Raw genomic sequence first — 72,089 nt, 5'->3', positions numbered from 1 at the left:
CGAACCCCTGAGACTGACTCACCGAACCCCTAGGGTTCGATCGAACCCAGGTTAAGAACCACTGTTTTAGATTCTTCAAAATAGCCACATTTTGCTTTTATTACTGCTTTGTGCATTCTTGGCATTCTGTCGATGAGCGTCATGAGGTAATCACCTGAAATGTTTTCCAAAAGTCTGGAAGGAGTTCCAAATGATGCTGAGCACTTGTTGGCCATCTGTGGTCCATCTCATGTCATTTAAATTAGAAGGTGAGTCCAAACTTTTGCCTAGTAGTGTATGTTTCTTGTTATACTGTATATTTTGAAAATTGAAACTAAAAAAAGACCTTGATCAAAAAAAATTAATGGGTAGTGTATTTGGAAGACCCACATGCAACACAGTCAGGTAAAAGTCAAAAATGTTCTTTATTATGAGTTCAACTCATGGATTCTGACAAAGGACTCTGACATAGACAGGAACAGGGACTGGAAACAGATTCTGACACACAGGTACACAGGAGGGGAACAGAACTCAGCGAAAAAGAAAGCAGATCTCTTCATCCTTAGACCAGGGGTGTCAAAACCCAGTCCTTGAGGGCCGGTATCCTACATGTTTTAGATCAGGGGTGGCCAACCCTGGTCCTCGAGAGCTACTATCCTGCATGTTTTAGATCAGGGGTCTCAAACTCAGATCCTCGAGGGCCGGTATCCTGCATGTTTTAGATGTATCCCTCTTCCAGCACACCTGATTCAAATGATAAGCCTACCATCAAGCTCTGCAGAAGCCTGATAACGACCGTCAGGTGTGCTGGAAGAGGGAAACATCTAAAACATGCAGGATACCGGCCCTCGAGGATCGGAGTTTGAGACCCCTGTTTTAGATATTTCCCTCCTCCAACACACCTGACGGTCGTTATCAGGCTTCTGCAGAGCTCGATGATAGGCTTATCATTTGAATCAGGAGTGCTGGAAGAGGGATACGTCTAAAATAGGGATGTAACGATATGAAAATTTCATATTATTATTGTGACCAAAATTATCACGGTTATCATTATTATCGTGGTATTGTTGAAACTGTGTTCAAAATGTTTAAAAAGTACTAATACACACACTGAAATAATTTAAGCAAGTTGTATTTTGAAAAAAACAAAACAAACAAAAAAACAAACCAAAAAAAAAATAAAAAATAAAAAATTGGCACAATGTTGGCAGAAACATTCAAATATTAGCCCTTAGTGGTCTGAGTCTATTTTGTCTGATTTTCAGTACTTTTGATTTTGCCTTTATATACCATATAAACAAATGTTTACTATACCCATGTTTGGTATCTTTTTCTTCAGCACAACTTCATCTATATCATCTGTCTATTATTTTTTTCACTTTAACCTACTATACAAACATAAAAGGACAGAAAACACACACAAAACTCCTCTGCAGGACACAATGAAATAAGAGCAGGCTTGATTAAAGAGGTAGTTTCCTCTATTATTGAGCCTTTGACATATATTATATCTGTATCTTTTAAATCAGGTGTTGTACCAAGTGACCTCAAAGTAGCCAAAGTAATACCACTGTTTAAATCGGGGGATTCCAGTACATTCACAAATTATCTCCCTATATCTGTTTTACCCTTTTTCTCTAAAGTAATGGAGAAGCTAGTATACACAAGAATAATAAAACATTTGGATGGAAGTAATATATTATATAACCATCAATATGGCTTCAGAAAAAAACATGTCAACGGAAATGGTTCTTTTGCAGTTTGTTCATAAAATCTCTACAGACCTAGATAACAAAAAAATATCTCTTGGCATATTTTTAGACTTATCCAAAGCATTTGATACAGTTGATCATCACATTCTCATTGCAAAATTACAGAAATATGGATTTGATGATGTTGCCTTGACATGGCTACAGGATTATCTAAATGACAGAGAACAGTATGTATTATTCAATAAATACAATTCAAATAGAGCTAAGATAATGTGTGGGGTTCCTCAGGGTTCGATTCTTGGGCCTCTCCTTTTTTTGATTTACATCAATGATCTCCCTATGGTGTGTAAAAATGTCTTGCCTCTTTTATTTGCTGGTGACACGTTTGGTTATATCATGAAAATTTCAATACACTGATTAGAGAAGCAAATGAAGAACTATCGTCTATTTCTAGATGGTTTCAGATGAATAAACTCTCTCTCAATACCCAAAAATCAAATTTTATCATGTTTTGTAACAAAAATAAGAAGTATAACAAGGAAAACAACAAAATATTCACAGATAACTTTGAAATAACCCAGGTATCTTACATTAAATTTAGGTGTTATTGTAGATGAAAAATTGAGTTGAAAATCTCATATTAATCTTGTCTGTAAAAAAATCATGAAGTCAGTTGGCATTTTGAACAGAGTTCTTTCATTGATAAATCATTCCTGTTTCTTGACTTTTTATTATTGCTTAATTTATCCTTACATTATTTATTGCAATACTGTTTGGGCGGCAACCTGTCCCACATATCTCAATAAGATTATCCTAATTCAAAAGAAATTTTTAAGAATGATCAGCTTTTCTAAGAGACTCGATTCATCGGCTCCTCTTTTAAAAAAAATTCAAACTTCTCTCAGTTTTTGATGTGAACGTTTACCAGACCTGTGTCTTCATGTACAAATATGTTCACTTAACTCATATTCTTCCCACAGTTTTTTCAGAATTTCTTTATGTTGTCTTCTGTTATTCACAACAATTCTACACGATATTCAAGCAAATTTTATCTTCCGTACTGCCGAACCTCTGTCATTCAGTATTCTTTGAAATATCGTGGACCAAATCTGTGGAATAATCTACGACCAGAACTTCAATCAACATCTACTTTATCATTGTTTAAAAAGCATCTGAAAAGGACTTTAATTCATGAAAAAATGTAAGGCTATATATCATTTGATTTGTATTTGATGATTTGTAATGTGACTTACATTTTTATTGTTTTTACTTTAGTTTATTAACCCTTTCATGCATAGTGGTCACTCCAGTGGACAGTTATTCTACAGCTGTTCTCTTGTACATTCATGGATTTTAATGTTTTAGTTCTGTATCAGCCAACACAGTGGATGCTTATGCATCATCCAATATTCACATTCATACCATTACTGTAACTTTCTTGTTCTTTTATCTAAATCAATTGTTAATTGTTATTAGACTGTAACTTTTTTTTTTTTAGTTTTTTTTTAACAATTTTTTTTCTCTTTTTGCATATTATCTGAGAGAGTAACAACTAGTATTATAGTATGTTCAAATGTGAGAAAACATCAGATTCGCAGCATTGACCTCCTCGAGACCAAGGAAAGTGACATTTTTAGCTTTTTTTCCATTAAAAAATTGTCTTGATTGGAAACCGTATGATGCAACAGTTTGTTTGTTTTTTAAGATACATTTTTTAAAATTATTTTTCTTTATCTATTTTTTTTTTTTTTAACAGAATGTCCATTGCAATGGACAGCATTTTTTTTTTTTTTAATAAAACTGTCAAACTTTTGTCCCCTACAAAGGACAAAAATGCATTGCTGGGTCTCAGAAGGTTAAAAATGCTTTTATTTCATACTTTTCACGCAGTATGTCAGTAAATACATGTTTCTAAGCTTCAAAAATTAAATGCATGGTGTTCAGCTGAGTGGACGTTTTTGTAGTGCCATGAAAAATACATAAAAAAAAAAAAAAAAAAATCACATTATTTTTTCATGCCTACAGATGAATAAAAACACTCAGGAAAAAATATCTTGATTAAGGTTCTCATAATTCATGCATGAAAGGGTTAATTCAGTTATATTGTAATTTTTTTTTTTTTTTTTTTTTTCTTGCGTATTGTTCATTTTTGGGGAGGTATTCATATAAGCCTTTTTTGGTTTCTAAACCTCTCCTGCACAATAATGTTACTTGTTTAAATGTTGTTCTTTTTTTTCTGTTTTATGATGTGCAAAAAATAAATAAATAAATAAATAAACAACTGGTTAAGTGATATGTGAAATATGTATGCATGTATATTAAATGTAGCTGTCATTCTAAACATACCATAGTGCAATGCAGTCATGGCAACAACAGACAGTGCAGAAGGTGAACAGAGCTCAATAGGCAGTAGTCAGTAGTATTACACAGATGTCAGTAGAGCTAAGGCCAGTAACTGAGGTTATGTGACTCAACCGGTGACAATGTATTCACACCCTAATATATTCTACATTTTCTTAACGTAAGGTACAAGGATCCTTGTATGTTGAATATATCGTGGGATTTGACCTTCCAGTTCAAGTGGAATGGAACATTATGAAACAGAACGAAGAGAGGCTTGTTGGCCTTGAGGGGGTGAGTGCTTTCTAGTTTTTGATGAAATGTTTGTTTAAAGTGACATTTTATGCGTAGAATACCAAACGTGGGAATAAAAACACCTCACATAACACCCAAACATGGACTCCTTTGTGTTTCCAGTTTTGTATTCAGCGCTGGATCAGTTTTTTGAGGGTCAAATGTTCATGTTGGATGTAATTTGTCTTTTTCCATTTTCCACCTGGGTCAACATTTCCCAGTACTTTTCATGCCTGAGGGTATGGCTGGACATCAAGTGAAAGCTGGGCAAAAAAATATTTCAGGGCATTTCTGAAGCTGCCTGCTCTTTCCCAGCGGGCACTGTGCTGCCGATTTTAATTATCACACATTCTCATTTCAGCAACACCTGATTCATTCTACAACCCAAAGATCAATACGACGTCACCTCAGATCAGTCAAGGGTGGAAACGTATTTCGAGTCCGATCAAACTTGTAGCATATGATGGATACTATTAACAAAAAAAAAAAAAAAAAAAAGTCTCTGCTATTCCAAAGAAATATATATGTATCTATATTTATTACCCCGCCCTCTGAAGGTGAGGCAAGGGGTATTGTTTTTGGTTTGGTATGTTTCTTTGTTTGTTAACACTTTAGCAGCAAAACTATTGGTTGAATTCATACCTAACTGGGTTTATAGAATAGATCTGATTACATTTTAGGGAAAGTAGGTCAAAGTTAAAATTTCTTATGAATTTTTAAAATATTTTTTCCCCCATTTGCTTGTAATGGGTGAAATTTCACGTTTATAAAATGTTTGTAAAATTATTGGTTGAATTCATATAAAACTGAGTTTAGAGATCACCAGTGACCCAGAATAGCTCCCATAACATTTTGGGAAAAGTAGATCAAAGCTCAAATTTTTATTAATTTTTAAATTTTTTTTTCCCCCATTTATTTATAATGAGTGAAATTTCAAATGTCTGTAACAGCAAAACTGTTGGTTGAATTCATACCTAATTGGGTTTATAGATTGCCAGTAACCCAGAATAGATCTGATTACATTTTGGGATCAGTTGGTCAAAGTTAAAAATTTTTTTGTCAATTTTTATAATCTTTCTTCCTCTCCCATTTACTTATAATGGGCAGAATTTCACATCTATAAAAACATCAATTTTGTTTCCATTTACTTCAAACTTGGCACATATATAGAAGCAATTAATATGCTGACATCAGCACGTGCATAGACATGATGACATCAGCTGGATTGATGCCAAAATAAGCTACAATACATGCAAGGGGCGGGGCTTGTTGTGCCTGGAACCACTTGTTAGTTTTTTGTTTGTTAACACTTTAGCAGCAAAACTACTGGTTTAATTCATACCAAATTGGGTTGATAGATTTTGCCAGTGACCCAGAGTAGATCTGATTACATTTTGGGAAAAGTAGGTCAAAGTAAAAATTTCTTTTGAATTTCTAAAATCTTTTTTTTTCCCCATTTACTTATAATGGGAGAAATTTCAAACATCTGTAGCAGCAAAACCATTGGTTGAATTCATATCAAACTGGGTTTATAGATTGCCAGTGACCAAGAATAAATGCCATTACATTTTGGGAAAAGTAGTTCAAAGTTAAACTTCTTTTATGAATTTTTAAAATCTTTTTTCTTCTCCCATTTACTTATTATGGGAAAAAATTCACATGTCCATAAAAACATCAATTTTGATCCAATTTACTTCAAACTTGGCACATATATAGAGACAATTCATATGCTGACATCAGGACACGCATAGACATGATGACATCAGCTGGATCAATGCCAAAATAAGCTACAATACATGCGAGGGGCGGGGTTTGTTGTGCCTGGAACCACTTGTGTATTATTAAGTGTTTTTGAAAATCTCAAGGAAGAACCAGAGTGTGTTTCTCAGGTACTTGTCGGAACAGTGAGTGGAGAGCTTGTGAGTGAATTAAAACATAATTGTCCTTGAGTGTTCACTCATAAACCACTTTAGGGCAGAGGTCGGTTATGGTCACAGAAACAAAACCTGTATCTTTAAACTGTAGCATGGTACACATATACACTAGTGGAAATGGTTTTGGACATCCCATGCATTTGTGATTTATTGTATTAACCCTTTAACCCCTGATGTGTCTGTGGAGATTGAGCTAAATGTATGATTTATTTTAAATATTCATAAAAATTCAGCTGCTTCCTCAATAAGAAAAATTTGAAAATGTGCTGATAGAATAGACCTTGTTCTTTCCATAGACATCTGAGCATGCTCAGTGCACCCCATGGCACCTGTGGAATGGGGGGTAAACCAGAGCAGTGAGTGAGACCGACTCACTATAAAAATAGACACTTTGGGCTTTTTTAAAAACAGTTTTCCTTGTGTTATTTTGTTTCCTTGTTTGTTTTTTAAAGTGACACACACACAAATGGACAGTGACAGATTTTTGCTCTGTACACCACCACGGTGGATCGGAGATGAAGTTATCAAGATGTGACTTAAGTGTCGACTCAGAGCTTTAATTTAAGGGTTTAACAAAAACATTGCATTAACCCAGTGTTTTCCAACCTTGGGTCGGGACTCCACGTGGGGTCGCCTGAAATTCAAATGGGGTCGCCTGAAATTTCTAGTAATTGATAAAAATAAAAACGTACTAATAAAAAATATATGGTGAGTTGACAGAGACAATCCCAATCCATAAAAGATATGACAAACTGTGAAGCTGAAACTGAAGCACTGTGGTTCTGTTTATCTTTCAAATGTTCATTGTGGTCAGTTTCAGATGCTGCAGCTCTTTCATAATTCATAGTTTGAGTTCTTGTTTGTTCAGTATTCATTGTCAGCCTTGTAAATCCAAGCTGGACTGACTGTACATATCCTGACCAAGGAAAATAAAAGTCTCCCTTTGTGCAGTAATCTACACCTGGCTTTCCTGCCTCTGTCCATAATAATATACATTATATAGACTAAATGTCATCTAAAATTAACGTTTATTTGCAACATAGTATAGCAAACTATTACATGATCAAAAACAAATAAAGTCTAGCAAAAAAAAAAAAAAAGTCTCTGTTTTGAATGTCTGGGGTCACCAGAAATTTGTGATGTTAAAATGGGGTCACGAGCCAAAAAAGGTTGGGAACGACTGCATTAACCATTTAGAAATTATCCTGCCTCCACGTGCTATGGAAATTATAGTAATTAAACTAAATACTAGTTATGAACTCAAAAACTGCACATGAACTCCACACATATTTTCCACTGAAGAACTGGGGAAAAATTTTGATGCACAAGTTCAGGGACTGTTCCAGCCACTTGTCACTTTACTGCCTACTGCACATATTACATATGTCAGTTTAACTCAATGACTTATCTATTACCAATACCTCATCTGTTTAACTTCACTGTTGTGCCTTTATCATCTATTTATTGTCTCCTCAACCCCAGATATATTCTATGTTTCTAGTTATATTCCATTTTATTTTTTCCATTTTCTTTTACTGTTCATTTGGCACCTTAGAGTTCTGTATTTTCCATTTTCTGTATGCAATGTACATTTGGCAAAACTGACAATAAAGCTGACTTTGACTTGACTCCTGAGATGAAATAACCCTTGAACTTTTCAACATGGTGGACAGCAACAAAGGATTCATTGTTAATAATAAATAATGTTTTTAATAACGTTCTGCTGCTATTAGCTGATGATTTTGTACAGTTGTAGCATATACTGGGTGGGGAAGCAAAATTTACAATGAACATTTAGTTGTTTTTTCTCAGCAGGCACTACGTCAATTGTTTTGAAACCAAACATATATTGATGTCATAATCATACCTAACACTATTATCCAAACCTTCTCAGAAACTTTTGCCCATATGAGTAATCAGGAAAGCAAACGTCAAAGAGTGTGTGATTTGCTGAATGCACTCGTCACACCAAAGGAGATTTCAAAAATAGTTGGAGTGTCCATAAAGACTGTTTAGAATGGAAAGAAGAGAATGACTATGAGCAAAACTATTACGAGAAAGTCTGGAAGATACTATTAAAGAAGAATGGGAGAAGTTGTCACCCGAATATTTGAGGAACACTTGCGCAAGTTTCAGGAAATGTGTGAAGGCAGTTATTGAGAAAGAGGAAGGACACATAGAATAAAAACATTTGATATTTTGTAAATTTTCTTGTGGCAAAGTCTCATGACTTTCAATAAATTAACTGGTCATACACTGTCTTTCAATCCCTGCCTAAAAATATTGTAAATTTTGCTTCCCCACCCTGTACAATTTGCAAAAACAAAAAAAAGAGAAATTCTATAATGTGATGAACTTGCTGAAAAATGAATTAACATGTCCAAAACCATTTTACCCAAGCTGCAGCTCACAATAAATTATGTGTAAGGCATTTTTCAATTGAACTACAACAACAAAAGCACTTGTACAAAACACACTTGTAATTTCGAATTCACAAGTGGAAAGGATCATCTTCCCGATAGCACCTGAAGGCAGCATTACAACCCAAGCCCCTCCATTTCCAGAGGCTCAAATGTAATTACACAAACTAAGCTTGTCATAAATATGAGGATTGTTTTTAATCCTACGCGGTCCATGTCCGCCTGAAGTCTGGACCCCACAGACGTCATCAAATGTGGAGTTTCCTCCTGGAGATGCTTTTCCAGGCCTTTACCCCCGCCCCTTCAGCTGGTGCTTGTTTGTGGGTCTTTGTTCATTCAGTCACTGAAAAACTGCTCTTTTGGGTTGAGATGCCTTATGGTGTTGCTGTGCTCACCAGTGGATTTGTGCTTTTTTAAGAATGTGTCAAATTATCCAGATTGGGTTGGTATGGGGGTTGCCACTGGTTGTGTGTGTGTGTGTGTGTGTGTGTGGGGGGGGGTTATACTTTGTGTGTCACAGAATCTTGTACAGTCTACTCTCGTTATACCGTCAACTTCCGTTCACGGCTAAATTGGCGGTATAGCGAAAATGGCGTTACAACGGGTTGCGTCCATAATGTGCATGTCTTTACTATATGATGTCTATGCTGCCTCCGTTAACCCGTTCTAATTGCGTTTCTAAATAAATCTTGATTCTGTTATGTTGTAAGGGATCATTTAAAGTGGGGAAACATTTTAAGCATTATTATACCGTGTCGGGAAATGACACCCCATCATCTTGAGGCTTTGGCTTAATCCCACGTCCTCTTCCCGACATCCTGACCTACTGAGTGTTCTGCGATAAATGAACGGTGGCCGTTCCGTAGACCTACTCGTAGCTTGTCGCGATCAGCGTCTGGCGCGTTTGTTTCAGTGCATTGTTAAAATTTATGTGTACTCGATGGCAATCACGCTGGCGGTATAACGGTCGGGAAATCAATGGTATAAGTGTTGTTTGTGCATGGAACTGGGCTGGCGGATGGCGATAGGCGGAAATGGCGGTAGCTAATGGAATTATGCATTGGGGATTTTTGTGCAATGGTTTTGGTCGGCGGTGAGCGAAAATGACGGTATAACGGCGGGCGGTTTAACGAGAGTAGACTGTATTATAAAATGTGAATTGCTTTTTTGTATTGTACTTCTGAAATGCACAATGAAAACAAATAAAAAAATTGATTAAAAAAAATATATATATATGTCAAGTTGTTAAGTTGGCCACTAGGGGTGTAAGAAAATATCGATTCTGCAATATATCACGATATTTCATTTCACAATACTGTATCAATATTAAAAAGTACTGTATCAATATTTTTAGGTGTTTATTCAAATGCAGATATTGTGGAGGTTCATTTTTTTCTGTTTTGTTTATATTTTATTTATTATTTAACACTCTTTTATTAAATAATGTTAGTTCCTTTGTTGGGATTGCACAAAAATAATGTTCTGATGTTAGTTCTGAACTAATACAATATGAACATTTGAACAGGATCTTAAACTGTAATATCTGTAACAAGGTTATAATAGTTTTAGATTTTTCGTTATATAGTTTTATTTAGTTTGGACTTTTTTTCTCTAATTCGGTTAGTTTTAATTCGTTTTTACAGCAGGTTTGCTAGTTTTTATTTTATTTTATTTTTTTAAATGCTTAGTTTTAGTTTAGTTTTAGTATTAATTTTAGTTTTGTCGTATCTTTTATCTTCTTCGCCGTCGTATTCAAATAAATCCCAGACAGGACTCTGCTGTTTTCTCCCAGTTTTAGTCTCCATGTTTCCAGGTAGAGTGGGGACAAGAAGACGACTGGAAACCACAAGTGACAAGAAGCGACGGACCATTGAGTGTCGTATGGTGCCAACAGCTAAAATTGCTAGAGTGAAATAAATTGCTTTCATATCAATCTGACGTTGACAAAGCCGAAAACGAAGGGAATTTTATCCATAATTTTTATATGTTTTAGTTAGTTTTGTAAACACACAATACGTTTTTTTCTTTTAATTATAGTTTGTATTTATTTCAGTTAACGAAAATGTTTTTTCAATTCTAGTTTCATCATTTTGTTAGTTTTCGTTAACGATAATAAACTTGGTCTGTAAAACATAATTTAAGTTTTAACACAGGAAAGTTTTGTGATATAGCATTAGATCCTGTTCTGATCAAATAAAAATGTCTAGCATTGGTGCAAATTTCTGGTGTAATTCAATTCTTCCAGGAAATAATCATTTAAAAAAAGAAACAAACAAAAAAATTCACTTTTTAACAATATCATGATATATCGTATCGTGATCCTAGTATTGTGATTTGTATTGTATCACCATATTCTTGCCAATACACACCCTTATTGGCCGCTGTCTCTAGTAGATTTATTTCGTTTTTCTGCTGAATGATGGACTCCTTCACTTGCACTGACATTTCCTTGGACCTTATATTGAGAATTCCAGTGAACACTTACCAAATATGAAATTTAACATCTGGTTTCAACTCCAGACCTTTTATCTACTTCATTCATCAGAGAATAACCAAGAAATAGGACCCATCTGGACATGACACTGCTTGTTAATGTGTCGTCCAAGTACTATTTTTACTCTTAATAACCTCCTGAGACCCAGCAATGTATTTTTGTCCTCTGTAAGGGACAAAAATTTCAGTTTTACTAAAAAAAAATGCTGTTCATTGCAAAGGACATTCCATAAAAAATAAAAATAATTTTAAAAATCTATCTGAAAAAACAGTTGCATTATGCAGTTTCCAATTAAGACAATTGTTTAATGTAAAAAAAAAAAAAAAGTTAAAATTTTCACTTTAATGGGTCTTAGGAGCATAAATAACCTTATTAATACATGTAAATAATTGAGTTAAAATGCAGTTTCTTAGATATGAGCCATTTGGACGTTCAGAGGATCTGTAGTGAACGTGGAAACACTGTCGTTTTCTGCAACATTGATTCACCAATAAAACCAATAAAGTCCAACAAATGACCATGAATGTAGATGTTTTTTGTTTGTTTTTTTATATTCAGTTAACAGTATATTTTGTCACTTTCTTCATTCCTTTTCTTGATATAACCTTTGAATTTACTCTATGATTGAAGAGTCTATGATTATTGACATGATCAGTAAATGAAATAAAGGGAAATAGCTGATTTTTACTTAAAAATAGATACCAAATTATTATATTAAATGGTAGTAAATCAGCCAGAAATTGTTAGATTTACAGAAAAATTCATTTGGAAGATACCACAAAGCCATTTCATAACTTTAAGGGTGAAACCCCTTAAAATACAGTTTCTTAGATATGACCCATTTGGATGTTTGGATCTTTGGTGAACGTGCAAACACTGTTGTTTTCTGCAACATTGATTCACCAATAAAACCAATCTCGTCCAACAAATGACCATGAATGTTGTCTTTTAATCTATTCTGTATTTATTATTTTATTTTGGTTTTAATTATCCTTCTGTACAGCAGTGTGGTTCACTGCGGTTGTTTTAAAGCGCTTTACAAATAAAGTTGTATTGGATTGGATGTAGATGATTTTTTTTAATGTTCAATTAATGACATATTTTGTCACTTTCTTCATTCCCTTTCCTGAAATAACCTTTGAATGTTTGACACTACAGCAGGGGTGTCAAACTCAATTTGGTTCAGGGGCCATATTTAGTCCAATTTGACCTCAAGCGGGCCAAACCAGTAAAATAATGACTTAACCTATAAATAATGACAAATCCAAGTTTTCTTTTTGTTTTATTACAAAAAAAAAAAAAACAATTAAATTGTGAAAATATTTACATTTTACAAAAAAGATGTGAATAATCTGAAAAAAACCAAAAATTAGTGCAATTTTAACAATATTATGCCTCAACTTATTATCTATACATGTGCATTACACACAGTGTTACATAAACATTTGGTAACAGGCAGAAAATTGTTAAAATTTTGGAGTTTGGAACTAAAATTTGAACAATTTCTACAATATTCCATCTCTTATTAATATTAACACAACTATAGATCACAGTGGATCCATAAATGCACCAAACATTTAGTAACAGGCAGAATATTGTTCAAATTGCACATTTGGGGTTGTTCATCTTTGTTTTTATTTATGTATTTATTTGCATTTTATTGTGAAAGAAGAGTTTTGTAAATATTTTCACAGTGTAATGTTATTTTTTTCACTTCAATTTTTTCCACATAATTTTTCACAAAGAAAATTTGTTGTTGTACTTATTTATGGGTTATTGTGTTGTTATTTTTACTGTAGATCACATTGGTCTGTATGTGGAACCTGAACCTAAATGATTTTTGACCACCTTGACTGTTCAGGTTCATTTTTGCACTCTCATCCCGCGGGCCGGAATGGAACCTTTGGCGGGCCAGATTTGGCCCCCGGGCCGCATGTTTGACACCTGTGCACTACAGACAAAAACCACTTCTTCTGCCTTCTTTTTTTTATTTTCCTATACTTTTCTGAGTAGAGCTGTAAGTATGTTTCCTATAATAAATTGTAATAAATCAGTCAGGAAGGTTAGATTTAGAGAAAAATTCAGTTGGAAGACACCTCAAAGACATTTCTATAACTTTAAGGGTTAAACCTCTTAAATTAAAGCTATTAAATTAGTTTCAATGTCCAAATATATGGATCTGATGGTACACTTTGTGATAGAATTTCCCCTTTTCATGGCTTTTTAAAGGTTTACAGTGGTGGTAAACAGAAAAATGTATCAGTTATTTTAAAAGAACAAATACTTTTGCAGTGTGAATGTACTGTTTTCCATAAATCCTTTGATTTTCGTTTGCGGTGCTGGATCTTTTCCCATATTAAAACTTAAACTTTGATTTTCACTTGTGTTTTTCTGACTGACTCCAGACAAAAGGCAGTCTTCAGTGATATCAGCGCCTTTTTGTGTCTGTACTTGCAGCAGCTGTCAGGTGATTCAGCTCTACTCCGCTGTGGAGTTATCTATAATTCATCAAAAGTAAAGTTGCTCATTTCACATATGCAAAATAGTGAGAAATGAAGACCGTCTTTCTTACGACTAATATGGTTCAACTGTGGCCCAGCTGACGGATCTAAATGCATGTGGTTCAATCCAATCCTCGTGTTCTTTTCTCGGTGTATTTTTGTTCCTTAATTAGGCCAAGATGTTAATTTGTCCACAATGCTGGGACGGTTGTTTGTCTGCTGTTTTTAATGATGTTTTGTTGAAGTGGTGCATGTAAGGGTAATGAATGCATCCTTGATCCTGATGATCAATTATGCCAGTCAACCGGTGGGGTTTGGTGAAGGATCCTCTGTGGATCTCAGTGCTGCTCATTCAGTGATGGCGTGCCTTTATCGACTGAAAAACAAACCACTGACTGAATTGACAGCAGGATTAAACATGCTGCTTCTGTCTGTCTCTAATTAAGACACACTGTGTAATCTTGGCTTTATTGTCTTTACATCAAATTAACCACGGATCACATAAATCTGGACGTAAACACTGGGCTGCAAGCGTGAACAATTGACATTAATTGTGATTAGTATAAGGCAAGGCAAGTTTATTTGTATAGCACATTTCAGCAACAAGGCAATTCAAGGTGCTTCACACAGGACACTGAAATACAACGACAGGGAAAAAGAAACACATTTAAAACATTATAAAAGAAACATGTAGAAGGTGATTAAAAACAGCAAGTACGAAAACAACACATATAAAAACACATACATATTAAAGTAAGAGTTGCAGTGCAGAGTTTCAAAAGAGAATCTAAAATGTAAAAAGTCAAAAGCCTTTTAGTCAAAGGCAGCAGTGAAACTCTCATCAGACCTGATATTTTCTGGTAGTTTGTTCCAGATATACGGAGCATAGAAACTGAACGCTGATTCTCCATGTTTAGTTCTGACTTTTGGAACACGGAGCAGACCTGCACTAGACCACCTAAGTGGTCTGGATGGTTCATACTAGAGCCCGACCGATATGGGATTTTTGGGGCCGATACCGATATTGGGGGCTAAAAAAAACAATATCCAATATATCGGCCGATATCCGATATTGGCCGATAACCGATATATTGGCCGATATATGAAATAAGAACACTGATCTACACAGGATATAATAATCTAATATTAGGTAATTGTGGACAGGTGGATAAACAGTTGCATAAGTCTTTGTTTATCTGACAAAGATAATTTACACAACTTTCAAATGCAAACTATGCAATCACAAAAATAATTACAGCAAAAAATATTACTGACCACACAATTATGTTTTCACTCACAAATGTTGATGTGTCTGCCTCACGGCACTACAACTTCTTATGTGGACTAAGGACTAAACTGAGCATGTGCAGAGTGAATTAGGTGAGTCCTAAGTTGTTCCTGATTGGAGCAACTACAAGAGTTGCAACTCACCCGTGTTACAACTGTCCCCAGTCTCCCCTACACTATTAACACCCAGGCCTGTCTGCAGAATGAAACTGTGAGGGAGACAGGAAGCGCACATACATGGGTGTGTGTGTGGGGGGTGAATACTTCATAAGACGAGGGGGTGGGTGTTTGCGGTCCATCCTTGTAAGAGGCGCATAGTAGCAGTCTGTGATTTTCACTGGGGTGGGGGGTCGGAGCAGGGTTGGGATAAACTGTCCATCCTTGTCAGAGCGCGCGAGCGGGGGGGGGGGGGGGGGTAGCAACAGAATCTCCGTGCAGCAAAAAAAAGTTGATATATCGGCTACATATTGGCTGATGTTGATTAATTGCTGAAATACTATAATCAGCCCGACTAGGAGGTCTCTGATGGATTTTGGTCCTAAACCATTCAGTACTTTATATGCTAACAAGAGAATTTTAAAGTCTATTCTCTGAAAAACAGGGAGCCAGTGTAGAGACCTCAGAACTGGACTGATGTGGTCCACTCTCTTGGTCTTAGTGAGGACTCGAGCAGCAGCATTCCGGATCAGCTGCAGTCATCTGATAGACTTTTTAGGCAGACCAGAGAAGATACTGTTACAGTAGTCAACTCGACTACAGATAAATGCATGGACAAGTTTTTCAAGGTCCTACTGCGACATCAGTCCTTTAACCCTAGAAATATTCTTGAGGCGATAGTAAGCTGACTTTGTAATTGTTTGTATGTGGCTTAAAGAAGCACGCAGACCAGAGGATTCACATTTTTTAAATGGATACTTTGTAGATGTAAACATTTTTATAATGTAATTTCGCTCTTTTCAGTCCTATTATTTTACTAGTCTGGCCCACTTGAGGTCACATTGGGCTGTTGTAACCAATGAACCAAAACGAGCTCATGAACAACCACAAGCAAAACAAAATTTCGTCAGAACAATAAGTGCAATTTAAATAATAACCAGAAAAGCACTCAAAGAGCATAGACCTCTGCCAAGGCAGATCAGCCCCCCACCCCCCACCCAGCATTTGTTACTTGTGCCAGTATCAACATTTCCTGAAAATTTCATCAAAATCCATCTCTCCCCCTGATCACCACCAAAATTTTATCATTCGTTTCTTGTGCCAGTATCAACATTTCCTGAAAATGTCATCAAAATCCTTCCATAACTTTTTGAGTTATCTTGCTAACAGACAGACAAACAAACAAGCTTTTTAATATTGATACAGTATTGTGAAATGAAATATCACAATATATTGCAGAACTGATATTTCCTAACACTCCTACCCACAATGCAATGCGGCAAGCACACCACAATATTATTAAAATTCCCCTCATGTATGTGGTCCCCGAGCTAAAATGAGCTTGACACCCTTGACTGAATATGTTCAATGTCATTTTTGCATTTCACAAAATCATCCCACGGGGCCGGATTGGACTCTTTAGTGGGCCAGTTTTGGTCCAGGAACCATATGTTTGACACTCTCGATACAGACAGTGCTGGGAATAAGTGTCTCCGCAGCCTGGACTGGAATGAATTCCAAAGCACTAGATAATTGTATACATTAGATCTCTTAAAATTGCCAAACATCATTAGGTAGTATCATCATGCAACCGGCGGCTGCCAACATGTGATCCTGACATTAATATATATTTTTAATCAACTTCTGCCACATACAGAAACTGCAGAAAAACAGCACTTTGGATGAGGATGCTGTCAGCCTCACATGCTTCATTTGTCCAAAAAGGCACAGTCACACTGACAAACAGCCTCAGTGGGTGCACACAAATTTGTGGCACTGAGCACTAAGTGTAACACAAGATCATCTGCATTGGTTTCTATGACAACCAAGCAATTACATACAGTATGCAGCCGAGGCCCCGACTTTACCAATTTTCATTGTAGTACTACCAGACCTACAGAGATCCATCTTCTGATGAAGTTCATCTGTATTCTCATCAGAGCCTTCCTGGAGCTCACACAAAGGTGGAAAAATAGCATCCAGCTGTTCATCATAACAAAGCACCTGCTGTTCAAACTCTGAGTTCATTACCAAATGGACAGTAAACAATCAGTCTGTGTAGTTTTTAACATCTCAACAAACTCTAAGGCAGGGGTTCCTAAAGTGGGGGTCGTGAGATGATTTTCAGAATCCTCTTGATTGTGATCCTTGAAGTGGTTAAGACTGCTTTAGGGCATTATTGATTAGTGATGTGCGGATCGATACTGAAATATCGATATCTGCGATACAAGGTCTTTACACTCTAGAATGGATTCACAAATCAAAATATCAATTCTTTTGATATCTCAGTCACTTGAGGTAATGTATATCAGGAACACAGTGGAAAGTAGCTAAACTATTGGGATCTTGTCCAAATGATACACAATTGGTGGGAACTACTTTTTCTTCTGCCTGGGTAAGTGTGTAATGAAGGGGTCTAAAACATGTGGCCCGGGGGCCAAATGCGGCCCACTGAAGGTTCCAATGCGGCCCGTGGGATGTTTTTGCCAAGTGCAAAAATTCCACAGTCTTGAATTGAATTAAGCAAAAAAAAAATTTAGTTTGAATTAAGGAAAAAAATCTTGAATTAAGCAAAAAAAAAAAAAATCTCAGATTTAGCAAAAAATCTTGAATTAAGCAAAAAAATCTTGAATTAACAACTTCAATTTTATTTTCTTTGTTTTAAGTGCAAAAAATAACACTAAATTATGAAAATATTTACATTTACAAACTATCCTGTAACCATAAAATGTGAATAACCTGAACAAATATGAACAACCTGAAATGTCTAAAGAAAATTAAGCACGATTTTAACAATTTTCTGTTACTAAGTGTTTAGTGTCTTTGTAGATCCAATCCATAATGCACATGTAGAAATGATAAGTTGAGGCATAATATTTTTAAAATTGCATTTATTTTTCTTAATAAATTTCATTTTTTTCAGGTTATTCACATAGTTTATAAAAGTAAGTATTTTCATAATTTAATGGTGGGGTTTTTTTTGCACTAAAACAAAGACAAAAATTTGGAGATGTCATTATTTATAGATTATTATGTTATTATTTCACTGGTCCGGTCCACTGGAGAACAAATCAGGCTGAATGTGGCCCCTGAAAGAAAATGAGTTTGAGACCCCTGGTGTAATGTGTCATGCATAACCACTTGAACTGGCTCTCTGTTAAAAAAAAAAGATTACTTTATTCACTACTGGTTGTCTTTACAAATAATATTAGAACAAAAAAAAAAAAAAACATCCACCTTGTACAAAAATGTTTGTTTTAGTTCAGATAGACATAGCTATGCAACCAGTCAGGCGACCCGAGGTAATTTTACACTACCCAAATCAAGAACAAATGCAATGAAATGAACAGTAATATACACAGCCATGCAAGAATGGAACAAACTACTGGAACACACCACACAAGAAAACTGTAAAATGAAATTCAAGAAATCAGTCAAGAAGCATCTGTTGACCATAAATGATTGATACTTAGGCTAACTGAATGTATGCACTATATATACTATACCGGTGCTGACCTAAAGGAGCTGACATGTCTGTGTTTTGTCTGTTATTTATTGTGTTTCATGTCATGTAGTATGTGAAAAATTGTTTTGTATAATTACATTGTATGCTATTTGCATTGACTAGTTGTAAAGCTTATTGTAAGGACCCAAGGAGGAATAGCTGTAGCTATGGTACAGCTAATGGGGATAAGGAAGAAAGAAAGAAAGGAAGGAAGGAAGGAAGGAAGGAAGGAAGGAAGGAAGAAAGAAAGAAAGAAAGAAAGAAAGAAAGAAAGAAAGAAAGAAAGAAAGAAAGAAAGAAAGAAAGAAAGAAAGAAAGAAAGAAAGAAAGAAAGAAAGTCAACTCTGACTCAGTCTGTACTGAGCAAAAAACACAACAGACTAAAGGGGAAAACAGTAAATATGCTATTGTTCCTAAACAAAAACTTATGAATGAGGGAAAGTGTCAGTGTTGGATGCTTTTGTTGAAGTGTCACATGTTCAGTATTTTCATGTTTCATGTTAACACATTCGTGTAATGTGAATTAATATGCAAGTTTTAATTTTTATAATAGTTCTTAATAATTTAACAATAACTAGAAGCACTCGGAGAGCGCAGACCTCCGCCAAGGCTGATCAGTGGCCCCCCCCGTGGGCCCCCCCACCCCTGATCACCACCAAAATTTAATCATTTCTTCCTTATCTCATTTCCAACAAACCCTGAAAATTTCATCAAAATCTGTCCATAACTTTTTGAGTTATGTTGCACACTAACGGACAGACAAACAAACCCTGGCAAAAACATAACCGCCTTGGCGGAGGTAATTACTCTCATGTCTTGTATCCTTTATGAAGTTATGATTTGAAATACACTTCTTCTTTTTTTTTTTTTTTTTTTTTTTTTTTTAGATTTTTCAGACATTAAGTGTATTTGTACAAAGTATTGGTATTGGATCTGTGTCGCCGATACCAGCCTGAATTTTACTTGGTATCAGATTGAAAAGGAAATCCATGGTATCGAACATCACTAGTATTGATGCTCCTGTACTTTCAAGGGAGGATATGGAGAGTTTCAAGGTGTGTAGGAAGTACTTTGTTAATATCTTAAGTGTAATTTTTGCATTTCACAAATGCATCCCACAAGCCGGATTGGACCCTTTGGCGGGCCACTTTTGGCCCCCGGGCCGCATATTTTTTTTTATTAAACATATATGTATTCATTTTTACAAAAAATAAATAAATAAATAAATAAAAAAACACAACCCCCCCCACCCCCCCACCCCAATCAATGAATTTACAGCAACACAGTCCTGACAGCAATAAATTAATATGCTACAAAATAGTAATCGTATAACAAATAAAAGAAAGACATTTATGTAATGAAGAAAACAGCAAGGTCAGTCACTCATTGGAGACATTTTAACACAGGGTCCCATATCTGGTCAAACACTTTGCCTCTATCATCAGTATAAAACCTTAGTCTTTCCAGAGGCAGTGTTTACCAAGGTTATAATAGTTTTGGATTTTTCATGATAGTTTAGCTTTATTTAGTTTTGACTTTTTTTTTTCTCTACTTCAGTTCATTTAATTTGTTTTTAGAGCAGGTTTGCTAGTTTCTATTAGTTTTTGTTTTTTTCCAAATGCTTAGTTTTAGTTTAGTTCTAGTATTAGTTAGTTTTTTCATATCTTTTCTCTTCTTCACCGTCATATTTACATAAATCCCTGACAGGACTCTGCTGCTTTAGTCTCCATGTTTCCGACTCTAACCCAAGTGATGAACCGTGAAATACCATATGGTGCCACTAGCTAAAATTGATGGAGTGAAATAAATCGATTTCATATCAATCCGACATTGACCAAAACAAAAACGAAGGGAATTTCATCCATAATTTTTTATCGTTTTAGTTAGTTTTGTAAGCATACAATACAGTTTCAGTTAGTTATAGTTTTTTTTTCTTTTAATTATAGTTTTTATTTATTTCAGTTAACAAAAATGTTTTTTCAGTTCTAGTTTTCGTCATTTCATTAGTTTTCGTTGACGATAATAACCTTGGTGTTTACCAGTTCCCTAAACCAAAGGTCAAACGTGGGCACTAAGTCCTTCTTCCACATTCTCAGGATCAACTTTTTAGCAATCACCATACTTTACTTTACTTTACTGGCTGATGGTAAAGCGCTAGAAGCCCCAGTGATGGCAATGAGTGGATCTGGATCCCAGTGCTTCCTAAAAACCACTGAAAAACAGTTTTCCAGAATGAGTAAAGTTTAATGCATGACCAGAGGGAGTGCGTCAAGTTCTGGGCCGCATGTTTGACACCCCTGCTCTAATGTATAAGATGTGCCGATTTCCCACGTTCCAAAACCATTTCAAATATTTAGTCACGTGACCTTTTCTAAATTCTGATAACGTTACGATGGGACACATGCATTGTCACTGGCACTGTTTTCTGTATTTTACCATTATAGTTTAACTTCAGCAGCTGGACAGTCAACACTGATATTTCTGATTCTGCGGTCCAATTATTCCTGGCATCTCACTAGAGAAATTGCGCCCTTCTTTCTCCACAATTTTAGAAAATGGTATCTCTCTCTGAAGCTTTGACATTTCATAATAACTACCTCTCTGCAGTCGTACACCTCAGCCAGTCAAGTTACGGTCAACATCCATGTCTGTCCAGCAAAGACAACATTCAAGGGGATTTAATAAAATGTTTTTAATGAGGATATATTGACATGTTTGGATGTCAAAATGAAGTTAACCTTTGTTTAGATCTACAATGTGATCACTGTCATACTGTTTACAAGTGAAATATTGTCCAAATTACTGCATAATTTCCTCAGTAACAATGTTTTTAAGTCACACTGATCTGGACCAATGACCTTTGACCTCCAAACTCATATGTTAGTCAGTTCATCCCAGAGTCTAATTATGCCACATTTATACATGTTTTGTCAGGTCATGTCTAGAACTGCATACTCCATAATGCTGACGTATACTGTATAATATATGCTATTACCTTAAATAGTAAAATGCACTATGCTGTATTTATCATTAATGTAGTGCATATTCCATGTTATTCATATTTGTTCAGGTTATTCGCATTTTTTTGTGAAAAGAGAGTTTGTAAATGAAAACACTTTTGGGTCTGATCAAGCAAAAGAGAATATCAACATGAAAAAGTAAATCTGCACGTATCATTTATCAAGTGGGCTCATTTTTTTAGCTACAGATCTCTATTTTATGGGACTGTTATCCATTTTAAAATACCATTTGAAGAAAAAAAGTTACAGTCGATTGTACTTTTAACACCATACAGGGTGGGAAAGCAAAATTTACAATGAACATTTAGTTGTTTTTTCTCAGCAGGCACTACATCAATTGTTTTGAAACCAAACATATATTGATGTCATAATCATACCTAACACTATTATCCATACCTTTTCAGAAACTTTTGCCCATATGAGTAATCAGGAAAGCAAACGTCAAAGAGTGTGTGATTTGCTGAATGCACTCGTCACACCAAAGGAGATTTCAAAAATAGTTGGAGTGTCCATAAAGACTGTTTATAATGGAAAGAAGAGAATGACTATGAGCAAAACTATTACGAGAAAGTCTGGAAGATACTATTAAAGAAGAATGGGAGAAGTTATCACCCGAATATTTGAGGAACACTTGCGCAAGTTTCAGGAAGCGTGTGAAGGCAGTTATTGAGAAAGAAGGAGGACACATAGAATAAAAACATTTTCTATTATGTACATTTTCTTGTGGCAAATAAATTCTCGTGACTTTCAATAAACTAATTGGTCATACACTGTCTTTCAATCCCTGCCTCAAAATATTGTAAATTTTGCTTCCCCACCCTGTAGATGATTGTTAAGTTTCAAGTGAGATTTTGTGAATATTATTGATATTTATGAGTTTGAACATTTGTGAGTTGCTTAAAAGGCCCTGTCCACGTGTGACCACAAAAATACCAATTTTTTATTTTCCAGTTGGTTATAATTCAGATATTTGAGTGAAACTTTCAGAAAGTAATGATCTATTGATACATTTTGGCTAAAGCATACAATGGTAAAGAGTCGTCCACATGTTACTATGGCAGCCTGTCCATGATACTTTACAATATTTTACTCGAAAAATTGCTTTTCTGCGTAGTTGAACATAATATCTAAAAAGTTTTCTCCTATTTGATGTCAATTTCTGTCGAGAACCGCATGTTTGGAATGTTTGCGCAAAGCTTAAAAAATTGATGTTCGTTTCATGTCCACGTGTTACTGAGCAGTAATTTTTCACCTAAAAATTTTATCTCCTCAAATTTTTTTCAACATAATGTTAAAGTGCTTATAAATACCTACTCAAATATGTGTAATACATGCATATAAGTTACTCTGCTTACATGACAGAGACTGTTGAACACCAAATACATCCATGAGTTAGCGATTGATCGGACCCTTTTATGTTATTTTACACTAAAAGACTTGTCATTGTTTATAGATTATACTATTATTTTACCGGTCTGACCCACTTGAGGTCAAATTGGGCTTTATGTGGCCCATGAACTAAAATGAGTTTGAAACCCTTGATTGTAAATACACTACCAGGCAAAAGTTTGGACTCACCTGTTTTTTCTTTATTTTTATGACTATTTCCATTGTAGATTCTCACTGAAGGCATCAAAACTATGAATGAACACATGTGGAATTATGTAGTTTAAAAAGGTGTGACAAAACTCAAACCATGTTTTATATTTTAGATTCTTCAAAATAGCCACATTTTGCTTTTATTACTGCTTTGTGCATTCTTGGCATTCTCTCGATGAGCTTCATGAGGTAATCACCTGAAATGTTTTCCAAAAGTCTGGAAGGAGTTCCAAATGATGCTGAGCATTTGTTGGCCATCTGTGGTCCATCTCATGTCATTTAAATAAGAAGGTGAGTCCAAACTTTTGCCTGGTAGTGTTTCTTCAGTGTAATCTTTACATTTCACGAATTCATCCCACAGACCGGAATGAACCCTTTGGCGGACCGGTTTTGGCCCATGGGCTGCATGTTTGATGCCCCAGTTATGAGTTGTATGCAGTTAGTCATCTCCCCTGCAGTGTATACATTTCCTAAGGTGTATACAGTCACAGAAAAAAATTGTTTTCTACAGTTTCTCATTCATTTTAATGCCTGGTACAACTAAAGGTATATTCGTTTGGACAAATATAACGGTAACTACAAAAATAGCTCATAAGAGTTTAATTTCAAAGCTGATATGTGAACCATTTTCTATGGTTTCTTGATAATAACTAAAATCACTCTAGTTCTTACATCAAAAGGTATGGTATTGTAATAATAATAATAATAATAATTATTATTATTATTATTATTATTCGGTTTTATATAGCGCTTTTTTGGTACTCAAAGATGCTTACTGCACTTTACTGCCAAAAACAGTGCTTTTAGGCATTCCATGTTTTCATTTCTGTCTGTTTTAGTCACATGATACACACAGGAGTTAGTACTTGATTGCATAACCATTGTTTTTGATGACTTTTAATGGTCTAATAATTTGTTCAGTGACTGTATGTATATTTAGAAGGAAACAATGACCCATACTGCATCAGTAGGTGGTAGTTATGTGCCTTAAGTAATAATTGCATCTAGTCATTATGCAGTACAGTAGGGCACCGTGTATTACACTAATGACATGATGACAAATCATACTGTGTGTAATTACATCTGGAGTGTTCTGCTTTTGTCACACCCTATGTCCTAGTAACATGTATCCTTTTATAGACATCAGTTTGACAGGCGTAGACACCATTTTGAACACAGCTATGAATGCTGCCAAGACTGAGGTGTAACTAGCACAAAAAATCAATTCAATGAATGTATTAAGTCATTTAACACTTAAAACTTGTTCATGTAGATCAGATCCTGCTCTCTGCGTTTTGTATTCCTTGTACAGTCATTTATGAAAACGAAAAACACTCAACTAACTATTCTGAGTCGGTGTTCAGTGTCAGTGTTCAAGTCTACTTTTCTTGTAAGCATCAAGTAGTAAATCAGCAGCTACGACAGACCTTGAAGGCTTTCCACACATAGAATGAGTCACTCACTTCTGCAATACTTTTAGACACAGTAATGGGCTTTTTCTTCAAATCTTTGTCAAACGGCTAAAATTTGCTTAGAGGTCTTATTTCTGTCTTTGTGTATAAGAAATCAATATAAGTGAATCCCCAAAGGAACTTTGTGTTGGTAAATGCAAGTTGTGCAAATTTACAGGATTTCAGTTCTGTTGCAACATGTTGATGGTCATATGAACTATGTTTTCAGGTCAAAAATGTCCAATTTCATCACAATTAATGCTATATTTTCATGTCACAAATGTTATATTTGAACTGACTTTACCTGAAAAACAAATATTCTATTCTTTTAGATTCCCCAATTTTTCTTACAAGATTCTATCCTACATATCACATGTTTTATTTTTACAGGTTCAATATGGAGTATGGTGCTGATCCATCCTGCTTATGTTACGCCAATACATACATTAAACTGTCTGTTTCCTCCCTGCCTTGCTACACCACAGTTGTGAAAATGCCTGCTCAAACGGCCGAGTTTGAGTTGGCTCCGTTTATGACGACATAAGCGGATTTAACTCCTCCCCGACTGTGCCCCCACCCTGGCAAGCGAGCCCCACCCTGGCAAAGTACCTCTTGGACAACAAACATGGCGAAGGCGAGACACGCAAGTTGTGGTGTTGTTGGCTGCACACACCAACACGATAGTTTATTTTTGCTCCCCACTTCCGAGCCTCTCCGTAAAAAGTGTCTGGATTCTATCTGTGATGGTCATGGACCAAACAACATTCCCAAACGCTTGTAGTGTGTCCCCGGCATTTCACGGACGAGTGTTTTTTAACATGGGCCCATACAGCTCCGGCTTAGCACAAAGACTCCGAATCCAGAAGGACGCAGTCCAACGCTTCGTGACCCAAGTACAAGTGTGGGAGATGTAAGTTCTTATCATTTTTTGTATCTTTACTGCATAACCCTACATTACGGATAAGCTGGTGGGTGTTGATGTGTACGTCTAACGTTAGCATGGCAGCTAACATAGCTCAGTTACTGCTGCTAACGTTTGCGTCCCCGTTAACATGCAAGAGCTGATAATATCAAGAGACATTCAACAGACCTACTTTGAACACGGGCCTTTGTGGTTGGCATCAGTATAGTTAGCATCAAGCTTGTTAGCAGCTGCCTGCATTAGTGGTGGCAGGCGTCTTTCCGTGTCAGGTCCACGAACCCAACACAACACCGCCGTTTTCCGTCGGGGCTCAATCACGCCTCAAGGCAAGAAAGCCAGTGTTTGGAAAAGACGTTCTGTCTGAGACATGTGTATTGTAGACGAGAGAGCCATGGCTTCACAGTCAACATTAGCGCGTAGTAGTACCGCTAGCGGAAGCCGCGTCCCTCCCAGAGAGGGGAGGGGGAGTGGGCGTGGACAGATGCGTTCATTTGCGTACCCGGAAGCAGGCCCAGACGGCCTGTTCTTAATGTCACACCTCACTTTTTAAATCAACAGTTTTCTAATAACAAGCATTTTATAAAGAAATAACAATTCTCTATTGTTATTTACTCTTTAGTATGATGATAACTATACAATAAATAATTCTGATCCTAGTTTTTGCACAGGGATCATTTGTGGAAACGGTGACATGGCTGCCGAGCATCAGGATGATGGGATCCGGAACAACCATGTCACATCCGTCCACTGCCACAATTTTGTGTTTTTGTGTCAGCTGTTATTGTTTTAGATCCACAATACTAACATTTATGAATAAGAGGAGAATTAGCAATAGTAAGTATATAAGTTTATTACTAATAAAGTACTGGTACTGACCAGATCATCATGGGTAATGTCACGTCCGTCCACCAGCAAAAGTTTTCACATACACGTGTTATTCAAAATCCAATATTTCTGAAAATATAGCTTCCACTGTCAAATAATATCAGTAGTCTGTGCACAAATGTATTAGCATTATTTCAACACAGTTCTATGCATTTCTTACAACTGTTTTTTTTTTTTTTTTTGACAAAAATGGCCACTCATTTGACCCCCTAAGTAAATTTTAGCCGATATAATAGGTCACCAATAAGACAGGATAGAATGTGTTGGCCTCTGTAAAAAGTAACACAATTTGAAGGTATTTGACTAAAGTCAGTCTAAATGAGAAGAACAGCCTACATATAGCAGCAGTCAGACATCAGTATTCAATAAACTTTCTCCCACAAGTAATTACAGGTCAGAGGTGGTCGATACCATTAATGCGTTCAATTCACTAATTGTGTGTCATTTTGTGTGTGCATAATGGTAATGGTGGCTTTGGCCACATTACCTGCAAAGACAGTGATACAGTATATCAGTCAATTCATCCATCAGGATAATGTTGGCATCCTATTATTTCAGCCCGGTCTGCACTCAGTACTGTTTTAGCTCATGTAAGTGCTCCATTGATCATTGCCAAGGTAAATTGTGAAGCAAACGCCTCACCTCAGATGCACCCCTAATTATCTGTGCGGCTATTACATTAATTAATCATCTTTATTGAATGGGGGGCAATAAAACAGGTTTGCATGCTGCATATGAATCAGGCATTCAGAGTATAATTGATTTCTACTGTATAATGTCAATACTCTTGTGCTTGTTTTCTAACCTCAGGAAAATGCTAATAAATGAGGTAGCAGCCAAAGTAATTGAGTTGAGAATTTGCATCTTTGCAAATCTGATAATGATTATCCTATTAGTATGTTTGTCACATCTCTATTTAGGAAGTTATTTTTGCTTTTATTGGCTTTAGTCACTGTATTACACATACTCTCATCCTGAGGAAATTTTATCCATATTAGTTTTCACCAATAAAACAGATGCTGTTATTAATTTTGTTCTGGCTCAGAGGAATGTTAACCACATACAGTATCAACAGGTGGTGAGTAATTCAAAGGTTGTAATAATTTTGGATTTTTCATTATAGTTTAGTTTTGATTTGTTTTTATCTAATTCAGTTAGTTTTAATTAGATTTTTTATTACTTTTCTTTTGGGTTTTTTTTTTTTTTCGAAATGCTTAGTTTTAGTTTAGTTTTCATATCTTTTATCTTCCTCACTGTCATATTCAAATAAATCTCATACAGGACTCTGCTGCTTTCTCCCAACTTTAGTCTCCATGTTTCCAGGTAGAGTGGGGACAAGAAGACGACTAAACGACAAGTGACAGGAAGTGACGAACTGTTAAGTGCCGCCAGCTAAAACTGCTCAAGCAAAATAAAGTGGTTTCATATCAATCCAACATTGACAAAGACGAAAACAAAGGGAATTTTATCCATAATTTTTATAAGTTTTAGTTAGTTTTGTAAACACACAATAGCGTTTCAAGTAGTTATCATTTTTTCTTTTAATTAACTTATAGTTTTTATTCATTTCAGTTAGGCTAAGGAAAATGTTTTTTTCATTTCTACTTTTTGTCATTTCGTTAGTTTTCATTAATGATTTTTTTTTTTAATTTAACCTTTATTTAACCAGGAAAAGGATCCCATTGAGATTAAGATCCTCTTTTCAAGGGAGTCCTGGCCAAGAGACAGCATGAAACACAACACATAGTTACAACATACAATTACCCCATACAGTTACAACAAACAATAATTTACAGGACAATTCAACCTATGAAAAACACATGCAAGTCAATGAGTTCTTCTCCAGCACTTTGAGTTTGGATTTAAAAGCATTCCGGGAGATCAATTCGGAGAGTTTCCAGTCTTTTAGCAACATATTCCATGTGGACGGAGCAGAGTACACAAATAATAATAATGGATTGGATTTATATAGCGCCTTTCTAGACACCCAAAGCGCTTTACATTATTGACCCATTATTCATTCGCTCTCACATTCTCCCTCTGGTGGTGGTAAACTACATCTGTAGCCACAGCTGCCCTGGGGCAGGCTGACAGAAGCGTGGCTGCCATTTTGCGCCTACGGCCCCTCCGACCACCACCAAACACTCATACACCAGTGTGGGTGGCACTGGAGGCAAGGAGGATGAAGTGTCTTGCCCAAGGACACAACGGACTGATTAGGACAGAGCGGGATTCCAACCGCCAACCCTTCGGTTATTGGACGACCCGCTCTACCAACTGAGCCATGGCCGCCCCATGCCCAAGCCATGCCCTTTTTCCCAATAATAATAACCTTTATACTTCTATCTACTCCTTTTTGAGCATGCAAAATTCAGACTTGTACGTACTTGAAGATAGATTCTGTTCATTTAAAATGTTATTTTGTTTTTGTCTTAATTGCCTCATTTTGTTTTCTTATTTTGTTCGAAAGAAAGAAAGAAAGAAAGAAAGAAAGAAAGAAAGAAAAAGAAAGAACGAAAGAAAAAGAAAGAACGAAAGAAAGAACGAAAGAAAGAAAGAACGAACGAACGAACCTTGGTCGTAGATTCTGTTCATTTACATGTTATTTTGTTTTTGTCTTAATTTGCTTCATTTTGTTTCTTATTTTGTTCGAAAGAAAGAAAGAAAGAAAGAAAAAGAAAGAATGAAAGAAAGAAAGAACGAACCTTGGTCATAGATTCTGTTCATTACATGATATTTTGTTTTTGTCTTAATGTGCTTCATTTGTTTCTTATTTTGTTCGAAAGAAAGAGAAAGAAAGAAAGAAAGAAAGAAAGAAAGAAAAGAAAGAAAGAAAAAGAAAGAACGAAAGAAAGAACGAACAAACGAACGAACCTTGGTCATAGATTCTGTTCATTTACATGTTATTTTGTTTTTGTCTTAATTTGCTTCATTTTGTTTCTTATTTTGTTTGAAAGAAAGAAAGAAAGAAAGAAAGAAAGAAAGAAAAAGAAAGAACGAAAGAAAGAACGAACAAACGAACGAACCTTGGTCATAGATTCTGTTCATTTACATGTTATTTTGTTTTGTCTTAATTTGCTTCATTTGTTTCTTATTTTGTTTGAAAGAAAGAAAGAAAGAAGAAAGAAAGAAAGAAAGAAAAGAAAAAAGAAAGAACGAACGAACCTTGGTCATGCCACCTGTCTAAATTGTGATCTTGAGAAGTGTACTTGGATAACTGTGCTGGACAGTCTTCCAGTCCGTCCTTACGTTGCCTATAGGTGGCTGAACTTAACTGAAGGAACATTTCCCACTCCTGGCCACAGACTACCTTTTAAATAATTCAATTCCTGCATTTCTATATAGGTGACTCTGTCAAATAAATGTCCTCTAGTGTTCTGGGCGGAAATCAATCCCATGTTTGTTCACTACCCTTTCGAAAGTGATCCATCCGTGGTTGCTATGGCAACACTTCCACGTGTAACGACACTCACGGGTATTTCTGAATGTTAATTAGCCCTGCACCGAGGCCAAAATCCATCATTGTCCAAACAAAGCTGTTGGGATCTGCTATTTCCCCCACCCTCCATTGTATGTTAAATAAAGGCAGTTCCCGTTACATAAGGCAGGCGGCAACAAAAGAGGATTTCACGCCGAGTGGAATCAGCTTAGCAAGTTTGTGATGCAGCAAGTTGATACTAGTGCATGACGGTCAAAATTTAGTTTATGGAATGTCACGTAGATGAAAAGGCTAGCCTGAAAATAGATTTATAAATTGTGTAGACAAAGGTTAGTAATTAAATGTGTGATTAAAAACACTTTTTTTTTTATCTATTCTGTTTCATTTCTGCTCTGGAGAGGTGGCCATCATTACACTCCTGATCAAAATCTTAAGACCAGTTGAAAAATTGCATGAATTCACATTTTGCACTGTTGGATTCTTATGAAGGTTCTCAGTGGAGTTTCAAAATTTAAAAGGAAGAAATGAGAGTGAGACCAAAAAAAATTTGAGTAAGAAATTTATTGAAAAACAACATTACACTGAATAGGCCGATCAAAAGTTTAAGACCACAGACTTCAAAAGCCAAAACTGACACAAAAATGTGGATTCAATGTCATTTTGAGTCAGGCATTCACGCTGTCATGACGTCCTGATGGTAAAGGCAAAAAAGCTTTTGCTCTTTGAACGTGGTCGGATTGTTGAGCTGCATAAGCAACACATGTGGCAATGCACCATCACTGCTGAGGTTGATGGCAGTAAGATAGTCATTTTGAATTTCTTAAAAAGATCCTGAGGGTTATGGAACAAAAAAGTCAGGTGCTAGACCCAAAATTATTATTTTTTTTTTTTCACTCCCATTTCTTCTTTTTGCATTTTGAAACTCTACTTAGAACCTTCTTAAGATCAAACAGTGAAAAATGTGAATTCTTGAAATTTTTCAAATGGTCTTCAAATTTTGATCAGGAGTGTATGACCGGGGATATGGAGTTTACCTTAAACATTTTCAGAATATTTGTTCCCATAAACTTAAGATGAAACTATCGATCCCACAATGAAATGTATTGATTAAGGCAGTGCCAGGATAAAGTGCATGCAAAGAGATGGTGCAAAAAAATTAACATAAAAATAGTAATAAAACTCTATGGGTTATACATATCTGCATTGTTACAGTGAAACTAAGGACAAAAACAAACAAAAAAAAACCACTAGGTGGTTTGGATAGAGACCCTCACCATCCACTACATCCATCAAAAGGATAGAAAGAAACAAAAGTCACTGGACCCACATAACCAAAGGGGTGGGGAGGTAGGGTGTGGGGGGCTTTTAAGGGCCATACGGGTAGCTCAAAATGGAGATGTTGACTCAGCGAAGGTCACAATCAAACTGAGTGACAGCCTCTTTATATCCACAGCCACTCAGGACGATTGCCCTCAGTGCTGCAGTGGAACCACAGATGCCTCCACTCACACCTGATCAACAGAACCTGAAGGCAGGACCTGCCTGGAACAGATACAAGATATTTGATGTCTGCTGCCCAAAAAGTTGGAATAATTTTGTTTCCAGACACATTTCTCATTTTATTCCTATTTACACACATCAGTAATCACCTTGGACCACGTTCAGTGATTACACACTGAGTGTCAGTTACACTTAATCTATCAAGCACAAATCACATTGTCAAAATCATATTTTATTGCAACCTTATGGGACACAGTATATAAATCTGTCCCTTAGGCTATTGTTTGAACATGACATATAATGCTGGCAATAGTTAAAACCACATATGACTTTTCATCACCAATTTTTTGCCAAATCTGTAAAACCCAGGTCATAGTCTAAGCATCACAAATCCGTGAGTATTTCCGTGACTACGCACCTGAGTCTCTTCCCTCACGTGAACAATTTAACAACATAACAAGACTGAGCATTATGTCCACACTGAGTAACCACCTGCGAAAAACAAATACATTGTCACTTGAGAAAAACGCAATCTGTTGTTTTATCGCCACGGTTGTCGCTGTTACTATTGATTCCATTGTACAATATTATCCTTATAAATTAATCCTTTATTTATGAATTCAGTCATTAAATATGCTTTAAATCGTTAATAACCTGTAAGAAAAAATGGGAACACTGACCTGTTTCTGCCAAATAGTGGGGCCCACATTTCCATAAGCCTTCAGTCTAATTTATTACTTTAAGGTCCCGTTATCATTTCTATCAGATGCATTTATACTTTCCAGCTTCACACAATATTCATTAATAAGTTCAGACATTTAAAGCTGCAAATGACTTTCATCATCAATTTTTCATCAGATCTGTAGAGCCTGAGTCATAGCCTAAGTATCATGAATCTGTGAGTGTCTCCGTGATCACTCACCTGAGTGTCTTCCGTCACAGTGAACAATTTCGAAGTGTACTCCACCATAAACACTCCATGTGTTTACAGATGGAGCTGGTATGTCACTTGGGCATTTCCGGAAATTTGTCGCGACGTGCACTGTGGGAAGCAGCGTTCCACACGCCTGGTCAACATGTTTGTTGTTGCTGCAACTGCAGCTGCGTGGAGCTCCACTTCCCACAATGCCTGTTGCGACAAATTTCCGGAAATGCCCGAGTGACATACCGGCTCCGTCTGTAAACACATGGAGTGTTTATGGTGGAGTACATTTCGAAATTGTTCACCGTGAGGGAAAAGACTCAGGTGCGTAATCATAGAAAGACTCACGGATTCATGATACTTAGGCTATGACAGATTTGATGATACAGACTTGATAAAAAATTGGTGACGAAAGTGTTCTTAACTAGTAATAAATATTGTGGGAAGCTGGAAAGTATAACTGCATCTGATAGAAACGACAACGGGAGCTTAAAGTAATAACGAGACTGAAGGCTATGGAAATGTGGGCCCACTATTTGGCAGAAACAGGTCAGTGTTCCCACTATTTGGCAGAACAGGTCAGTGTTCCCATTTTATCTTACAGGTTATTAATTATTTAAAGCATATTTAATGACTGAATTCATAATAAAGGATTAATTTATAAGGATAATATTGTACAATGGAATCAGTAATAACAGCTACAGCCGTGGTGATAAAACAACAGATTGCGTTTTCTCAAGTGACGATGTATTTGTTTTTTCGCAGGTGGTTACTCAGTGTGGACATAATGCTCAGTCTTGTTACTTTGTCCGACCATGGTGTCATGCAGTTTGTTGACGGATGGTAGCTGACAGCAGGGTGGACAGCATGTCACAGCTTATGTCTGCAACAAGAGAGGAGGAGGAGGAGGAAGAGGAGGAGGAGGATTGTGTCACGTCGGAGTCTCAATGGCCTGAATGTAACTTGAAGCAGAATACAAGTTTGACTCAGAGAACTTCAGCCTATTTGCCATCCTACGCAGGACACTATTGACAATTTCTACTCACAACGGAGCATACGAGATTGCGATGACGCCCAGAAGCCTGAATAAGTCATCACAGTTTGAGTTGAGGTGAATAAATATCAAGAAAGTCAGCCCTTAACAACAACTGGTGGTGAGCATTAAGTTGTTAGAACTGAACTTAAAAATAGCGTCTTGTCCGTCGCAGTTGGACTCCCTTCGTTAGAGGTGCAGCAGCCACTTATTTTTCACACTTAGATGGCTTTATGTGATGCTTTATGTGTACGGAATCACAAATGGCTTTAATGGAGGACACATCTACTCTAGCTGTTACTTGTACATTGCTGTTGCTGATCCAGGAAACATCAAACTGCATCAGTAGAAAATAGCGATACATAAATATTCGCAGTAAAATACTACTGGTGGTTCTGTAAAAAGTGTTTTACAAAAAAGAGCTTTGCTGATGGTGCTTTCATGTCTGGGTGAGTCATACTATAAAGGCGGCTACAGTCAATCACATTGTCTTTTCAGCCTCTTTTCTGTAGTTTGACTCACTCCCAGCACTCAAAAACCCTACATTACCTTAAACACATCAGCTTGACCCCTCGCTGATTCGTGCCAGCTTCGATTTAATTTCTTACCTTGCCTGCCTCTTGACACGTACCTCAGAAACGCTGTCAGTCTTGTTCTTTTGTAATTAAGAACAAACCCTCTACAGAGAAGAAGCGTTTACATTCTGATAAATCACATCAAGGTCCCAATGGCAACTCGTGGTCTGTCTAGCATAGAAAAATTCAATAGTGAGGAAATGTTCTTTACAAGGACCCTACAAAGACTGACAGATTGTGTAATATGATGTATAATGTTGAAATTAATGGCGCTTTTATGCTACTAATTATGACTCAGTGTTTTCACTAATTGATCGATTGTATGTATGTCATATAATTTCCTTTACATTGTACTGTATCATAAAGTATTGCCTTATATAATAGTATTCTAATAGCGTCATTCGTATTGTATCATTTTGTATAGAATTCTATCATACATTGTACTGATTCGTACTATTAATTATTTCGGCACAGCTTCATCAAATATACAAAAAACGACATAGATCAATCAAAATTATTTCCTGTTTTCAGTGTCACATGGTTTCTCTGCTGCCCCTCTGATATATGATGCCTTTACAGATTTTTACGTCTATCATCCCAAATTCATTCTAAAAAAATAAGTGGTGCCAGGAACAACAAACCCCGCCCCTTGCACGTATTGTAGCTTATTTTGGCATCGATCCAGCTGATGTCATCATGTCTATGCGTGTGCTGATGTCAGCATATCAATTGCCTCTATACATGTGCCAAGTTTGAAGTAAATTGAAACAAAATTGATCTTTCTGCATTATAAGTACAGTCTACTCTCGTTAAACCGCCCGCTGTTATACCGCCATTTCCGCCTATCGCCATCCGCCAGCCCAGTTCCATGCACAAACAACACTTATACCATTGATTTCCCGACCGTTATACCGCCAGCGTGATTGCCATCGAGTACACATAAATTTTAATAATGCACTGAAAGAAACGCGCCAGACGCTGATCGCGACAAGCTACGAGTAGGTCTACGGAACGGCCACCGTTCATTTATGTTTACGCATTTGGCAGACGCTTTTTTCCAAAGCGACTTACAGGGGAAACCAATTAAATCACTCAATCAATCAAATTTTATTTATATAGCGCCAGATCACAAGAAAGTTATCTCTTGACATTTTATATATCGAGTTGGTCAAAACCAGACTCTAAGTCAATTCTACAGAAACCCAACAGAATCCTCCAGGAGCAAACACTTGTGACTGGTGACAGTGGCGAGGAAAAACTTCCCTTTAACAGGCAGAAACCTCGAGCAGACCCAGACTCCTGGAGGATGGCCGTCTGCCTTGACCAGTTGGGGTTAAAGAGAGAGGGTAGAGAAGGGGAAAAAGAGAGAGCGATAGAGATAGGGACTGGGGAAGAGGGGGAGAAGGGGGGAGTAGGGGGAGACACATGGAGGCGGTTGAGGATAAGTGAGTGGTGATGATGAGGGCAGGGAAGAGGCCGGACCACCGCAGCAGGTCCAGAGATAATCGTGAAAGAATCTGTGGTTGTCCTGGGAAAAACCTTATTAGAATATTTAAAATGGAATGTTTGAAAGTGCTAGGACAGGAGGTGCTCTCGGAAGAGCTGGGTCTTCAGGAGCTTCTTGAAGATAGGCAGGGATGACTCTGTTCTTGTAGCACTTGGTAGAGCGTTCCACCAACGTGGAACGACCCATGAAAAGAGCCTGGATTGTCTTGTACAAGGTCTGGGGACCACCAGACTGCGTTCCCCAGACGAGCGGAGTGGTCGTGGGGCGACATAAGCTTTTATTAGTGCACCTAAGTAGACAGGAGCAGACCCACGGAGAATTTTGTAGGCTAGGATTAAAGATTTGAATTTGATGCGGGCAGCTATGGGTAGCCAGTGTAACTCAATGAGTAAGGGGGTGACATGTGCCCTTTTAGGCTGATTGAAGACCAGACGCGCTGCTGCATTCTGGACCATCTGTAGTGGTTTGACAACACAAGCTGGGAGGCCCGTTAGAAGAGCATTGCAGTAGTCAAGACGGGAGATAACCATAGTCTGCACCAGGAGCTGGGTGGCCTGTTCGGTTAGGTATGGCCTGATCTTTCTTAGGTTGAACAGAGTGAAACGGCATGATCGGGTGACAGAGGCAACGTGATCCGTGAAGGTCAACTGATTATCAATCATGACTCCCAAGTTACGTACTACACTGGTAGGAGCCAGAGGTATGGAGTCAATAGTGATGGAGATGTCCAGCTGTATGGTTGGCTTAGCTGGGAAGACCAGCAGTTCAGTTTTGGACAGGTTCAGCTGAAGGTGATGGGCTTTCATCCATGCAGATATGTCAGAGAGACAATCTGAGATCCGCACTGAGACTGTGGAGTCATCAGGTGGGAATGACAGATAGAGCTGGGTATCATCAGCATAGCAATGATATGAGAAGCCGTGTGAGTGGATGATCTGACCGAGTGAGGTGGTGTATATGGCAAAAAGGAGGGGGCCCAACACAGAGCCTTGGGGGACCCCCGTGGTGAGGCGGTGAACTGCTGATGTGTGCCCTAGCCAGGACACACTGAAGGACCGACCAGTAAGGTAAGATTGAAACCAGGAGTGTGCGTGGCCTGTGATGCCCATGTTCCAGAGTATGGATAACAGGATATCATGATTGACAGTGTCAAATGCTGCTGATAAGTCCAGTAGAATGAGTACTGAAGACTTGGCTGCTGCTCTAGCCTCTTTCAAGGCTTCTGTCACAGACAACAGAGCCGTTTCAGTGGAGTGGCCGATTTTGAAGCCAGATTGGTTGATGTCCAGGAGGTTATTTTGGGAGAGGAATTCTGTGACCTGTTTGAAAACAGCCCTTTCGATGATCTTAGAAAGGTATGGGAGGAGTGAGACTGGTCGATAATTCTCCACTTGAGTGGGGGTGAGGGAAGGTTTTTTGAGTAGTGGTGTTACCTGCGCTTGTTTAAATACTGTAGGAAATGTTCCTGAAGTCAGTGAAGCATTAATCACATGTGTGATTGGTGCTGTGATAGTAGGGGCAACAGACTGTAAGAGGTTGGATGGAATAGGGTCCAACAGGCATGTTGTAGGACGGCTAATTTATCGCAGAACACTCAGTAGGTCAGGATGTCGGGAAGAGGACGTGGGATTAAGCCAAAGCCTCAACATGATGGGGTGTCATTTCCCGACACGGTATAATAATGCTTAAAATGTTTCCCCACTTTGAATGATCCCTTACAACATAACAGAATCAAGATTTATTTAGAAACGCAATTAGAACGGGTTAACGGAGGCAGCATAGACATCATATAGTAAAGACATGCACATTATGGACGCAACCCGTTGTAACGCCATTTTCGCTATACCGCCAATTTGGCCGTGAACGGAAGTTGGCGGTATAACGAGAGTAGACTGTAAATAGGAGAAGAAAAAGATTTTTAAAAATTCATAAAAAATGTGAACTTTGGCCTACTTTTCCCAAAATGTAACCACATCTATTCTGGCTCACTGGCAATATATAAACCAAATTTGGTATGAATTCAACCAATAGTTTTGTTGCTACAGACATGTGAAATTTTGCCCATTATAAGTAAATGGGAAAAAAATGTATTAAAAAATTCATAAAAAGTTGAAACTTTGATTTATGTTTCCCAAAATGTAATGAGATCTATTCTGGGTCACTGGCAATCTATAAAACAAATTTGAGAGGAATTCAACCAAGAGTTTTGCTGCTAGAGTGTTTTACAACCAAACAAACAAATAATCCCAACCAAAAACAATACCCCTTGCCTCCCTCTTGGGGGGTGGGGTAAAAATTCCACCCACTTTCCACAAGCCCTTTATTTTTTTAAGATGCGGATCAGGAGAAAATGGACTTTGTACCAGTGAGGAGGAAAGTATACAAGTGATTAAAACACATGATGTTAGCGTATTATTAATCTATGTTCATATATCTACATGACTTTCTCAACACTTGTAGCCACGCCCCCTTAGGACACAGGAAGTGAACTGTTTCATTTCATTGGTGAAGTTTATGATGCACCACCTTTGTAAATGTAGGATGTTTGATATTATATTGTCTTATATCGCATTGTTTATGTTGTTTCATTGTGAGTCATGTCCTTTCTAATGCATTACATTATATCAAACAGTGTCTTATTGTATCTTGAAGCTACATCAGTTAATATATGAGTGATGGGGAGCTTAGAGTTTAGAGTCCATCCCCACCCTTCATAAAAAAATTAGCTGACTTATGTTTTTGATTATCCCTAGTCAATACAACATCAGGTTGTCATGGTGAGTAAATGATAATTGATTCAAGGAAGTTTTTTTTTGCCACAATAATAAATAAATTACTTAAAAATGGCACATTATGTAAAATGTATGTGTGTGTTTAAATGCTGTTTATTTTCAAGTCTATTCTATGTCTGAGGTGGTTATGCGTTGACATCTTCAGACACCATTTCTGAGCTAACAGTAGCTAATGTCGCACAATGTGGCTGCTGTAGAAGAGCAGAAAGAGTGTACAGGGTTTTATCAACTGAGAGAGTTACTGTAAATTTTTTAAGGTACATTATGACCTGATCACATTGGACCTGATTAAGTAATTAATATATTACCTATAACATTCTTCACCTATGTTTCATATTGTACCTTTAATATCCCTCTGCGATCAGTTTCAGTCTCCTTGTCCATTGGTTCCTCAAATCAGCATAGTATGAATTCTTTGTGATATTGCATTTAAACATTTCACCGGTTAAAGCACCCAAGCATAACTAAGGGTGTTTTCACAGCCTGGATCGATCGGAGCCGTCGTTCCGGAACAAGTCTTTGGCTCGGTTCGATTGGGTATATGTGAAAGCAGTAATCGCACTCTGGTCTGGAACAAAACAACCAATCTGCAGAGCGATTCGTTTATAGGGTGAACATGTACACACTGGACCGTACAAAGTGAGAAGAGAACCTTAAGACACTTTACTAATTCCTCTAAGTCTCTCCCTGTTGTGGAGCTCATTTCTTTTCCAGACCTTCGGAAACTTTAATTTGAGGGGCAGGACGTTTGTTTAAGGGGGCATTGCCTACAACTGGGCCTGACTCTGAGTATGATATGCTGTGATGTTGCAACATTATCATAAAGCAGAGGGGCTCTGTCGAAAAAATGCCAGTGCCCAGACGTAAACAGACAGTAGGCTTCCACCTGTTTACATGGGCATGGAGCAGCGTGAACACGAACCAAAACAAGGTGATGCGCAACACTGTAACACACTGTAATACATCACTCCCTGAATCGCAAAAAATTCAGGTGTGAAAACATCCTAAGTTTTCATGTACAGAATGTTTTAAAAATCCTACTATGGGTTTTTGTAAAACGTAATTAGCTGTTATTGAGTCTTTTTATAGCGTCCATTATGAGACACTCATCTGTTTTAGATGTTGCAGGCACCCATAGTGACCTCACTCTGCTTTAACTTTAAAACCTAACACTAAACAACATCCAATTAACACGAGCACATACAGGTTACTGTTCCTGTATCCTGCCTGATTGATACTGAATTGATTTATGCCCCTCTGTGATTCCGGTCACTCCACAACAAGCAACTTTAACTATTAATGTGAAGGTCAGACTGATTTGGGTGTGTGTGCAGTCTTTTTGGAAGTGTAATCGATGCTGTTCAAAGGTTATTTGTCAGTGGACCTCCTGCTTATGCACAGATCAGAATAGATTGCAGAGCGTTGCAGCCGCCCCTCCATACCTTCGCTCTGCAATCCTTTTCTGCAGTGAAGTGTGAACATTAAAGTGAATGTGGAGGAGGAGTCCTCAGCAGAGGGGGGGGGGGGGTGGTGATGGTGATGTTGGTGTGTGGGGAGGGGGGGGCGGAGAAAGCATGAGATACCAGCAACACAGACAGATAGCGATGTACGCTGCAAGAACAGAGGCTTGAGTGAAAAGAATAATATGAGCATTTTAACAGCAGAGTGTGTCTGCTCGGAGTGTCATTTCTAATCTGTGCAGGAGGGTTGAAGCTTTGGATACTGTCCACCCATCATCCTCCTGGTAGGTTTATCGTCCTGCATCTGCCCTATTTGCATGCTGATACTGTTGTTCGTGAGGGTTAGAAACATTTCAAGGATTTTTAAAACATTTGGCAACACACATTTACACATACCTAGCAGTTGGCATTTTCTTTGTAATCACTCAGGCTGCAGAAATGTTGTCGCCTCAGGAGGTATTTTCTAAAGTTTGGTTGTTAATCTTCAAGCAGAGAAGATTCTATGTCGCTGAGTCTTATTTTAGCTCTGGTTGCTTATTTATAAAGATGCAAAACATGGTGATGTAATGCTCTGTAATGTGTCTGTGTCATAATTTTTTATTCTAGCACAGAGTCTCATTTACACTGCTTCTTCAATGCCTTCTGTATTCTCTAATTTCATTATGTTTTGACACCGGGAATTGTGTTTGTACTCTGACATCCATCATTCTGACCTCATCCAAAAGTCTGCAAATTCCACAATCTGTCATGATGTCCAGTGAATGCTTTTATTACCTCCTCATGAAGCTACTACAGGTCGATCCTTGTTTTCTTTTATACCCCCTGAGACTGTTGCACATCTTCAGCGCTAGCCGAGGAGTCTTACACCTCATATCCTACTGCAGCTGGAAATTCAATAGTAGGAAGAAAGGGTGGAAGCAGCCACACATGAAATAAGCTGCTAAAGTCAGACATGAACTAAAGGATGTGAGGAAAATTCTTCTGCAGTATCAGTCAGAGTTGATATAATCCCCTGTCTTTTAAAGGTTAATAAGTGTACATTCCCATCATCATTACATTAAATGTCCTTCACAGTAGTCGCCGCTGACAGTCATCAGATGGTATATTCCTTTCATTTTCATTCTAGGTCACATTTTTGATTATGCAGATATACGGGAAGCAGGACAGTTTAATACTCAAAAGGTTGATTAAAGTTTAAATGCTGTTGAATAATTTAATTTGTAATAAGCCTTCACTGCTGCTGTTGCCTGAGGATGATTTACAATAATGACTCATTTGTGGATCTACTTATTCCCTACGATTCAGCTGCTTCAGCATTATGGAAATGTCAGCATTGTCCACTGATTTCGTCACTTTTTGGGAAACAGCCCAAATCCAACCTAATCTGGTTATCTTCAAGTCATTTAGCTGTGTGTCAGGGGTTTTTAGTGCTGCAGTATCATGACAGCTCCACAAATTTCATCAGTGTTCACATTCGTCTTAGATGTCCAACATCATATTAATCACTCTTCATGTCTTTCATTGAAAACGCCTGTCTGTTCATGTTAACACTGAGAATTACCAACCTTTATTTATGCATCTTCACTTCAGTTCAGATCACTGACTGCTTTTAGCTTTGGGGTGATTTCATCAACATGTCATTTTGCTTCTTTTTTTTTTTTGGCTTAAAAACTGATAGCCTGGGGTTGCTCTTTGTTGTCAACTGTGTGTATGAACTGTTTCACAAAATCTATTTCATGGTAGAAAATTATACAAATAGCCTTTCACTCTGTGGCATTAATCATTTAGATTTCTTGATCCAGGATAAAATGTCTTCATTTCTAAAACACCTAACTCTATTTTACAACTAACACTTTTGTCAATATTGCTAAAGAAAGTAGATAGTTGAGGCCAGTGATTGAAGAGGAGCTTTGAAATTAAGCAATGAGACTTCAAAAATCTGTGGGATTAATTAAAAATAGGGATGTAACGATACTCAACTCACGATTCGATATGGTTTCCGGCACTGGGTTAACGACACGATTTTGTCACTTTTTAACAAAATGAGCTTGCAGACAAATTATGACTGAAAAGAAAAAAGATTCCTTTAACTATTTTTCAGACAAAAAACACATTCTGAGGTAGGGTGTAACTGCAAAACGCAAACTATACAATGAAAGCCTATTAAAAAACATACATATATATAATTACATATATAAAAACTATAACATATATTTCCTCTTATCTTTAACAAATTAAAGAAAATCCTCTTTTATTTCTCTGAGGTAGGCTAAACTGTGCAAAGACTGATTCAGTCTTTGACGCCTGACGTCACACTCGCACAAAACTACTGCATTCTGGGTAGTTGTCACCATTTTGAAGAGTAAAGTGATAAACAAAGCCACACGTGAGAGGATCGGATTATGAGAGTTAAGGTTTGTTTCTTGTGTGATATAATAAAACACTGACTTGTTATTTTGGATCATATCTCTCCATGTGAAACATACATTTCAAAATGCTTTAGAATGAATGTGGGACGAGAAACAGAACATCATCACCGTTTACAGCAGGGGTCTCAACTCATTTTCTTTCAGGGCCACATTCAGCCCAATTTGATCTGTAGTGGGCCGAACAAGTCAAATAATAGAATAATAAGCTAGAAATAATGACAACTCCAAATTGTTGTCTTTGTTTTAGTGCAAAAAAAAAAAACAATTAAATTATGGAAATACTTACTTTTAGAAACTATCCCCCCAAAAAGTGAATAACCTGAAAAACTCAAATTTAAATTAAAAAACTTTTAAGAAATTTAGTGCAATTTTAACAGTATTATGCCTCAACTTATTATTTCTACATGTGCATTATGGATCGGATCTACAAAGACACTAAACACTTAGTAACAGGCAGAAAAATTGATAAAATTGTGCTTAATTTTCTTTAGACATTTCAGGTTGTTTATATTTGTTCAGGTTATTCACATTTTATTGTTACGGGATAGTTTGTAAATGTAAATACTTCCATAACTTAAGGTTATATTTTGCACAAAAACAAAGAAAAAAAATGTAAGTTTGTCTTATTCATAAGCATAATATAAGACTATTTTTCTCACATCAAAGCAAGAAGAAAATATGGCGTCATTTTTTGTAGGTTATTATGCTATTAGTATTTTGCTGTAGCTCATATTGGTCTGTATGTGGAACCTGAACTAAAATGAGTTCCTGAGGAATTTTGCACTTTACTAATTCATCCCAGGGGCCAGATAGGAACCTTTGGCGTCCGCATGTTTGAGACCCCTGGTTTACAGGAAGATACACTAATTAGGTTTTCTTACCTTTGGTGTGACGACTATGTTTGCAAACTTCTCCAGTTGAAACGAGTAAAGATCGTAAAGATCCTTCACCCAGCCATTGGAGAAGTGTCCATGAGCCTCAAGAGATTTGGAAGTTTAAGTTTATAGAAGCCAACTTAGCAAAATACCGGTCCCTGGCATTGTTGCTAAGTTTCTCTTGATACGGCATCCATTTGTTCTTCTTTTTCCTCTCCATTTTTATATCTCCTTACTTCTCTTCTCCATTGATAAATGTTTGTTGTTGTTCGCTACCCATTAAAATGGCGCCGGGGGCGTGTCTGTGACGTCGGTGTCAAAGATCTGACAGAGGCGTACGACGTTAAACACATAGTGACGTATGACGTTGAACAAGTGAAATCAAAAGTAGATCCCGCCCTCTGCTGTTTACAAAGGGTATCGCGATTCATTTTTCATCTCAGCCGATTTTAATTGTCACACATTTGTATCGATTTTTAATTGTCTCGTGATGCATTGTTACATTCCTAATTAACCCTCTGTTATCCTGTCCAGCAAAGGCCCTTACTAAGCACCAAGTGTGCCAAAAAGGCACACTTGTGAATAATGTCAAAAATGTTCATACAGTTTGTTTTTAATTCTTTTAAACTTGTTTTCTGTTTCATCAGAGTGAGCCGAAAATAAAAAATACCAAATACTCAATAATTGTCATATTTTTAACCCTTTAAATGCCATGTTTTAATGTAAACAAACCATTTTTTTGGATGCAAAAAAACACAAAAAATTATTTTTTTTCAATATACAACATAAAAAGTGGATCACATATTATTTGATTTTTGCAGCCTGGCATATGTCAATGATTAACAGCAACTTTGGTTAATTTGCATTATTATTTTTGGCGCTAGATCAAATGTTCAAAAATACTAGCATCTGTCACCAAATGTGCCAAAAATGCACACCTATAAATCAAACTATTAAATATTATATATTGATTTATTTTTCTGCTCTAATTTTTTGATTTTATTTTTGTAAATCAAGGTCAGCCCTAATCATACATATCAAATGGAAGAAATGGTGTCTTTTAGGCACACTTGGGAGACAGATGCTAGTCTTGTAATTTTCTTTTGTTGACAATGTGCAAATTTTAGTTGGTGGCCAGAATTTTAAAGGTTATACAAAAATGAACAACTTTTGAATTCTAACCTTATTTAAATTGTGAAAAATAATATTACGTTTTTTAAAATGAAGTGCAAAGTGTGCCTAAAAGGCACACCCAGATACCGGAGGGTTAAAAAAGATGACAGAAATTCACCTTTTCGTTGAGTCAGCCTTGTGTGGTGTCATAAAAAAGCCACATGAAAATATTATGCCGTTCACTGGTTTTATACAAATAACTGTCCAATTAAGAAATGATAGCTACATAGCTACAGTCAGTAAAAATAGATTTTATTATTTATTTACTTATTTGCACATAGTAAAAAAGCAGAAAAAAACAACAACATTCAAACAAGTAAAAATATTGTGCAGGAGAGGTTAGAAGCCAAAAAAGGCTTATATGAATACCTCCCCAGAAATGAACAATACGCAAGAAAAAAAGAAAAAAGAATTAAAAATGCAATATAACTGAATTTTTAAACTAAAGTAAAAACAATAAAAATGTAAGTCACATTACAAATCATCAAATACAAATCAAATGATATACAGCCTTACATTTTTTCATGAATTAAAGTCCTTTTCAGATGCTTTTTAAACAATGATAAAGTAGATGTTGATTGAAGTTCCGGTCGTAGATTATTCCACAGATTTGGTCCACGATATTTCAAAGAATACTGAATGACAGAGGTTCGGCAGTACGGAAGATAAAATTTGCTTGAATATCGTGTAGAATAGTTGTGAATAACAGAAGACAACATAAAGAAATTCTGAAAAAACTTTGGGAAGAATATGAGTTAAGTGAACATATTTGTACATGAAGACACAGGTCTGGTAAACGTTCACATCAAAAACTGAGAGAAGTTTGAATTTTTTTAAAAAGAGGAGTCGATGAATCGAGTCTCTTAGAAAAGCTGATCATTCTTAAAAATTTCTTTTGAATTAGGATAATCTTATTGAGATATGTGGGACTGGTTGCCGCCCAAACAGTATTGCAATAAATAATGTAAGGATAAATTAAGCAATAATAAAAAGTCAAGAAACAGGAATGATTTATCAATGAATGGACTCTGTTCAAAATGTCAGTTGACTTCATGATTTTTTTACAGACAAGATCAATATGGGATTTCCAACTCAATTTTTCATTCACAATAACACCTAAAAATTTAATGTAAGAACCCTGGGTTATTTCAAACTTATCTATGAATATTTTGTTGTTTTCCTTGTTATACTTCTTATTTTTGTTACGAAACATAATAAAAACAGATTGTTTCTATGGGTTTTCAGGAATCAGCCTGTGCAGCAGATTAAAACGCCTTACCTTACTGTGGTCATATATGCAAATGGATTCCACTCGACAAGAAATAAACGGTTTGCATAATGTTATATAATTACAGCCTTATCATTTATGTAAATTCTTGACTTACAGCCAAACTGAATAATTCTCCTGTCATTTACATGATGACATCTAAATAGTGATGTTGGCTATAATTTAGTTAGGGGGTCAAATGAGTGGCCATTTTTGTCAAAAAAAAAGAAAAAAAAGTAAGAAATGCATAGAACTGTGTTGAAATAATGCTAATACTTTTGTGCACAGACTACTGATATTATTTGACAGTGGAAGCTATATTTTCAGAAATATTGGATTTTGAATAGCACGTGTATGTGAAAACTTTTGCTGGTGGACGGACGTGACATTACCCATGATGATCTGGTCAGTACCAGTACTTTATTAGTAATAAACTTATAGACTTACTATTGCTAATTCTCCTCTTATTCATAAATGTTAGTATTGTGGATCTAAAACAATAACAGCTGACACAAAAACACAAAATGTGGCAGTGGACGGATGTGACATGGTTGTTACGGATCCCATCATACAGATGCTCGGCAGCCATGTCACCGTTTCCACAAATGATCCCTGTGCAAAAACTAGGATCAGAATTATTTATTGTATAGTTTATCATCATACTAAAGAGTAAATAACAATATAGAATTGTTATTTCTTTATAAAAATGCTTATTATTAGAAAACTGTTGATTTAAAAAGTGAGGTGTGACATTCTTAATGTATGTATTGGCGTAACATAAGCAGGATGGATCAGCACCATACTCCATATTGAACCTGTAAAAATAAAACACGTGATATGTAGGATAGAATCTTGTAAGAAAAATTGGGGAATCTAAAAGAATAGAATATTTGTTTTTCAGGTAAATTCAGTTCAAATATAACTTGGCCATTTGTGACATGAAAATATAGCATTAATTGTGATGAAATTGGACATTTTTGAGCTGAAAACATAGTTCATATGACCATCAACATGTTGCAACAGAACTGAAATCCTGTAAATTTGCATAACTTGCATTTACCAACACAAAGTTCCTTTGGGGATTCACTTCTATTAATTTCTTAAACTCAAAGACATAAATAAGATCTCTAAGCAAATTTTAGCTGATATGAAAAAAATGACCAAATCTTAACACCTATTCCCATGATTCACTGTATGACGTAGTATTAACATGGACCAGAAGAAATGAGCAGCTCAGTTTGCATTTTGACAGACAGATGTGGGTTAATTTAGTATTCGGAGGTAAAGTGCCTCAACAAGTGTGCATCTCTTCACCATGAATCATAAGTGTTACCATCAAGAGCAACTGTATCCCAATTTCATGCCACTCATCATCGAACAACATCCCAAATTCCCCCCTGGATACGGAGCATGGCAAGTACCCTGTCATTATCAAAACGTCACAGGCTTTGACGGGGCATCATTACTGATTTAATGTGTGTTGTGTGCTGAAAACAGTCACCACATTTTTTTTTTTTTTTTCCCAAGATTCTAGAGGAAAGAGTAGCTGAATTACAGGCTGTAAGTGGCTCAATCCACTTACCTGAAAACCTCCACGTTCATTTTGGAAAGCCAACAAAATCACAGCAGTGTATTAGCTGGCAAAATGACAGGAAAGCATCATCCGTCTCTGGAGGGAACACATTCTATCTGTGTGACTCTAATAGCAAATCACTGTAAAAGAACAAAAATAGCAGGGCGAGTGTGTGTTATGTGTTGTGACTTCATAACACCTTCACGTGCACCTGAGGCTCTGTTTTATTGCTTTATCACTTACAATCCAAGGCGGATATATATTCCCAGCGCACATCTGACAAAATGTCACAACCCAGACTAATTAGATGAAGAAATCTTGAGAGGCATGTGGGCTTGACAACAGTCTCATTATGTGCTGAAGGTGCATTAAAGCCTGTCCTTTGTCAATGTGTTAACATTGTCCAAGGGTGCAAACACTTTGTATTCACTGGAAATGAATAGAAATGGTTGAATAAAAGGAGCTGCATGTTATTTTTTTGGACACCTGTGCTCTCTTTCATCATTCCAGACCTGCAGAAATGTCTGACTTTGAGGATTTCATCAAGCCAGAGGGGCAGGCAAATGTATCTGAAAGCTACCAGCTGAACCCCACCAGCGTGATAGTGTCTGTGGTCTTCTCGCTTATATTCCTGCTGGGCACCATCGGCAACAGCCTGGTGTTGGCGGTGCTGCTGAGGAGCGGCCAGGTCGGATACAACACAACCAATCTGTTCATACTCAACCTGAGCGTGGCCGACTTCTTCTTCATCATTTTCTGCGTCCCTTTCCAAGCCACCATCTACTCTCTGGAGGGATGGGTGTTTGGATCGTTCATGTGCAAAGTGGTCCACTTCTTCATCAACCTAACGATGTACGCCAGCAGCTTCACACTGGCCGCCGTCTCTGTTGACAGGTACAGAAATGTGTTTAACTGGATTTGACTATTCACTAAAATAACCCAGTAATTGTTTTTTTCCCCACCCATGTGTGAAGTATATTTAAATATAAGCTGGAACAAATTAGATTTTCTGCTCTTCAATTAGAAAACAGGCTTCAGGGCTTGAACAATAATGAAAGAAAAAATAATGAATAATTAAATAATAGTAAGGGCTTGAAATCTACAAAGCCTTTTGGGAAATAAAGGACCTGTTTTTTTTTGTTTGTTTTTTCTTTTTTCTATCTACATCAACTTAATCTAGTCCTCCTCAGACTAACCAGAACAACCTAAACCTTCCTGACACACTAGTAGGATGGCAACATGATGGTATCCATGGCACTGACAGGAAAGGGGTGTGGCCAGCAGTGGCTCATCTGCATGTAAATCAACAGGCACTGAAATAGGTGTAAACAGACATGGTCGAATTAATCATCTGGGAGATATTTTGTTCTAAAAGTTAACATTTTGGAGATCATTAAAGGTACATTAAAGAGACTTTCGTGACCAGTTTTTCATCAAATCTGTAAAACCTCAGTCATATCCTCAGTATCATGAATCTGTAAGTCTTTCTATGATCATGTCGTGAAAAAATTTACTGCCACAGGTGGGAGATGTCTTTGGTCCCTTTTGGAAGTCTTCCACTCTATATTTCAGAAAAACTTGTATCTTTATAGCTTCGTCTAGCTCCGTTGAATAAATGCACACAGAGTTAAGGCAAAAGTCAGAGATCAAGCAGAATTCGAGCCACATGAAGTGTTTATTCTTACAAAAAAAACACAAACACTGAGTTGACATCTGCAGAAGCAACTGACTTTTTTGCCCCGGGAGACCATTTTTATATTATCAGAAGTAGATTGGGTTTAGCTACAAACATACCCATTTTTTTTATCATATTTTGAACATTAATCTACTCACGTTGGAAACCCCCCTTTTTAGCTTGTCTCCGATAGGGTACGGTTTTCTTGGTGTCTTTCAGGATTGGTCAGAGACTATACATATGCAGTTAATTCTTAGAACTAATTTATCATATATTAATATCAAACTTTTTCCCAGAAAATATAAATTATTTCCCAGAATGTCCAAAATTTCCACTCATGTGTACTTCTCTTGTACACCACATTTGCCAAAACTTTCCATGAGCTCACATACTCTTTCTTCCCGCCCCATTTCGTAACTTTCCACAATTTCACATGTTCTTTCGATGGCTTCACGTGTTTGTTTTTTTCGAAGGACTCCCAGGAAGAAAGTCAGCTACTCTGGTACAGTCCACACATTACACCAAGAATAACTTCAGGCATGCAAATGAATATAGGTTGAAAACTTTTTGAACACAGGTTAAATACTTTTGAATACAAATTGAATACTTTTGATTAAAATACTGATTTTTTGACACCATAATTACTCACCTGAATCTCTTGCATTACGGTGAACAATTTCGAAGTGCCATCCACCATAAACAAACCATGTGTTTACAAACCCACCCAGGACGTCACTCGGGCATCTTCAGAATTTTGTCGCAACGTGCATTGTGGGAAATGGAGGTTTGCACAGCCATCTGACAGCAGCAGCGCGAACATATGGAATTATATGGATGAAACAAACACGCGGAAACAGCTGGAGGAATATGCATAGAAGGAAGGGAGTTCCTGTCGTTTCCAATCATGTCTGTTCCAGCTGCCACTGCTAGGTGGCTGCACGAGCCTTCGCTTCCCACAATGCATGTCGCGACAAAATTCCGAAGATGCCCGAGTGACCTCCCAGCTCGTTTGTAAACACATGGACTGTTCATGGTGGATGGCAATAACGAAATTGTTCACCGTAATGCAAGAGATTCAGGTGAGTAATCACAGAAAGACTTACAGATTCATGATGTTCGGGATATGACTGAGGTTTTATATTTTTGATGAAAAATTGGTCACGAAAGTCTCCAGCACCTTTAAATTGTCAAAACTGGGTAAAATAATAATGACAACATTACCTTCTTTTAAAATATTTACTACTGCCATATATACCTTTATAATCTTGTATCTCATTTTTTCCTTTACAATTTCCACTGACACCATAAGTTTATGTTCTACACACACCATGTTTTCAGGACTCAGTATAATAGATTTAATATTTTATTTTCCTTATTTTCATCCAAGTAAAGGAATGCCCTTTGATTTTAGCTTCATTCAAGTTGACTTAATCCACAAAGCCTCGCATCACAAATAACACATTTGCTTCAAGATGTTTTGGCAAACACAATCTTTAATCTTTAAATACTTTGATGATACACTGTTTTTAAGGTACAAGGCTGGAGAAGCCTTATTATGCTATCTACAAAGAATGAAAAAGGGAGAATTAATAAAAGATTTGATAACTCAATGGGATAACTGGACGAGTTAAGACGTTCAGCAGCATGCTTCGGTAAATAGAGTAATAAAATAGAACGTGAATGCAAAGCACTGTGATTAAATGTTTTTATTTGAAGGAACAATATCAATGTGAGGAGGGACTGTTAGAAACTAGCATTGATAGTACTTGAAGAACAAAGCCTTTTTAATGGGTTTTTGTGCTATCAGAGTCTTTCCAGTGAATGACTGTAAATGAGAATCACATCACTGCCTCCTGCTTTTATCTGGTTTAAGTGATTTATACATGTATGAAACGACACATCCCACCTCTCTGTTCTTATATAATCCATTAGTTTAACAAGGTGCACTAGTAATAAATGTTCTCTCTGATGCTAAGACAAAAAAAAAACTGTCTGAGAACATTAGAAGTCCCCTAGAGGTGCACTAATGCACCTGAATTAGTCAGCTTCCAGAGACTCGGGATCTATAATTGAATGTCTTAGGAACAGATCTTTGTCCCCGCCTGAAAATTATACCTCTTACCATGTGAGCTGTAACAAATCATTACTGTGGTTTGGCGACATCAGCTCAGTCGATATGGACGGAATGAGTGCAGCCAACACCCTCCACTAACAATGGATGTGTTTACACTTTTAGATGTACAGGAGTTTAGTCACTGTCTCATTTTGGGAGAAAATGTGGTGATTCAGCAGTGTTTTATGGGTTATTTACTTGGCAGAAGTTTACCAAAACAACTGTAAGGCTCAGAAGTTACGGTAATTTATGCTGAAGAAATGTAAGGTTGAATAGTGAAGTAAATTCATATTACAGGGAATAAGTTAATTCAGTGGTTTTCAACCTCAGGGTCGCCTGGAAATCAAATGGGGTCGCCTGAAATTTCTAGTAATTGATAAAAATAAAAATTTACCAATAAAAAATATATGATTAGTTGAGAGAGACAATCACAATATATAACAGACATGACAAACTGTGAAGCTGAAACTGAAGCACTGTGGTACTGTTTATCTGTCAAATGTTCGTTGTGGTCAGTTTCAGATGCTGCAGCTCTTTCAGAATTCCTAGTTTGAGTTCTTGTTTGTTCAGTATTAATTGTCAGCCTTGTAAATCCAAGCTGGACTGACTGTACATATCCTGACCAAGGAAAATAAAATTCTCACTTTGTGCAGTAATCTACACCTGGCTTTTCTACCTCCATCCATAATAATATACATTATATAGACTAAATGTCCTCTAAAATTAATGGGTTTTTTTGCAACATAGTATAGCAAACTATTAAATGATCAAAAGCAAATTAATTTTAGCAACAAAAAAAAAGTCTCAGTTTTGAATGTTTGGGGTCGCCAGAAATCTGTGATGTTAAATGGGGTCACCAGCCTAAAAAGGTTGGGAACCACTGATCTATACTGTCTATGTCTATGAACTTGTATCCTTTAAAGTCTATGAATTAGTATGTCAGATGTTTTGTCATGTATTTTTGTGTTACTCCTGTCACAATATTGGTCTAGCACTAAAAAAAAAAAAAAAAAGAGTGTGAGGGAGTTTTTAAAATGCAAATTAATGTCAATTTTCCTAAATGTCAGTTTTTTGAGGGCAAACATCATATAATCCAAAGCAGAAATGACTAAAATGAATCTTCAAAGCGTTAAATAAATACCGGTGCAGCGGATGTACAGTATTAGCACAGGTGGAACATTAATATTTCACATCATCTATGTCATCTAAAACTACCGTTCATTTTCAACATAGTATAGGAAACTATTACATGATCAAAAACAAATTAATTTTAGCAGAAAAAATGTCTCCATTTTGAATATCTGGGGTCGCCAGAAATTTGTGAGGTTATAATGGGGTCACGACCAAAAAAAGGTTGGGAACCACTGAGTTAATTTGGGTATTTGTTAAAAATATATTGACAGTGTTTACCCAATTAAGTATTTACATTTATGTTTGCAGAATCATTATTTCCATATTTACACATTTAAATATTCTCCTTTGTAGTATACAAGCAGCTGAGATAATCTGTTGAATCTGCCTTTGTAAATTACTTACATGTACCAATCCAAGTACTGCTAGCTCCTGATTGGTTAGTTCAGTCATGTGAGGATATGTGTCAGAAAATGTTTAAAAAGTAAAGCATCGTTTAAGAAGAAATCCATCTCCGTCCTGCTGTCTCATTTTAGAAAGAATAAACCATTAATCACCAATGAACCCTCACGTTACACAACCACAGAATAAAAAGCAAAACATCTTCTCAAGAAATCAACAGATCTGAAAATTGGTTGAGTTGTCTATACTCACTAAAAATAATTAGAAATGATTGAAATTTGCAGAAAGAAATTCCAATGTTTAGAAGAACTTTGACACAGACGCCTTTAACGGCTCAGTGTGTAATATGTAGTGACATCTAGTGATAGCATTGCAGATTGCAGAGCGGCCTCAAGAAACAACCTAATTACCTCCGCCAAGTGGTATTGGGATCGCTTTGCTTTGTGTGTTTGCGTGCGTGTTTGTTTGTTAGCAAGATAACTCAAAAAGTTATGGATGGATTTTCATGAAATTTTCAGGAAATGTTGATACTGGCACAAGGAAGAAATTATTAAATTTTGGTGGTGATCGGGGGGGGGGGGGGGTACAGATCTGTCTTGGCGGAGGTCTGCGCTCTCCGAGTGCTTTTCTTGTTACAGCCTGTTTTCTACCACTTTACCTGGAATTTTTGAAAAACCTTAGTGCATTTATACCATAATTTCCTACATAGAAAAGTTTTCTTGATAAAAGTTCCTAGAAGAGGAGTAGGACTTTTCAGATTACCAAGAATTCTTGAGGGGCGGGGCCTGGGGTGTCATTAAGGGGGGGTAAACATGACTAATTCATGGGGCCCAGCATTTGTAGGGGGCCCATAGAGCAGTGGAGGGGGCACAGTGGATACTGGTTAGAAGTTGTGAAAATTTCGTGTAAAAAAATGTACAAAATAATACTGTGGAAAAAAATAAGCAAAACATTTACATGAAATAAAGTAAAAGAATAAAATAAGCAATGTGTAATTCCATTGTGTAATAGAGGAATAGAAGTCGGGAGTCGGACGTTGAAAGCATGTTAAGTTTCAGTTTTGTTTCATGTGCCCCCCCCAGTCCAACTGATTGAAAGGATAGTAAATTTTATGAAGGGTCCACAAGGTTTACCTTTCATTGGGCCCACATTGGGTAGTGGCGCCCCTGTACTGACAAATGCTAATTGGTGGAACACACTTGTAGCATTTGCAGCATATGCTAAAAAGGATATACGGCAAATATGCTAAAAAAATAAAATAAAATAAAATTATAATAATAATAATAATACATTGGTTTTATATAACACTTTTCTAGGTATTCAAAGATGCTTAATGGCGCAAAACACCCAAATACACTCAAAACACTCAAATACCGAAGTAAATAAATTTGTGGTCTGAAAGGTCCTGGAACTCTGGTGGAAAAGGGGCTTATGTTTTGTTCATTCTGGGCTTTTTAGTAATAGGGCAGTAGGAGATGATAATACATTTTCCATTTTCTGCTATTAATGCAAAAAAAAAAAAAAAAGAAGATCACCTCCATTGCCATCTTTTTTACATTGGCACTGAATATTAAAACATTACATCAACTAGATGGGAGGCAAGAGTGAAAATGAAGTGTTTTTTTGTTTGTTTGTTTGCTTTTATTGTCCCCTCACAAGGAATAACTGTCCTACAACAATAACAAACATGACGATGGAAGAAATTTGTAATCATGTACATGTTGAGGCCAGTGACTGTATTTTTCTTGTTTCTTTGTAAGACCCTGGTGGTCTTTCAACTAGTGGCTACACTAACACTTTCTGGCAGTAGTGCTCTGTAGAGGGACACAAAACACAAAAATGAAGTAAGAGCACAAAAATATCCTCAGGTTTTTTTTGTTTGGTTTTTTTTTTCCAGAAAAGTGTAATGTTTGGACTTGTACTCCTCTCTCCTAGCTCTCGCTCAGCTGCTTCTTTAGATTAACTATTCTGCAGCTCATACATTCTACATTTGTGCTAAATTAAGATGTAGCAAACAAATAAGCAAATGGTCAAATACAACCTGTTTCTTTTAACTTTATAATACTGTCCTATGATTACTTGGCTCTCACATGTTGCTTTTATCTTTAAGCCTTTAGAAGATGTGCAGAAATATGGGTGACACAAATGCAAATCTCATCTTGACTTATCTGTTTTAACCAGTTCAAGAGAAAGTAAATAAAGAAACAATTTATGTCAATACACAGCGGAGTATGAAGTGAAGTGATGTATGTCTGTAAATGGACTAAGAGCTTAAACAGTCTGTGTTCTTCTGCAGGAAAAACACTGACTATAGAAAAAGGCATCAATAACTGTTGGAATTCAATAAATCAATGCAGCCACTGATTGGCTGCCTTATTTAATAAAGACGTTATGGCAACAAGAATACAGGCTCTGCTGTTATAGAGAGTGTAGACCAGAAATGAGACATCAGACTCAACAACCACAAATACTGCCAAATAGGTCAAATTTACCCACCTACCATTTCCAGTCTATAAAATGTCTTAGATTGTCTGTCATTGAATTATATCATTCTCTTCATATACAAACGTAACATGAGTTTCTTTAAACATCACCTATGTTACTGTGTAGCTTTATAACCACACAACACCAATCACTTTGCATGAACATCTATAAAAATTTGTCAAAATTGGACTGAAACTGAAATTTGAAAGTACCTATTAGAAGAAAATATTTGTACATTCAGTCTCATGACAAAGTTTTCAGATAAAACATTAAAGTAAATGCTATTACCTAAAAAAAATAAATGAAAAAAAAAAAAAAATCCATAAAAGAGCAAAAATGAAAATCAGTGTATTCATACAATGTGATTAATTTTCTAATGTGTTGACCCTTGGGGAACCACTGGTTCTAGATGTGATAGTTTTTAAACTGGGGAGAGCTGACTTTTGGGAAAACATTTTAGTCTATATTTTAAGTACTGACATAAAAATTGTTTGGGAAATCATTCTTTAAAATTTAAACAACAATTAATATATTAATACCAATATCTAGCGAATGAAGTTAGTGAATGCATCATTCCTGTATTTAACTTCATTTCCCATCATGCAGCGTGGTACTGTGCTTCCCATCAACTGTCATGGGCATAGCAACGTGATTATAAGGCTACTGTATTCCAAAATTACTAATATCTCCCAAAATATTGATCCTACCAATTCGCTGTTTTTGCCAGTCTCTTCCTTGACCAAAAATACATAAGTTTGTAAAACTACAGCTGTCAGCTCTGTCCTGATTTTGTGTGATGCCCAAGACACACACACAAACAGAGTCAACTTTTCTTTTATAATAATAGCGGCATTGTACCCGTGGTGCTATTGTATGATAGCGCCCTCCCGTGGTGCAACAGCAGCATTGCACTCATACGCCCTCCTGTGCTGCAACATTGGGACACACGCATCGGACAAACGCGCCAGACACAGAAAAGTTCAATATAGTAGGATAGATTACTAGATTTCTAAACTGGTTTTATATGGTCTGTAAGTAGCTACACAATTTTAGTCAAAAAGTCAAAAACTGCTGGGCTTAAGTATTCTATATTCAGCATAATATACATAGTTATTCACAGTTAAAAAAAAACAGTGCTGCGTAAATTTTACCCACTGGCAGTTCTATTGTAAATCCTGAAGCATAAATCATGCCTAATGCCGGAAGTTGTTAAAAAAAAAAGAGAGAGAGAATTAACCCATAAAAACTCACTGTCTTTTGTGGCAGTTCCCAAATGATCTTTTCTCTATATTTTTAACCTTTCTTCAGTGATTTATCACCATTTACCCTAATATTATGCTCTGTATTTTGCATTTTTAAGTGAACATCAGGTATTGTCCAATATTTGATTCACGGATCATGTAGATGTTCATTAAAGCTCAGAGTAAATCCAAAGGTTAATATATCAGAAACAGAGAAAACTGAAGAAAGAGTATCTTTTTCTGTACAAATCGAGCAGTAACTAAACATAAACTCAGTGTGTCCATCCTCTGTCATTGATCCAACTCCATGGGTTTTACTGGGGAATCAGTGTTGTTGAAGATGACAGTGTTTCCACGGTAACTACGGCGCCTCTGAACATCCAAATGGGTCATATCTGATGACCATGAAAAGATGACAAACTGCATATTACACCAATTACTTACATGTATTGATAGGATTAATGGATCAACAGATATTACATAGTTTATATCAGTAAATCATTTTGGTCGCGAATGGATGTTTGGGTCTTTATGGGTTAAAAAAAAAAATCTGTTCTGAGCTGTTGTTGAAAAATGATTCCATGACCCACTTTTTTCTGTAGATATAAACAGCTCATTGTAATGCACCAAAAGCGAACTATACATCCTATATATTACAGGAAACATAAATAGATATTCCATTCCTTTAATTAGATCCTCCAAAACTGGTGGAAATCATACATGAAGGACATTTAATCTGACAAATCTAAAAAATAAAGCAACATTATAAGTAATCACATATCAGCATCACAAACATTGCTTAAGACCAGGGGTGTCAAACATGCGGCCTGGGGGCCAAATGCGGCCCACCAAAGGTTCCAATGCGGCCCGTGGGAGGAATTTGCAAAGTACAAAAATTCTACAGTCAAGGCTATGGAACTCATTTTAGTTCCGGTTCCACATACAGACCAATATGATCTACAGTCAAATAATAGCGAAAAAACTACAAAAAAATAATGATTCCATATTTTCTTCTCGATTTGATGTGGGAAAAAAAAAAACCATCATGTCTATAAATAATGACAACTTCAAATTTTTCTTTGTTTTAGAGCAAAAAATATAAAATTATGAAAATATTCACATTTACAAACTATCCTGTAACAATAAAATGTGAATAATCTGAGCAAAAATGAACAACCTGAAACGTCTGAAGAAAATTAAGCACAATTTTAACAATTTTCTGCCTGTTCCTCAGTGTTTAGTGTCTTTGTAGATCCGATCCATAATGCACATGTAGAAATGATAAGTTGAGGCATAAAATTATTAAAATTGCACTTATTTTTCTTTAGAAATGTCAGTTTTTTTCAGGTGATTCACATCTTTTTTGTTTGGATAGTTTACAAAAGTAAGTATTTTCATAATTTAATTAGGTTTTTTTTGCACTAAAACAAAGACAAAAATTTGGAGTCGTCATTATTTACTGGTTATTATGCTATTATTTTACTGGTCCGGTCCACTGGAGATCAAATTGGGCTGAATGTGGCCCCTGAAAGGAAATGAGTTTGAGACCCCTGGTTAAGACAGAAAGCAGAGGAAGCTGCATTTGGATATATCTAAACTTCATGGTCTTTCTTGGAATCCAATTATCGTTGGATGTCCAATCCTGTCAAACATTAACAGACTGTCTCCTACTTCATGTATCAGACAATCTCAGCTACAGAGTGACATAAGAGTACTTGGACTTGTCTGAACATCTAGGCTTCCACAAGTGACAAGTATATATGAGATACCTGGTTTTTCACTTTCACATTGAAACCCCGAGTGGCTTTGGCCCCATTTCATGAGCATTTCAAAGACCAGTTAGCCTTTTTTGCTGTGTTTCTGGAGAGCTATGGCTGAAGTGGCTGTAAATGACAGTTGGGAAAGACATGGATTTGAAGCTTTAGCCACAGGAAAAGAAGCTCAGATGCAACCCCTGGATGTTCTCCATCTCTTTATATCCAAGGAGGCAGCGTGGAGAATATGACAAACATGTTCAAGACTAATGGTGAGACAGTACTTTTAATATAAAGCAGAGAGGTGTCAGATTTTCTACACAAAAACATCCGCTGGTGTTGTATGGCTTTGGGGGGGGGGGGGGCTTTTACCACTTGGAAACATCAAAAACACAGAACAAGAAACAGATCCATTAAATTCATCAAACTGTCCTCGTGACGCATGCAGGACCCGGTGCTATTTTAAAGCCATTAAAGCCTCTTTTTTGTGAGAATATTTTAGGAATGTTTTTTAGTCAGAAATACAAATGGCTCTGACTGTGAATGCTTTTAATTGTAGAAATGCAAGCGGCCCCTTGGTCAGTGCACAGGGCTTGTTCCTTTAATCTGACTGTAGATGATTGAATTATTCATGAAGTTCAACACAAATCAAATCAATCATGCTTTCAATAAAGAAAAATAATTTTAAAAGCAATTCCAGACTCTGTGGCCTCTCTCATCAGTGTGCAGGACAGGGCGTATTTTAGCAAAATAAAGACTTTAATTAAATTTTTTCAACCAGGTGTAGAATTTAAAGTGTAGTGTAACCATATTAATAACAACTGTGGCACACAAACCAACAGAGCTGCATTTTTTGTATCTCATATAGGTGCTTTATTGTATTACTTGAGTCAATGCATTAGCTCCTAATTGCTCTGTGTAGGCCGCAAATCATAGTCAAATGTGTACAGTTTAACTATAGCTTTGGCTGGCTAAAAGCCTTGGCAAAATACAATGTAGTAGGGATGTCAGCAAATCATATTTTTATGAAATAAATGTGCATAACTGAAGTGCATGCAAATTATGTGCAATCAATGACACATAAGTGATTGAATGCATGAATGTGTTAAATGTGAGTAAAACCCAGAAAGACCCAAACATCCACTCACAACCCAAATCATTTACTGATATTAAAAGTTAAATTACTGTTGATCCACTAATCTTGTCAATACATGTAAATTATTGGCAAGTTTGTCATCTTTTCATGGTCATCAGATATGACCCATTTGGACGTTCAGAGGCTCCATAGTGAACATGGAAACACCGTCATCTTCTACAACATTGAATCACCAGTAAAAACCATGGAGTTTGAGGACTGACAGTGAATGGATACACTTGTTTTTATGTTTAGTTAATGATATACTTAGATGAAAAAGTCACTTTTTCTTAGTTTTTTTTCTTGTTTTGGATATAAAAGCTTTCAACTTTAATTAGAGCTATGATGAACATCTGCAAAATCCATAAATTAAATACAGGAAAATACCTGATTTTCACTTAAATACAGAGCATAATAGTAGAATAAATGTTCACAAATCACTTAATAACCCCTAACCCTAACCCCTAACTCTACCCTAACCCCTAACCCTAACCCTACGCCAAACCCCTAACCCTAAGCCTAACCCCTAACCCTAAGCCTAACCCCTAACCCTATCCCTAACCTAACCTAACCTAACCCTAACCCCTAACTCTACCCTAACCCCTAACTCTACCCTAACCCCTAACCCTAACAGCCTAACCCTAAACCTAAACCTAACCCTAAACCTAACCCCTAATCCTAACCCTAACCCCTAACCCTAAACCCTAACCCTACCGTAACCCTAACCCTACCCTAACCCTCTAACCCTAACCCTACCCTACCCCTAACCCCAACCCTAACGCTAACCCTACCCTAACGCTAACCCTACCCTAACCCTCTAACCCTACCCTAACCCTAACCCCAACCCTAACGCTAACCCTACCCTAACCCTAACCCCTAACCCTAACCCTACCCTAACCCCTAACCCTACCCCTACCCTAACCCTCTAACCCTAACCCTACCCTAACCCCAACCCTACCCTAACCCTAACCCCTAACCCCAACCCTAACCCTACCCTAACCCTCTAACCCTCTAACCCTCTAACCCTAACCCTACCCTAACCCTAACCCCAACCCTAACGCTAACCCTACCCTAACCCTAACCCTACCCTAACCCTAACCCCTAACCCTACCCTAACCCCTAACCCTACCCCTACCCTAACCCTCTAACCCTAACCCTAACCCTTACCCCCTAACCCCCAACCTTCTAACCCTAACCTTCTAACCCTAACCTTACATAGAAGAAAAACTCATGTGGGAACTGCCACAAAAGGAATACTGGGTCTTTATGGGTTAATGTAACACCAAAGTATCAAAAAGGGTGTTTAGTGTTGGTGAGGCAAGAGACCCAGGTAGGCCAAAGGAGCAGGATATGAAAGGTCTTGGCTCCGCCCCCTTCTTAGATAGGAGGTAGAAATCCCAGACATGTGGTCAACTACCTGTAAAGGGGAAAAGGGGGAAAAACTGGAGACCATGCAGACAAAATCAATAACAACCCTTCAACACTGTTAATTCAGGCTATAGTTCATCAAAGTATAAACAGAAAAAATGTTGAAATAATCAAATTTATTTATATAGCGGCACATCATAACAAAAGTTATTTCATGACACTTTACATTTGGAGCTGGTCTAAAACAGACTCTTGAGCCAAATAGTAAAATTTCCAGCAATATTTTAAGCTACAGTCAGAATATGTATGACGTTAACACAGGCCACAGTAATTGACATTTATAATTATGCATTTGGCAGATGCTTTTTTCCGACTTACAAGAGTAAGGTTAATAATTAAGCTTTCCCTCTTTCTCTATTTTATTTGTAAAGCACTTTAAAACAACCACAGTAGACCAAAGTGCTGTACAGAAGAATAACTAAAAACCCAAATAAAAGAATAAAATACAAGAATAGATTAAGGACATAAAACAGCTGTACAAATAAAAACGGTTCATTTATTACTCAACCAAGTGAAAAGAATTGCATGAGGAAACATTTTGTTCTTCATAAAGAGAGGAGTTTTGAGATAGACATGACAAATAGACTTGGAATCAGAAAAAAGCTTCATTTCAGTCTCTGTTGGAAAAAGACAATGAGACTCCACCAAGATCCACTGAAGAGGCGGAAAACACACTTCAAACCAAGTCACTGTGACCTAATAATAATAATCTAAAAAGCTGTAGAGTTTGAAATGAAACTCCTGAGTTCATCTATGTTCATGTTGTATCTAGGGGTGTTAGAAAATATCAGTTCTGCAATGTATTGCCATATTTCATTTCACAAAAATGTATCAGTAATAAAAAGTACTGTATCGGTATGTTTAGGTATTTATTCAAATGCAGATATGTTAATATTTATTATTATTTAACACTGTTTTATTAAATAATGGTAATTTGAAGCATCCTAAAAGCACTTTGTACTGTCTGAGAGAGGCAGATGTTTGTTCCTTTGTTGGGATTGCACAAAAATAGGGATGTAATGATTACCTGTAAAATTCCCAACAGTTAGTATTACCATTTAAATTCTAATTATCATGATAACTGTGTTTGATTACCACACTTTAACTCAAACTTGATATGCGAAATGGTCAAACAATGGCCATAATGTGCCATCTTTAATGCACCTTTATATGTTTGATGTTTACATGTTAATATTTGAATGTTTCTGCAACAGAAAGTAAATTGTGCCTATTATTTTATTAGTTTTTTTTTTAGTTTTGTTTTTTTCAAAATACAACTTGGTTAAATTATTTCAGTGTGTGTATAAGTACTTTCAACTATACACTGTAAAAAAAAAAAAATCTGTAATTTAACAGAATTTTCACAGTTTATTTTACAGATTTTCCCTGTATTTTTAAGTTACAGGAAAAATATCAATGAAATGACAAAAATAGACTGTGATTTTACATGTCAAATGTAAAATAACTTGAAAAAACTGTGACTGTGAATAGCCATAAAATTTCCATTTTTTAAAAGAATGTTTTCTTTTTTCACAGAAAAATACAGTTAAAATACATTTGCAAACGTATCATAATTTCAAAAATATTTCTTTTCTATTCATGAGACTAAACTGTTAATTTAAAGTTTAATACTGTAAAAAAAATAAAATAAAATAAAACGAGATAAAATTACTGACAATTAACCATAAAAAAAGTATTTGTTCTGTAAGTTTAACAAGACTTGTTTGTTAATTGACAAATATTTTGTGTAATTACAGGAGGTTTCACTACAAAAATGTTGAATAAATGTATTTTTGTGAATGTATAACATGTATAAGCACTGATAAACTGTCCAAATACAGTTTTTATCAGTGGATTGTACAACTTAGTCTCATTAAAAATTATTTCTATATATATTTATAGGTAATTTGATTGTTTTAATACATGAAAATATTCTTTATTAAACATTAAAAAGTCAAAAAAAATTGCAAAATCTCATGTAAAGTTAGTGCAAAAAAACTGTATTTTAATTATGGGAAATTACCATATTTTTTATGAGATGGTTATTTTCCATTATTTTCCAGTATTTTTCAGCACCCCTGCTGCCAGAATAATACCATTTTTTTACAGTTTTTTTGTTTTTTTACAGTGTATCACGATAATAATGATAACCGTGATAATTTTGGTCACAATAACCGTGATATGAAATTTTCATATCATTACATCCCTACACAAAAATAATGTTATGATGTTAGTTATGAACTAATAGAATATTAACATTTGAGCAGGATCTTAATCTGTCATGTCTGTAAAACATAATTTAAGTTTTAACACAGGAAAATATTGTAATATAGCATTAGATCCTGTTGTGAGCAAATAAAAATGTGTTTAGTATTTGTGCATATTTCTGGTGTAATTCAATTCTTCCAGGAAATAATCATTTTAAAAAAAGAAACAAACAAAAAAATTGCGTTTTTAACAGTATCATGATATATTGTGATACATCGCATCATGATCCTAGTATTGTTATTTGTGTCATATCGCTTGATTCGTGCCGATTCACACAGTGTAAAAAAAATCCTATTGTTTTTACAGAAAAAAAACTGGCAACTGTGGTTTCCAGAAAAATACTGTAAAAAACACATCCAACTGTAAACATATTTACGGAGTAACATGTAGATTTAACATTTTAAACATGTAGATTTAACATTTTAAACATGCAGATTTAATTTACTGGATTTAAATGGTAAATGGACTGCACTTATTTAGCACATTTTCTCCACCTTCATGGTGTCCAAAGCACTTTCCAAAACCATTAAATCCAACTGGGAGCAATTTAGGGTTCAGTGTTTTCCATGGACAATTTTGGCACATGGACAGTCAGAGCCAAGATTCGAACCACCAACCCTTTGGTTATTGGATGAGCCGCTCTACCAACTCTACCAACCCATTAGTTTACAAGTTTAAAATGTTACATTGTTAAATGTTTACTTTTTTATAACTTTTCTATACATATTAAAAAAAGCAAATAGGCCGTTATTTCAACATTACGGTCTTGCAATTTAAACGCCACCACATTGTGTTTCAATTCACAGTTTTATTTTCTAAAAACAATAGAAATACATACAGGGTGGGGAAGCAAAATTTACAATATTTTGAGGCAGGGATTGAAAGACAGTGTATGACCAATTAGTTTATTGAAAGTCATGAGAATTTATTTGCCACAAGAAAATTGACATAATAGAAAATGTTTTTATTCTATGTGTCCTCCTTCTTTCTCAATAACTGCCTTCACAAGCTTCCTAAAACTTGCGCAAGTGTTCCTCAAATATTCGGGTGACAACTTCTCCCATTCTTCTTTAATAGTATCTTCCAGACTTTCTCGTTATAGTTTTGCTCATAGTCATTCTCTTCTTTACATTTTAAACAGTCTTTATGGACACTCCAACTATTTTTGAAATCTCCTTTGGTGTGACGAGTGCATTCAGCAAATCACACACTCTTTGACGTTTGCTTTCCTGATTACTCATATGGGCAAAAGTTTCTGAAAAGGTATGGATAATAGTGTTAGGTATGATTATGACATCAATATATGTTTGGTTTCAAAACAATTGACGTAGTGCCTGCTGAGAAAAAACAACTAAATGTTCATTGTAAATTTTGCTTCCCCACCCTGTAATTTCTACATACAAATCTGGTTTTGTTCACATACTCTCCCTGGAAGAACTACAGCTATATTTGATTTAATCGTTAACACAAAAATCTTTTCAAATAAACAACTTTGCATTGTATTGTCACTTACAGTTTTTTTTATGTAGCAATTTTACAACTTTTTGGTGTTAATTCTACAGTTATTTTTTTACAGTGCACCCCTAGTTGAATCAGTCCTCACAGTCCTTTCAGACACAGATTTCCTCATGTGCTCTTACTTTGACATGTATTTTTGCTTTTATCAATTTGCAACATCGAAATGATATGTTTACAGATCATTCCATGCTAAATGTCTTGAGGAAATAAATAAAAGATGATCTATTGGAGAGTAAAGCCTCCATATATGTGAAGTTCATGCTGTATATACTATTGTGCTATGGGAGCTTGTTTACTGACATTAGCCATATCCATTACTTGGCAAATGTCAGTTGCAGTTATTTATATCCATAACAACCATATTACCTTGAGACTCACTTCTATGCCAAGGGTCTCTCAGTGCCTCTCTACATCATGGCTACATCAGCAGATACTATTACTTTACTTTTCTGGCTCTTTACATTCAGTTCCTCATTACATTCAAGGAAGATTATCTGTTATTTTCATTTTGTATTATAGGGCACCACCACAACATCACATCTAACTCCCACCTACATGGAAGGGGCAGTGATATATATATACATATACAGAAACACAGACAAATACAGCCACTGGGTGTATAGACGAATGCACATCACAGCAACATGAAAGACATGACAAGATGAAACACACAATAGTCGTATATTTAATGAGATGTCTAGGAGCGAGAGAACTAATAATGACATGGTTGATGTGAGGGTCAGCTTTTCTTGAACATCTTGCGACTTCTTCTACTTCTACTTGGGAAAAGAATATGTGTATTTTAGCAACTCTCTGTTTTCAAGCTTATGCAAGAACTGCCGCATTGATTTTTATGAAACTTATCAGAAGTGTAGGGTATTATATTTGGGTGCTTCTACGAAATTGGGTTCATTTTGGTACCAGCTTTTTAGACCCAATAATAAAATACAAATTTAGACTTTTTTTGATTTATTTTTTTTATCGAAAATATATTGGTAGACAGAACAGAGAAATTTTGAACAAACATCAAGATGTCAAAAGGAAAAAGTATCTAAATAAATTAATTAAAATAATGCAAAGACTTAGGAACACAAAGAAGAATAGACAAATCATAATAATAAAAACTTAAAATATACAGATCTAAGAAAAATAAATAAAAACATCAGAGAGTAAGTTCAGTTCATTTTAAACAAATTTAGACATACCCCCCGCCCCCCAAGGATGTGTCTAATGATGACCTCAGATAAATGCAAAAAAAAATTATACTCTTGCTCTGAGCCATCCCAAAATTGATGCAATTTTAATCAAATATTGGGGCCAAAAATAGGACCAAAATTGGGACATAAAAAGCTACCTAGGTGTCAGTGCATTTGATCTGGAAAACATGACTTGAAATCGTCTTATAGTATAGTGCTATAAATAAAGACACTCTGTTAAATTTGATGATCCTAGTGGTTTTACCAGACATGCAGGTTTTTTCATGAATCTCAGTCTCATTCCAGATTCCGTATATAACCCATCGTGTCCACTTGTGTTACATGCGGAACCTGTCCATTTCAATGCATATAAATCGCGAATGATTTTGCAACTGCAATCATTTTTGTGAAACACTCTGCCTTGCATAATTAGTTCGATTTCCAAAATGTACTCGTGGGAGACTAAAAAGATATTCCAAAAAATTGTAGCGTGTAATTTTCGTGTCCTTTTGATTGTGTTACATGCAGATTTTTGCATAAAAGATAACATAAAACAATATAAAAATGTGTTTTATCTGAAAAATACTTTCTCTTTTATCTCAGTAAGTATTTATTTTTAAAACAGACCCAAAGTGCTTCCAAACTCACTTCACAGCATTAGTCTACATCTGGTTTGAATTTTTAGCCTCCATGTCCTGTTTTTGGGACCAGTTCCATAGAAGCACCCATTCAGGAGCAGATCCATGAATATGTTGATTTGCATAAGAATAATGTAGTTTTCTCTTTTCTTTTTCAGATATCTGGCCATTCGCTACCCGCTTCGATCCAGAGAGCTAAGAACCCCTTGTAATGCGGTGGTTGCCATGGTGATCATCTGGGGTCTTTCCCTAGTCTTCGCAGGCCCTTACCTCAGCTACTATGACCTGATTGATTACGCCAACAGTACTGTGTGTATCCCCGGCTGGGAGGAGGAGAACCGCAAAGTGCTGGACACATGCACCTTCATGTTCGGCTACGTGATCCCCGTGCTGATTGTGAGCCTGTCGTACACTCGGACCATTAAGTACCTGTGGACAGCCGTCGACCCTCTGGACGGCATGTCGGAATCTAAGAGGGCCAAGCGCAAAGTCACCAAAATGATCATCATCGTCACTGTGCTTTTCTGCATATGCTGGCTGCCGTACCATGTTGTAATCTTGTGCTACCTGTATGGAGATTTCCCATTCAATCAAACCACCTACGCCTTCAGGCTGCTCTCTCACTGCATGGCCTACGCCAACTCCTGCGTCAACCCCATCGTCTACGCACTCGTGTCCAAGCACTTTCGTAAAGGTTTCAAGAAAGTGTTCAGCTGCATCCTGAGCAAAAATGGAAGAAATAAGGTTCATGTGGTGCACGTAGCCAACACAGTGCCTGGTTTTGAAGCAGCCTCTACCGAGGTTTCGCAGATGAATGAAGAGAATATACGACAGAATGAATGTGAGATGATTAACAGGCCCATCCCCGAGCCAAGAGAAGCCACCGTGACACTGAATTTGCCCTTTCAACGGCAGACTTGACATGTAATTCAGCTTCTCTGACAGGAACAGTACAGATTGCCTTGTGTAAAAGACTGTGCAGTTAATATTACGAAAATTGCCAATTACTCATTACTTTCTGGAGGTAGAGAGTATATCAAGTTATTCATACCGACCAGTGTAGATACAGGTAAGGTAGAGTTGAAGTCTAATGTTTCTACAGGGAGCCCCAAAGTCTTTGTTTAATGAGACAACTTTTGAACAGAAGAGTAAATCTCACATATTATCCCATGATTGTCCACTGTCACTTTTTACAGCCGTTTGCCTTAATCGTGGCTTGCACTTATTCTAATTTTTGTAGCACTGTACTGCAGTTTTGTGGTGTAATGTTACAACACCAATTCCGAAAAAGGTGCAAAGCTGTGTAAATATAAATAAAAGCAGAATGCGATGATTTACAAATAAAACCATATTTTATTTATAGTAAAACATATCGAAACTAGAAAAGCAGTCGGAGAGCGCAGACCTCTGTCAAGGCAGATCAGTGCCCCCCCCCCCAATCACCACCAAAAATTTAATTATTTGTTCCTTGTGCCAGTATCAACATTTCCTGAAATTTTCCTCCAAATCCGTCTATAACTTCTTGAGTTATCTTGCACATGGCCAGACAGACAAACCAACGCTGGCAAAAACATAACCTCCTTGGCAGAGGTAAATATCAGATGATGTGACACGATGTGCAAAAATGAGCCAACTTTGAATGTAATGGCCGCAACGCATCTACAAAAAATTGAAAAAATAAGCAGGTACGGGAAAAACTACTGAAGAGACATTGTGAACATACAGTCATGAAAAAAATTATTAGCTCACCTCTTGTTTTCTTCAATTTCTTGTTCATTTTAATGCCTGGTGCAACTAACGGTACATTTATTTGGACAAATATAATGCTAACAACAAAAATAGCTCATAAGAGTTTAATGTCAGAGCTGATATCCAGCCATTTTCTATGGTTTTCTTGATAATAACCAAAATAAGGTCTTACATCAATATCTATGGCATTGTACTGACAAAAACAGTTTTTAGGCATTCCATGTTTTGTTTTCTGTCTGTTTTATGCTGTTTCCACTACGTGGAACTGGCTCGACTCAGCTTGGTTCGACTTGGGTACCAGGTCCTATTCCTGGAGACTGTTTCCATTACAGGATACTACCGACTTTACAGTACCTGGACGTCATAGCGATGCGGTGCGTTACTTCCGTGTCGTCTGCTCAGAGAGTTGCTGATAAAGTCGCTCGTTGCGTGTTGTCTCATCAAGCTCACACTGAATTTTTACATCTGAACCTCCTCGATAAACCATGGTGTAGTTTTGCTGGCTGTCATCATGTGGATTAACCTACTGCTATATTTACTGCAAACTTCCGCATCTGTTTTTTTTTTTTTTAAACGGTGGGTCACAGAGATGACTCTCTGACCAATCAGTGGTCTGCAGTGTTTACTTGTCACATTTTAGTATCTATTTAGTATAAAAAACTAGTGCCGGGTACCAGATTCCAGGTCCTTTTTTGCAATGGAAATGCAAAAAGGCCGAGTCGAGTCGAGCCGATAACATGTAGTGGAAATGCGGTATTAGTCACATGATATGCACAGGAGTTAGTACTTGATTGCATAACCATTGTTTTTGATGACTATTGATGGTATAATAATTTTTTCCACAACTGTAACTGCATATGAAAACAACATCTTGGAGAAGTAGACTCTCTCAAAAATAAACTGCATCCAAAAATAGTAGAACAATTTCATATTAATGTTCCTCGATTAGCAGTTGCGAAGTATATCTCATATGCAGTACAGAACACAGCCAGAACATTCAGTGAGTCTGAAGAATCTGTGCACAAAGGACAACAAACCTTGGCTGTCTGTGTTGTTCAGAACCTCAGTCTGCACTGCATTCAAACTGAAAATGGACGTCATTGTCTGTTAGCATAGTTCACCATCCAGAGATGATGTTTAAAGCTGTATCAGTCAAAGAATCCATATGTGGATGTGATGCAAAAGGCTGCCATTTTCTCTGGGCCAAAGGTAATTTAATATGGGCCATGGTCAAACGAACTGAAAAACATTATTCTTGTTGGAAACCATGACAGTTGCATTCTCAGTTGAAAAGACTGCAGCCTCCTCATGTGTAAAGGCACCATCAATGCTGAAAGGTATATATATAGGAATCACAGCAATGTAATACACACATCCAGGCGACATCTTTTTCAGACAAGTATATTTCATTAAGTTCGTGCTAAACCCCATACTGCATCTGTTACAACATAGCTTTGTAGTAGTAGAGTCTGGGTCTCTGTGCAGTTCAGACCTTTAACCATCTGAAAACATTTGGTCCACCATGAAACAAAACAAAAAAAGTCCAAAAGAGGAAGTCCAGAGGAGGTGGTAGACAAGAATGGGGTGACATTCCTCTCCCAAAACTAGTCTTTTCAGTTCTTAGATGTTTAAGACAAGGTTATTATTGTTAACGAAAACTAACAAAATGGCGAAAACTAGAACTGAAAAAACATTTTCGTTAACCGAAATAAATAAAAAACTATAATTAAAAGAAAAAAAAAAACATTACAAACTGAAACTGCATTGTGTACTTATAAAAATTATGGATAAAATTCCCTTTGTTTTCATTTTTGTAAATGTCGGATTGATATGAAATTGATTTATTTCACTCCAACAATTTTAGCTGTTGGCACCACACTGCACTTCACGGTCCCTCACTTGGTTTAGAGTCGTCTTACGGTCCCCACTCTACCTGGAAAATTCCTGTATGGGATTTATGTGAATACGACAACGAAGAAGATAAAAGATATGAAAAAACTAAAATTAATACTAAAATTAAACTAAAATTAAGCATCTAGAAAAAACAAATACTAATAAAAACTAGCAAACCTGCTCTAAAAACAATTTAAAACTAACTGAATTAGAGAAAAAAAAAGTCTAAACTTAATATAACTTAATATAATATAATATAATATAATATAATATTATATAATATAATATTATATAATATAATATTATATAATATAATGAAAAATCCCAAACTATTATAACCTTGGTTTAAGGACTGTTGTTAGAAAAAGATGGGATGCAACACGGTGATAAACAAGACCAAGAAGATGTGTTGCTACCATTAAACCCACAATTATCGTATTTTTGTCTTAAAATGGTACATTTTCTCAGTTTATCCCTTTAACTCCTGTGACATTATTTCAGGTAAATGTGTTGCTGTGACTTTGCATCTGTTTCAGTGTCATAAAAGCTGCTGTGAGTATGTGTTTGTGTTCCTTCTCTTCAGTGGTTTTGTTATATTGTGTTTTCGGGTCAAAACAGGTTAGAATAAGAGAAAACGACAAAGAGAGTACTGGGAAAAATCCAAATCTTACGAAGTGTATTTTTCTTATTTCTAGTCAAAATATCTCATTACACTTAAAATAAGACATAATCACCTGAAGAGTAACCTTTCAGTGAGATATAAGAACTTATTTTTAGACAACTGATCTTGAAAATCTTATTTCAAGAAATCTTACGAAGATAATTTTCACTTGTTCCATTGGCAGATTTTTTTTTTTTGCTTGAATTAAACAAAAAAAATCTCGACTTAAACAAAAAATCTGCCAATTTAACAAGTGAAAATTAGTAAGATTTTTTCCAGCGAGGAATGGAAGTTTGACAGGTTTTTACTAAATAAGGCACTCAGAATATACATCAATAAGAGATTTAGGATGTTGAACATGAATTGTGAACTGAAACACATTGAACAACAAGTATTTGAATTTTGGCCCAGTGGTTTTTGTTTTAGGCTCTTTTTTTTTATAAATTAGTCCAGCTGCTTTTTGACACCTGGTTGAACTCCAAAAAGCAATAACATGCTCAAAACTAGTAAAAACACAGAAAAAAAAACAAAAAATAAACTCACCACAACACTGCAAACAACAGTAAAAACAAAAAACGACAAGAAAAACAGTGTAAAAACAAACAAAAAAAAAGTCCAAACTGTCTATTTTTATAGTGAGTCGGTCTCAATCAATGCTCTGTGTTTTTAAACAGGTGGTGAGGGGTATACTGAGCATGCTCAGATGTCTATGGAAAGAACAACGTGTATGTTACCAGCACATTTGGAAATTTTTCCTATTGAGCAAACGGTTGAATTTTTATGAATATTTCAAATAAATCATACATTCTGACACTGCTCACCACTGACACATCAGGGGTTAAAGGGTTAAAACTGTCCATTGTGAATAAAACATGGGCTTATGGGATTTACAAGTCAATGCATTCTGATTTTATTTACATTTTACACAGCATCTCAACTTTTTGGGAGTTGAGGTTATGTAATGTGTTTCCTTTTCATGTTTTTAAATGTCGTAGGGGTTGTGCCTCTGTGATAGTGCAAAGAAATATGTAATTTAGCATAATTTTCTCATCATCGGAGAATATTAAACATTCAAGCTTTGATGCAAAAGCATCAGAGCGGTGCTTCATCTTTTTTCTGGTGGAAGTCGCTGCTGAAAAAGCAGAGTGTAGAGTCTCATGTGTTGTTTAACTCTGATGAGCTCTGCAACTGCGCTCTTCAAAGTGTAAAAAAAAAAAACAAACCTTTGGGAAGAGTCATCATTTTTTACTCTCTTTGCTCAGTTTGTGTTGTATCTTGCATGCGGAAGCTGTTCTGTCGCGTCAAGATATTACTGGTATATTTGAAGTAAGTATATCTTCGCATAACAGTATATATCAGTATCACTTGAGTAAAGAGAAATGTTAATTAAAACTCGATTAACTTAAAAAAAAAACAAAAAAAACAACAAAAAAAAAACAGTAGAACCCACTCAGAAACAGTTTTGTTGCTTTAAGTGTATTTTGCATCGATGGCATGTTTCTCTTTGGTGTAAAATTTTACGTGTTAAAATGAATATGTTTATCAATGAGTGCACTTACATTAAGAGTTGTGTATTTTAAAAGCTATGTATTTTGTGTAATGAAATGTTTAAGAGCTGTGTAATGTAAGGTTGATACAGTTTTTTCAGATGCTCAGTATCTTCTTGTTTCACTGTAACTTTGTGTCCTACCTCAGACGTGTAGAAAAAAAACACATCTTGCTTATTTTCTGTTTTCAGGTTGCGTAAGATGTAATTTTC

At 36.3% G+C, this 72,089-nt stretch overlaps 1 protein-coding gene across 1 annotated transcript; it reads left to right on the top strand.

Annotated features, from left to right (window-relative positions):
- The first annotated feature begins 39,884 nt into the window (after positions 1-39,884).
- On the top strand, positions 39,885-67,016 carry galr2b (galanin receptor 2b). Its single transcript, XM_030141718.1, has 3 exons — positions 39,885-40,011; positions 47,555-47,938; positions 66,186-67,016. The coding sequence occupies exons 2-3, from the start codon at positions 47,565-47,567 to the stop codon at positions 66,946-66,948; spliced, it is 1,137 nt and encodes a 378-aa protein (XP_029997578.1). The 5' UTR covers positions 39,885-40,011; positions 47,555-47,564; the 3' UTR covers positions 66,949-67,016.
- Positions 67,017-72,089: the final 5,073 nt, after the last annotated feature.

Source organism: Sphaeramia orbicularis, chromosome 8 (genome assembly GCF_902148855.1).
Source record: "Sphaeramia orbicularis chromosome 8, fSphaOr1.1, whole genome shotgun sequence".
Lineage (NCBI taxonomy): Eukaryota > Metazoa > Chordata > Actinopteri > Kurtiformes > Apogonidae > Sphaeramia > Sphaeramia orbicularis.
The sequence above is the reverse complement of the archived record's forward strand: the minus strand, read 5'-3'. Positions and strand labels throughout refer to the sequence as shown.

What these genes read in the sequence shown, in the direction of transcription:
- galr2b (XM_030141718.1), top strand. Translation starts at nt 47,565, where the DNA reads ATGTCTGACTTTGAGGATTTCATCAAGCCAGAGGGGCAGGCAAATGTA. An exon ending in GCCGCCGTCTCTGTTGACAG is followed by an intron (nt 47,939 to 66,185) that starts GTACAGAAATGT and finishes TTTCTTTTTCAG; the next exon opens with ATATCTGGCCATTCGCTACC.